Source organism: Meles meles, chromosome 12 (genome assembly GCF_922984935.1).
Source record: "Meles meles chromosome 12, mMelMel3.1 paternal haplotype, whole genome shotgun sequence".
NCBI lineage: Eukaryota > Metazoa > Chordata > Mammalia > Carnivora > Mustelidae > Meles > Meles meles.
In genome coordinates, this window is record NC_060077.1 from 55,854,379 (window position 1) to 55,915,326 (window position 60,948).

Here is a 60,948-nt window from a genome sequence, read left to right on the forward strand (position 1 = left end):
CAGGCTCCCTTCAGTGCAGAGAGCCCGACGTGGGACTCGATCCCAGGACCCTGAGATCATGACCCGAGCCGAAGGCAGTGGCCTAAACCACTGAGCCACCCAGGCGCCCTCCTGCTGTGTTTTGAACAATCAGCTGTGGCCTCAACTCAGGGTCTTCCATTTGCTATCCCCTCTGCCTGGAACTCTCTTCCCATAACAATCCCCAAATCTTGCTCCCTCAATTCTTTCAGATTACTATGTAAATATCACCTTCTCAGAGGTCCTGCCACGGAAATCCTATTGAAAATTGCCACCAGCAGTCTTTATTCTCTTTCTTAAGCGTGGTGGGTTTGTATTGTCAGTTGGGCTGGGCTGGAACTATTCCCCAATTGTCTTCCCTACAGAGTTCTCAGGTTGATGGGCCACAGAAACATCCTGCGTGACATTTGGAAGGCAGAAGTGGAGGCTGCCTGCCTTCCCTGCTGACCTTGGGCACCAGCTCCAGATACGGAAGCCACAAAAGTTTCTACAATTGCATAAAGTCAAATTCCTGTCATAAATCCGTGTGCGTGCCTGCCTGCCTGCATGCGTGCGTGTGCATGCGTGTGTGGATGTTTTGTGCTGGGAAATGTTGAACTAGCTTCTAGGGGAAAAAAAAAGCCGCAATCTAGCATTTGCCAATTTCCTTGGTATAAATATTCCCACTCTGACCATTTGAAGCTACTGATGGGATAGCGCAAAGTGGGGACTGGGGAAGAGAGGCTGGCGGTGAGCTCTCCCAGGCCAGGGCTAAGCAGGTCCTGCGCGCCACTGGGAGGATGTCCCAGTGGTTTTGCTTCTCTGACGGCCCGTTGTCAAATAGACCTATTAAAATTTTTTTCCAGAGCTCCCAGCACTCTGCTACATATTTTAGTCATCTGCCTCCTACCCTGGAATGTAAACTCTTTCCGTGCAGGGGGTTTTGCTGGGTTTTGTTCCCTGCTGTTTCTTTGGCTCTCAGAACAGGTGCTGCTCTCAATCACTGTGCGTATGTATTTACTGGAGGGAGAAGGGAACGAATGAAGGAACGTAGTGTGGGAGGACAAATGGGGCAATAAGAGAACCGGATGTGTGGTAGATGAAGAACCTGAGTGAGAACATTGTCAAGGTGTCACCTGGTTTGATTCAGTTCAACAAATATTTGTGGGTGCCTGCCATCTGCCGAATATCTTGCTCTTGGGGCACGGATGGAGAGTAAGACCTGGTTGCCAATCTGGGGGAATTTAGAACAGTTGGAAAAAAGGGAGAAAACCAGTGTCAGGGGAACCAGGGACATTGAGGATTTTACAAAAGAGAAAATCGTCCATGGCGCCCAAGGCAGCACAATGGACTAGGAAGAAAATGATTGCAAAGTACCCTCTGAATGGGGCAATTATGAAAGGTAGACGGCTCTTCTTTGAGAAGCTCCCCCAATATCTCCTCTATCTGGAAATGACAGTCCCAACACTCTTTGGCCATGTTCTGTGGCAGTTACGTGATAGAATTAGCATTTCCAGGCAGCCACTCTTCGAAGAAGGGACTCTTGTTCAAATCTGCACCCCTGGGGCTCGGGTCAGTGCTTAGCATGTGTAAGGGACACAGCATGCATTTGATGAAAAATGAAATTACAAGGAGATTTTAACATTTTAAATCCTAGCTATTTATTTCAGGCTTTTCTAAGAGTTATTTTCTGTTAGCATTTTCTGTGGAAACATAACTGAAATCAGGTTGTTATAATACCCATTTTGTCCTTCAGTTCTGTAAAATGGAGAGCTGCTTCAGGGATCAGAAAGAAATATTAAGTGGTATTTTATAATGAGACAGGTCACATTTGGGATTCATAGCAAGTGGATTTGCAGCCCAATTTTTTTAGTCAGGAAATACCACTGTCAATGTGACTGATAACTGGGCCAGGCTACCTTCCTTTAGTCATGTTCCTAAAAGGTATTGTTTTATAAGATCTCGAATTTTGACTTCTTATCCATCTCTCACTAAATTCTGTCCTGTTGGTTTCAGAAAAATATCATCTGGCCAGAGATTTGTCCCTTGACCAGCTCATGTGAATGGTAACCTTTCTTTGCTCTAGACCTCCTTCCCTTCCATTCTGTGCTTCCCGAGGGCACGTACCACTTCCTCACACGGCGTTCTAGAGCAACATGTCTGACGCTTGTCTTGTCTCCCATGAGCACGCGAGTGCTATGAGGGCAGGACTTCTGTTTCGTTCACTGCTTGATCCCCAGGACTGAGAATAACACTGGTGTAAAATAGGGACAGGAAATCAGTGGACTGGATAGTTATGAGCCGTCTGGAGCAGCAAGCAGATTTGCCCTTTTTAGGGGCATTTTTTTTTAAAAGAAAGAATTTCCAGAAACGGATAAAGTTGAGAACATGAGAGCTGATACTAGGACTGTGTGGTACTTGGTACAACAGCCTCATCCTTTTCTACATAGCTGGAAAGATGCTCTCCCACAGCTCCCCTGACCCTTCTCTCCCAGCTCTTTCCGGTTTGCCCCTCTTCCCACCATTACACCAGACTTGCTGCCAACATGCCCGGTCTTTCTCTCTCCTTAAGACCTTTGTTAGAACCTGCTGCTCCTGTAAGTCACTCCCTGCCTTTCTGCTTTTTCTCACATTCAAAATTCTCAAACTTGAAGATTGTGCTGACGACTTCCATTTCTTTTCCATCTATTGCTCCCTTAAACATTTATGATCTGGCTCTCACTCCTAGATATTTCTGGAAACTTCTCCTTACGCAACTGTATCCAAAATGGTTTTTCTTAACCTTTCTGAATCTATCCTCTGAATAGAGAGCAAAGTAATCTATCCACAATGAAAGCCTAATCATGACAATTTCATGCTGAGAAGCTGTCCAGGCTTTGCACCCACTTGAAGACCAAGTTCAAGCCTGTTTTTCACGGCACCTCCACCCAGATGTGGCTGGTTCCTACCACTCTGCTCTGCTCAGCTCACCACTCTCTGTTGGGCATTAAGCTTTCCATCTGGACCCACTGTTTTATCCTTGCTTGTACTGTAATTCCTTTGCTCTGGTTGCCTTCTGTCTAAAATATCAGAGCTCTCTCCCCTATCCCCAATGAGCTAATTCTGGATGATCCTTCAGTAATTAAAAAAATTTTTTTTTTCAGTCAATAGGGTGTGACTCTTCATCTGGGAGTTGTGGGTTCGAGCCCCATATCAGGTATAGAGAGAACTTAAAAATACAATCTTAAAAAATAAAAATAAAAATAAATTTTTGAGCAACTGTATATCAGTTTGTCTCAATATCATCTATTGATAACCATCATTTTTGTCCATTGATTTTAAATATCACATCCAGCATTGTTTTTTTTTTTTGTTTGTTTGTTTTTTTACAGAGAGAGATTACAAGTAGGCAGAGAGGCAGGCAGAGAGAGAGGGGGAAACAGGCTCCCTGCTGAGCAGAGAACCCGATGCGGGACTCCATCCCAGGACCCCGTGATCAAGACCTGAGACAAAGGCAGAGGCTTAACCCACTGAGCCACCCAGGTGCCCCAACATCTAGCATATTCTTAAACTTGGGTCTGGCTTGGGGATTTAAATTTTTTATTAATCTATTCCTGTTTTTGTTACTATAAATTTCAAGTGACTTTTAATATCTAACATTAGGGAAAGCAAGCCTTTCTATTTTTTTCCTGCATCACCACTGACACCCATCCCTTTCTCCCAATTAATTTTCAAAATTTTCTTGGGGCACCTGGGTGGATCAGTCACTTAAGCATCTGCCTTCAGCTCATGATCCCGGGGTCCTGCAATCAAGCCCCACATTGGTTTCCTTTCTAGGTGGGGAGCCTGTGTGTCCCTTTGCCCTCCCTCCTTCTTGTGTTTATTTTCTCTCTCTCTCTCAAATAATAAATAAAATCTTTAAAACATTTTTTTTCTTGATTATTTCCAGATACTTATTTTTCCAGTTGAGCTTAAGAATCTTTTTTTTTTTTCAGTTTCTCCCTCCTCAAAAAACAGGATTTAGAGTAAAATTGTAGTGTAACTATCAATCATTTTAGAAAGCATTTTTTGGTTGTTATTATAAAGTCAGGACGAGGAAAAAGCAGAGGAGCCAGCAATTGTTCAGCTATAATTCTCATAGTCCCCACCCATCACGAATTTGTTCTATACTTTGGTTTTTTTGTTTGTTTGTGTGTGTGTTTTGTTTTGTTTTTGTTTTGTTTTGTTTATACTTTGGTTTTTGATTGGGTGCAATTGTTGATAAAATTGTTTCCTGGCAGGGAAAGTGATTTGAGACTTGGGACTTGGCTAAAAAAAACCAAAAACTTGGGGTTATCTTTTGTCAGAGTGCTGAGCACAGTCACGAGAACATTAACTGATCTTGTAGGGTGTGTATACCTTTGATTGTCTCCTATTAACCAAGGCAAAATTCAAATGACAGAAAACTGGGAGTCATGCAAATGATTCTTGTCAATAGATGTGCAAATGCTTCTGTCCAGGAGAGTTACAAAAGACTTCTGCCCTGTAGAAGAGAAGCCCAGAGATGCCTGCATGGCTCGGTTAAGCATCTGCCTTTGGCCTGGGTCATGATCCCCGGGTTCTGGGATTGAGTTCCGCATCTGGCTCCCTGCTCAGTGGGGAGCCTGCTTCTCCCTCTCCCTGCAGCTCCCCCTGGTTGTTCTCTCTCTCTCTCTCTCTGACAAATAAATAAATAAAATCTTAAAGAAAAAAAAAAGATAACCCCAGTACTATACATCACTTTCCTATGTAAGATTAACTAGCTTCCCAACTATTAACAATATTCATTTCAACATTCCTGATTGCCTCTATAAATGACTGTCCCTCAAATTCTTCTTGAAACTCGTTCTTAGTAATAAATTGTACTGGTACTTTAGTAATTAAGTGAATAAAATCTCAGACATGTGTGCATTTATATTCGCATGGCAGTCGTAATTTTACTTTCTTGAAAATTATACTTTAGCAGTATTGTGCCTTAACAGACTATGTGGAAATGTAATTAAAACAGAATTCTTTTGCCTACAATCTTTAGAAGAATTAATCTACATAGGTCATATATGACTATAAAACAATTAAATTCGGCAGAAGCCAGCAATCTTAAAGATCTTAAACCCAGGAAAGATCATAATGCCCGCCCCTTTATCTTAAAATAAAAACAATACCGTTGAAGACAGATTTTTAGACAATGTAGTCATGAGCAGATATCAAAGTTTTATGGCATTCTTGTAGTCAAAGCAAGGGGTGTTTAGGAGGCTAACTCAAAGATTTATTCTCAGGGGTATTTTATAGGAGAAAAGAACATTTTTATCACCATCATAAGATCAGATACATCAATAAAAAAAGTTTGGTAAAAAGACACCTGATGGGGCACCTGGGTGGCTCAGTGGGTTAAAGCCTCTGCTTTCAGCTTGGGTCATGATCTCAGGATCCTGGGATCGAGCCTCACATTGGGCTCTCTGCTCGGCGGTGAGCCTGTTTCATCTTCTCTCTCTGCCTGCTTGTGATCTCTGTCAAATAAATAAATAAAATCTTTAAAAAAAAAAAAAGACCCCTGATTTTCCAGTGGGTGGTTGGAGAACCCTAGATTCTCCGGACAGATCTTAATCCCACTAACCTTCATCAGCAAATGGCCTGTGTATTTTATCAGGAGTGCTAACTTCTTCCCAGGAGGAAGTTTTTCCCAAGTCCTGGTTTGGGACAATTTTTTATTTACACTCACCTTACAATGAAGCATAAGAAAGTACACTAACATTCTGAATTTTCCTTGACTTCTTTAGCGCTTTCAAATAAACATAAATTTTCAAATGTCCTTTTCAAATGTTTTTCTTTTTTTTATGGCCCTGAGCAAATGCTTAGTCCAGCTGACTACAAGGTCCACAGTTAACACAAAAGGCCCTTTTATTGCACCCAGGTTTCCATTCCTTTCTTCAGAGTTGAATCTTACTGGCATCTTCTCATGTGTTTCTTACAGACGTCGTGGGCATGGACAAGTGGACATGTCTACAACCTCGATTATCTTTCTCCTTTTCATCTCTAGAGATGGCCCATCCAGCCCGACCACCTACCCCAGCTGGGTGCGTAATGACATCCAGATGGAGGACAGTTTCTCCTCTGTGTGACTTGTCACTAGTCAGGATGACAAAGGGCTTGTCCAGTGCTTTTGCAGGAAACTAGACAGAGCATTTCTGATGGAAAGAGGAAAAGCCAAGAGACGTGACCCAAGAGAATTCTGACTCGTGGAGGGCCAGGCCCTCCCTGTTAGAGGGTCAGGGAGCTGCACAGAGGAGAGCCCAGCTGAGGTCCCAGTGCACCCGAAATGCCATTTGCAAAACCCTGAAGGAGTTGGTGAGTGCTGGGGCTCATTTACATGAGGCCCTGTGTCGGATTTCTAGGCATCTCCACCAAAACAAATACAAATGGCCGGAACTCTCTTACTTTTCTAAGAAGGTGAAATGCCATGGGAAGGGAGTGAGGCCAACAGTGAGGGGCATGGAAGAGTGCCAGGAGGATTGGGAAGGCTTGCAGTTTTGTGTCTGGAAGATGGCAAGGGTCGGAGTCCTCTGGACGCCCAGTTTCTGGGACTATATGCTCTTCTTGAGGGCCAAGAAGACAAGTTGACCATTTCAAGCCAGCGCAGTTTTGAGACCTTTGAAGGCCTGGATCCATTCTCTTCTTTGAAGCCTCACCACACATCCTTTCAAACAAACTAAAAGGTACTGAATGTACCGACGTTCTCCGTTACCCAAGTATCATTTCCCCCCCCCATAAAATAAAAAGGGGAAATAAAATAGTGGGTGTATTTATAAAATTCTACTTCTGAAAATATTTATATAACTTCAATTTTTGATTGCTTTTCTTCCTAATCATGTTTACTTGGGATTTCTTACAAAGTGAGAAAATCTGATCTGTAAATTTTTTCAAATGCAAAAATATTTATGCATATTAAATGCAATGACAGATGAATTTCACATACGCGATTTGGTACATTTAATTAGGCATTTATTAATTTCACATCTGTAGCTTTATTTTTAGTTTAGAGCAAAAAATGTTCCCCCTAGGTCTGTCTTAAGCGGTTTTGTAGACGGCATTGTTCAAGCTCATTGGCCCTAGGCCCCGTTTCTATGGTGCCTAATGGATAAAACAGCTTGCTTACAGTCCTCAGGCTTGAGGGTTTGAGCTGCTTCCTGGAAACGTCATGAAAACACTGCCTATCCCTTCGTGAGAATTCAGTGTGATGTCCATCCAGGGAAGAAAAGGTACAATGGAAAGAGGCAGCTCTCACCTTAGCTTTTTTTCTTTCTTTTTTTTTTTTTTGCATTTTTATTGTTTTTAATTTTAATTCCAACATAATTAACATACAGTGCTATATTCGTTTTAGGTATTCAAAATTCCATGTATCGCCCGGTACTCATGGCAACAAGTGCCCCCCCCCCAAATTCCCATCACCTGTTCCTCCCCCCACCCCCACCTCCCCTCTGGTAACCAGCAGTTCTCTGAAGTTGAGAGTGTGCTTCTTGGTTTGTCTTTGTCTCTTTTTTCTCCTTTCTTCATTGGTTTTATTTCTTAAATTCCACACGTGAGTGAAATCGTATGGTATTTGTCTTTCTCTCACTGATCTATTTCACCGAGCATTACACCCTCTAGGCCATCCATGTTGTTGTCACCCTGACAGTTTTGGGCCATGCATGCCTTTGTTAGTCTGATGAAGCTCAGGGGTCCCTTTTCAGGATAATGTTTTAAATGCATAAAATAAATTACATAAGATTACCAAAACACCCACATTGTATTGACATATAGTTACCAAAAAGAATGTTTGTGATATAATAATATATGTGTTTATTAATGTAGTCAATGACAAGACCTAGCTGTGGGACGAATAACTACCATCCTTCAGAGCAGCAATGAGTTACACACAACATTTGGAGATACCAGCACTTATTATGATCTGATATGAAAATATTTGTTTAATTTTTTGGTGACAATCAGGTACGAATACTACTACTTGAGTTTGTTGCTTATTTTGCAATGAAGGGAAATGCTACGTTTTAATTAAAGGTTAATGAGATTGAGATGGAATTGTTTTATGTCATTAATTTCCACATCAGATTCACAGAACTCCTGAATTCTACCCATGATTGTGGACATCAAGTTAGGATCAATGGAGGGTAAAAGGTTCTCCACCAGCATGAATTATTATGTGGGAGGATTATAGACACCAAATGACTCTCAAGCCTGACAAATTCTGGGACTGAGTCTCTAACTCTCCTGATGTAGTATCAGTTAGACAAAGAGTAAATATCTTTGAGTATTTGAAATGTTCAAAGTGATTTCTAATCTCTAGTTCAAGGCCAGAGCTAGGACTCCAAATTGTACTCTCTCTTCTTTGGGTAAGTGATCCCCAGACAGCTCTCCTTAGGTATCCTACCTTAGAAGTTTTTAATTTCTTCCTAGAATTTATTTCATCTTTAGCTCTAAAGTTCACATTTCACACCAAACCACCACTAACGCACCTTCCCACCCACCCACCCATCCATCCATTGAAACATTTAACTATACATTTTTAACCATACAATTAGTAATGATATCATGATGTAAAGATAAGAATGTGTAACTTATCTCCCTTGTTCATAACCTCATTCAGGGAAATATCTGCATTAGTACAAAGTATTATCTACGACAGAAACATCCTCTAGGATTATTAAACCAAATCAAGACACTCCACTATGCAAGACTGGTTTTAGGCCTAATTTGTGAAATATGCAGGCTATTTTTGGCTCCTTGTCCTCAGTCCTGAAATGTCTAATGCTTGGCAGTGAAATCCCCCAGCCCACACGTAAGATGACACTCGTTTCCATGATTGCTCATTATCTCTCTTTTTCCTCTCTCCTCTTTCAGATGAAGATGGAACAGCCGCCTGTACTTCCTGTTTGCTTTGTCAGAAAACAGCAATGACTTAATCTGCTGTGTCTGTGAGGCTTTGTTCTTTCATGTTCTAGGCTGAGGCTTAACCCTTCAGAACTCTCATCTGGATAGCCAACTCCATGGAAACACCGACAAGTGGCTTCAATTATGATACTTGAATTATGACTCTTGAAGCAATGTTTTTCTTTCCCTTTTATTCTTACCCAAATGGCAATGAATCATATATCGCCTACTCCATACACACCTTGCCCTTCTGGCCGCAGAGAGCAAAGTCAACAGCTTCAGGGCCCAGAACTCACATCGGCACCTGTCAAAGCACAAGGCCCTCCCTGGTCACAGCTGTGCTGAGCACTGTTTATTTATCTCCAAAGGTTCCCACTATGTATGTGTGAGGAATCTCACCACCATGGCAGGGATCTGGAAATTCCACTATTGCTAGGACTGTCTTCCCCATTCCAAGCGTATAGTCTGTAGTTCAGAGTGATGGGGCTCCCCTTCTCCCTGTAAGTTTATCAGGTGGCTTGGTGACCAGTAAACCTGCTAAAAACCGGGCTGTCTGTCATTTTCTCCACATGGACTAGCCCTAGAGTCCATCTTCCTGTTTCAGTTGGTTTCCTGTATCCATATGTAGACTAAGAGCAAGTATTTCACTGCTTGACCTTGGTACTTGGCACATACCTTTCTTATAACACCGATCAGGTTGAGTCCTTATAATTGATTTAAATGCCAAGTGATGTAAATGCCCTTATAAACTATTCAGGAGCAGGGATCATGCCACTCGTTTCTGTGTGTCCACGGAGCACGGCGACTGGTTGTGGCTCTCTATAAATATTTTGGAATGCATATGCTAATTAAGGTATACTTTAGTTTTCTCCAATGATGTCCTTTGTTCATGAACTCCCTTACCCACTCATCTCTGGTCCATATTCTACTTTGGTCTATATTCTAGGCACTCACTTCACATATATAATTCTTAATGTGCTGATCATACCCCCTTAAAAAAATTCTGTTACACATAAGAAAGTTAAGACCCAGGGAGTTTAACTTACTCAGGTTCAGGTAGCTGTTAAATTGCTGAACTTCTTTTTTTAATCTTCTTCTTCTTATTATTTTTAGTAATCTCTCCACCCAACCTGGGGCTTAAACTCATGACCCTGGGGTCAAAAGTCACATGTTCTTCTCGCTCAGCCAGCCAGGTGCTCCTCAGTGCTGAACTTCTTATCTAAGGGCTCAAACTCCAGTCCTTCTGAGTCTTGTTCTACCTTCCCCTCCAGTGTAAGGCAACAGTTCCCCAAGTGTGGTCCACAAGCTCCTGAAATGTCCCTGAGACTCTTGTAGGGATCCACAGGCCAAAACTATTTTCATAATAATGCTGATATTTGGGCCTTTGTTTTTTTTGTTTTTTCCCTCTGTTGACAATTGCACCTTGATGCAGAAGCAAGGGCAGGAGCAGCCACTGTATTGTTCAGTGTCATGCCTTTGCAGGAAAAACAACCATGGGCTCACTTTAAAACATCCCGACGAAGCTATAAAAATTAATTTTATTAAATCTAGGCCCTCGAGTGCACATCTTTTTAATATTCTGCATGACAAAATGGGAAATACACACAGAGCACTTCTGCTGCATTCCAAAATATGGTCTTTGTCTTGAGGAAAGCATTTGTGTGAATGCTTGAGGTGTGACCTGCACTGGCTGCTTTTTTCATAGAACACCATATTCGCTTGAGGAACAACTGATAGACAAACTATGGTTATTCGGTATTTCACAGAAATTTTCTTGAAAATGAATGAAGTGAGCTGAAACTATCAAGGAAACTAACCGACAGTATTTATTGCCAATGATAAAACCAGAGATTTCAAGAGAAAGAATTTTGGAAAACCTGTGTCTGCTGTTGTGTCTTTGATAGTTTCCTTAACAGTTACAAACTTAACTTCTCTGATGAGATTGATGACATTAACCAGAAAATTTATCTGATAAAGGATATGAAATGTGTTAACACTTGCAAGATCTAGATTTTCGAAAAGATAAACACTGTTACAAATCATGCATACGTAAAGGATCCACTCAAAGAACAAGACAAGGGCACCTGGGTGGCTCAGCTGGTTGAGCTTCTGCCTTTGTCCCCGGTCATGATGCTGGGGTCCTAGGACTGAGTCCCATGTCAGGGTCCTGGCTCAGCAAGGAGTCTGCTTCTCTCTCTGACCCTCCCCGCTATTTCTGTGATCTCTCTCTCTCAAATAAATAAATAAAATCTTAAAAAAAAAAGCAAGTCCAGATCAATGGATTTTAATATAACAGAGTATGAAAAGTTCACCAATATGATTTTTTTAAAAAGATTTTATTTATTTATTTAGCACAAGCAGGGGGAGGAGCATCTCCAGCAGACTCCAAGTTGAGTGCAGAGCCTGACATGGGGCTTGATCTCATGACCCCAAGATGACAACCTGAACTGAAATCAAGAGTTGGACACCCAGCCGCCTGAGCCACCCAGGCGCCCCCACTGATGCAATTTAAGAAACTGCAGCTTATAGAATTTGGGTGTAGAATTGAAGAACAGCCACAATGATCTTAAAACGCTATTAAAATCCTCTTCTTTTCTACTACGTTTCTGTTCGAATCTGAATTTTCTTCATATGCTTTAATCGTGGCAACATACCGCAATGGGTTGAATGCAGAAGATCTGAGAATCCATCTGAGAAGCCAGACATTGAGAGATCTGTCAAAATGTAAAGCAGCGCCACTCTTCCCACTATTTTTTAAAATATGTTCTTACTTTCCATTAAAATATATTATTTATGTAAACCTATAGTAGGGTTAACATTATTTAATGAATTAATAAATATCTCAAAATTTTTCCAGTGTTAATTTCTAATAAGGTCCATATTGATAGATAAAATAGTAAAATTTCTTTGTGGGTCCTCAATCACTTTTCGCAGTTAACAGGGATTTCAAGGCAAACGGTTTGGTGATGCCGTGGAGGAATGTACACATGACAGGAAGGGACAGGAGCGAAACATGTCCGGCAGGATGCATGGAGGACTTTCCCATTCACAGGAGATGGAGGTGAAATTGATCACACATTCCATCTTTTCTTTCTCAATAAGTTTTGTGGTCAAAGTGGCCTGGGCTGACTGTTATGGTGGGTTAAAAGCTTGGACCCAAAACAGAGAGAAGAAAGAAGACTCTTTCTCTCAAAAAAAAATTTTTTTTTTTTTTGCTTCTGTCCAGCAAATCTCCTCCCACCACATGCAGCGAATATTTCCCTGCTGACCACCCCCTGGGCCATAGGAACCCCTGGGTGTTCATCCCCCAAAGCCCCAGCGTGTGCTCCCTGCGGGACCCTGTGTACCCTTTGCATTTTCTGTTGCCCTGGAAGTAGTGTCACTTACACAATCCTTGGAAAGTATCTGTCATTTTAGCACATGTCTGGGTAGCTTTTCTCTGCTGGCATTCACAGTAAAACCAAACCGAACAAAACTCAGAGCCATTGCAGTGGGAAACAAGCTGGATGTTGCGTCGTTTGACGCACAAAAAAGGTATCACCGCTGAGTTGTTAAAGCAGATGGATTGAATTTTGGTGATTATGTATAGGAGGCCTGTCACAGAATCCCCTTAACTGACCCTCTGGAGTACTTCTTCGGGACTTTGTATATCGGTATGACTTGGCCCAACCAAATCGTGAAGCCGTGATGTGTACATGGGGAAACTCCTAATAATGTATCACGACAAAGCCTTGCATGACTTCCTGGGGGAGATGCAGGTGTCCCGAACAGAGCATTCCTACGAAATCTCTCATAAACCAAAATGATGTAAAGCAAAGAAGTAATTACTGTTCGTTTAGATGGAAAAGGTTTCAAGCATTCCCGGACCCCACAAAATAACCTCTCTTCAGCTTTTCTTTTAATTGTGTTTTAAGATTTTACTTACTTATTTATCAGAGAGAGGGCATGTACACAAGCAAGGGGAGTAGCAGGTAGAGGGAGAAGCAGGCTCCAGGCTGAGCGGGGAGCCGGATATCAGGACTCCATCCCATGACCCTGGGATCATGACCTGAGCTGAAAGCAGACGCTTAACTAACTGAGCCACCCAGGCATCCCTCAATTTGGCTTTTCTGGTAAGTCACCCAGGTATTTCTCTCTTTGGTTTTTCTGGACGCTTAGTACATATCTGACTAAGGGATGCACAAAATAAATGGAGATAAAGCACAGACGCTCACAGGCAACAATTCAGAGCTCTGGCAGCTGGATGCAGAGAAGCGAGGTCAGTTCCTGGGGCAGGAGCTTGGTGGGACCCCTTGCGCTGCTCTGAGTGGGGGCGGGGGGGGCACACTGCCTTGTAAGACTTGCTGCACGACCAGCACTAAATGCTATTTTTGCTTTTCACCACTTTTCATAAAAGCAAAGACCCCTTCGGATCTCTTTCACTTAGCGAAAACAGGTACTCATGTCCGTCTTCTGTGTAAATGAAGTGGTGAAAAGGGAACTTTCAAAAAGTGAGGGGTACTTGTATTCTTCTTGGACAAAAATATGCAGGATGAAAACATGGGGTGATTTCATCGGCCTCTTTGCCAATAAAAAAATTTTATGTGCCTAGAGGTGATGAGGTAGGCTATAAAAGCAATTCATAGGTAGACACTGATTTTCAACAGTTCCGTCCATTTCTTTCCACGAACGTGTACCCAGCGCCTATTAAGTGTGAGAACTACATGGTTCAGTGAGACAGCTTCTAGGCGGCTACTTAGAGGAGAGACAGATTTCTAAGGAAAGAACTATAATCCTGGGCAATGAGTGCCATATTTAAGTGCAACCAGAGCATAGAAAAAGTGAGGAACCCCTTTGCAGTCCTGAGCTACGGGCAGACACCTAGACTTGGGTTTGAGGGAGTTAAAATTCTTGAGCAGTCCGGGGAAGCAGGCACACAGGTATGACTTCGGGAGCAATCTCACATGTCGCTTATCCATTGCAGAGCCTGTGGATGCCCATTTGAGACCTGTTCGAGCTTGGGATGAATTTTTCATGACCCCAAGCCATCTGAGCTAGAGGTTGCCCAACTTTTCAGGCCACCTGGTGATCCTTTAGTGGTCGTGGGAGGAAGCTGTTGGCTCATCATCCTGCGGCAATTCCCACCCTGTCACCCTAGCCACTAGTTGTGGGCTAGCTCTCAGCCTCAGAGCTCCCTGGATAAAGCCAGTCCGGGGGGGGGGAGCCTGGCCGGCTCAGTCGGTAGAGCGTGTAACTCTTGTTCTTAGAGTTGTGAGTTCAAGCCCCACAATGGGTATGCAAATCACTTAAAACAAACCAAAAACTCCTACACAGTCCAGGGATTTAAAGTAGGATCATGTTGTGTAGGAACAAAATTGTTTGCTCCTCCCTGCCTCCGTTAAGTGGCTTTGTGAAATCGGAAGGGTCACTCCTGGTCCTCTGACGACTTCTGAGTATCACAGACGTGACTGTATTGTTACTGTATTGTTACTCACACTCATCCATGAACTATAAGACATAGCATCTTTGTCTTCAGCCCAGGGTGTGGCTGACAGTTGAGCCAACTGTATTCAGTGGCAATAACAGTGACCTTTAGTGTAACCAATAGCTGTCCCATAAACAGGTGGTGGTGAAGAGTCTGGCAAATAAAAGAGAAGCAAAAAGAGAACTGATGGTTCCCTCTTCTGTATCAACTTGGAGAGGCTACCGTATCCAGAGATTTGGTCAAATACTAGTCTAAATGTAACTGTTAAGATCTTTTCTAGATGATGCTAACATTTAAGTCAGCAGACTTTGAATAAAGCAGATTTCCTTTATTTACGTGGGTGGGCCTCATCTAGTAAGTTTAAGGCCTTAAGAGACAAAAGACCAAGGTTTGCAGAAGAAGACACAATTCTGCCAGCAGACTGCCTTTGGACTCAAGCTACAACACCACCTTTGCTCTGTGTCTCCAGCCCACCAGCCCGCCCTGCAGATCTCGGACTTGCCAGCTTTCAAAATTATGTGAGCCAATTCCTTAAATGAATTTCTCTATCTATATACAGATGCTATTTGTTCTGCTTCTCTGGAGAACTCTGGCTAATGCAGTAACATACCACAGTTTGGAAAAATGGGGTAAGAGATGGTAGTTGGGGAGGGACTTAGAAGGATGTGATTTTTTCTGCTCAATCGCAGAGGGTACAGATGTCTTATGAGCTCTTCCGCTCTTTAATTAGCTGGGCCCCTAATGAATTTGTGTTCTTCCAGCTGCCTGGGGACTCCTTTGGTCACCACACTTCCCATTCTCTTTCTTTTTCCTAGATCCATTTAATTTCATTTAAATCCAAGTATATGCACCTCCCTGATAGGTTATAGATGTGTTGATAAGATTTCATAAAGGGTAGCCCTTGGGGAACACATGAAATAACTTACAAAAATCTTTTGTTATTTCTGGATAAAGAACTAGGTGAAGGAAATGAACATTATAAGAGAAGAGATAAGAAGTCTTTTGGATCTTGTCTTTTAGCCTCTGTACTTTTCCTGTCAGAAAGCTTTTTATGTTCAGGATCTGCTACCCTCCGGTCTAGAACTTTCTTGGATTCCATGGGGATTTTGAGAATCGATTTCCTGAGAGAAATGTACTTTCCTGATGGTTCCAGAGCAATCCATGAGACCAGAATCTCAAGCACCATTCATGATACTCCCTGGGGGAAATGAAGACCTGAAGAGGACCAACAACCAGAGGCAGACACAGTTTCCTGGGATACTAGTGAGGGGAGCTGGAGGTATGTTAGACCAACCAAATGCAGATTCGGCATTAAAGAGCTTTATTGAAAATTCCAGAAAGACTGAAATGTAAAAGACATCCATTAATTGTAGTCAAAACACATTTCTGGAGTTGGATTTCAGCCACGCCCCTGTGCCTGTCTATGAGAATCCTGGTGAGGCTGTCCATATGCTGTACTAGGGAGAGTTCAAGACAGACTGCAGCAGTCCTGGGAATGATTGCTTCCTACCTCCCTGCTTTCAGTTCCCTAACTTCAAATGTGAGCTATCTATTCCAACACGTAGCTTGCGGTCAGATGTCTCTGTGACACACAGCTCACAAAAGCAGATGTGCATAATAAATCTCTTTATTTTTCTGTAACTGTAATTATTAGTTTGAATCCCCATCCATATAAATGGGAGAAATTTAATTGCAGCCCACTGAGGATTCCTATCTTTTACCCTTGGGTTGTGCCTAAGCTAAGTAGGCCAAGGCTGCCATCCAGTCCCGATGGCAGCTGTCCTCACAGACTTTCTCGGAAACATCCGTCGGTCTGTCCGGTGCCTGGTTGTCCTTCTATGCAGCCCACTACGGAGACATTCTTATTCTTATCCACATGGCCTTTTAAACCTGGTGGCTTTCTCTGATACTTCCATGCTACTCTTGTCTCAAAGGAGTTATTCTCTTCCTTGGAAGGCATGCTTTCCTTTGTGGAGTTCTTGCTTTCCTCGTAGAGTTCTTTGTTCTTGTCTCCTTGTAGCTCTAGCCAGGAACATTAGATTTTAGATTCCAGAGACTATCTGCGGGATCCCAGGGAGTGAGTGAGGAATTGTTCCTAACCTACCAATTTTAACTTTCCCTTTGAACACTTGTTCTACCCTCAGGGGGTGGAATGACTTGCTTGAATTTCAAGTCCTTTGTCTATATGGCACATCTTTCCATACCCTTTCTATTAGCACATATTGGGGCGAAGACCAATCCTGAGTGGGGAAGAAAATGCTGAGGGAAAAACTGGTGTCCCAAAACCATAATACTGCATCGCCCTTAAGTTGAGAGGGGAATCATGGGAACATGGAGAGTAAGTTGTCTTTAAAGAGAAGTTATCCAAAGAGAAGAAGGAAAAAGAGAAAGAATCGAGGGATGGGTTGGGAACATTAGTTTATCAGGAAACAGGTGACCGCCATTCCTAGCCTTTTACCCTACCCCTTGAATTTGCTTGTTGGGAATTTTTGGGAGTGAGGCATGCTGTTTTGCTCCTTTATAGTTAATTATCAAATACGTCGGATTTCTAGCACATAAATGGATTTTGTAACTCAATGAATTTTTGATTAAATGAACAAATGATAAAGAGCCATGGTCATGACTGGGTATATGGAAGCACCACAGGGTTTGATGAACAGGAGCAGCTTCACAAACTTTACTGTTTGAGGGGAAGCTGGGTGGTTCAGGTTGTGATCCGAGTCCTGGGATCAAGACCTTGGGATTGAGCTTGCTTCTCCCTCTCCCTCTGCCCTTGCCACCCGCCCCTCCCTGCTTGCTTGTGCTCACACTCTGTTTCTCGCTCTCAAATAAATAAATGAAATTTTTTTTAAATGTTACTGTTCAAAAGATTGAGATTAAAAAATTCATTTGGTATTTTCTTTTGCCTGACTGGCTGTTAATAATCCTGGGGGCAAGTATGTATATATTAGAGAACTTACTTCATTCACAGCTGTCCGCGAGGCACTTGGATACTGAATGTTGACCTGAAAAAAAAAAAAGGCCAACCAACTCCTCTCAGGGCTGTATTCAGGATACTGGACTTTAACACTTTGATTGTAGGTACTCCTACCACAGTGAGCTGACCTGCAAGATGGATCATTGAGATCAAAGGCTAGAAGTTATGATGTTTGCCTTTTAAAAAGTAAATGATATTCGGACTTTCCTAGTTTGCGGCTTCAACTGGAAGTGATAACATGGATTCATGGTACCTGCCTTGCTTTCTGTTCTCTGCTGTTCTGCTCATGGTTCCTGGCTTGGTAAGGAAACGATGTTTGGAAAACGATTAGAAAAATTGGGGGCCAATGGCCTGCTTGTTCATTTCTTGTTTTTTAAGAATTTCAAAACGCTAATGAAATGAGTGTTTCTCTGGGGCCAGCAGGGGCAGGGTCATAGAGAGTGAGAAGCCCCCCCAGAGAGAAAGAGTCAGAGATATTGATATAAAGTTACACATTTCTTTCAGTTTCGTTTTTGCGTAACAAGTTTTCTTTTGATAATGTGGAAAATGCGAAATGTGACAGCCATTCCATTTTTACTGCCGAGTGAAATGCATATTGCTGTTACGGTGATGTGAGACTCGAACGGAGTGAATGACGAATGTCACCAGCAAAGCAAACACTTGGTTTTGTAGCGTGGAGTTTCTCATCTGTTTCTTTGTCAGTTTCAACCCATCTTGCTACAGTGACAGGTAGTTTGTACAGACCAACTCGGGGTTTTAAATGAAGTTTCAAATGCCTAGGGGAAAAGCTTTAGTTGTGATTTACAAATAAGTGATTATATTGAGTTGATATTCTGTAAATGGCATCTACGCATCGAGAACAAGAGATACCATTTAAGACACATTAAAATTTCACTTATGCACACTTTTTGAGTAGGTGTATTGGAATTTCTCTGTGAGTGTCTATGTGTGACTAACATGTGAGACAAATAAGGCACTTCTTAATATTAAAAAGAAGGGTAAACTATCCAATCAGTTCATTCCCACTGCTTGCGAAACAGTCCATAGGATTCTGGTATTAGAATATGTAAGCCATATTAACCTGTTTTATAGAGAGTCTGAGTTTCGGGAGGGTGAACTGACTTGCTCTGAGTTGGCAGAACCCGGAATATAACCCAAACCTACTACCTGCCAGTGCCATGAACTTTTTCACTAGACTCCACTAAGACATTTCTCAGGTTTACATAAGTTCTTCTGCTAGGCATGTGTTCTGGGTTTTCATGTGGTCACTTGTAGAAATTATTTTCAAAAGTTTTTTTTAAGTTTTTTTTTAATTGCAAAGTATAGCCACTGATTTTTTTTCCTTAAACATTTGGTATTGTCTTTGAAAGCAGAGTCTTGAGAAAAATGTGAAAGGAAAACATGATTAATGAAGTCTTCCATAAGATTTCTTTAGAAGGGATTGTTATAAATTACAATAATATTTCAATGATGGGGATAAATTATTAGGCTTTTCAAACATTGCTCCATGAGTCCTCTAGAGAATCATGTTTAAGGTGAAAGCTTATCTGAGGGACAGAGTCTTATGTTCTGCCTTCTTTTCAATCTGTGAAGTTGGTTTCTTGTCTCTTTCACCTGCAAATTAGTATCACAGGCAGTTTCATTTTTTTACATGAAATAAGAAGACCTTTTCCTCAAAAAGTTATTTTAGACTCCAAATTAACTATCTTGGATATAAGCCAGAAAGAAATCCGTAATATTAATGAGAAAAACCTACACAAATTGCTAGATACAAATTGGAAGAAAGTAATTTATGTCATGGGTCTCATAATAATGCCTTTTTTTCATGTGTTTGTTCTCAGCCAACTCGAGACAACTTTGGTGAGTCTATTTTGAGTTTTTGCTCTAAGTCATAGTAAAAGAAAGTTATATGGATAATAGAACAACAGAACAGAAAAACTCAAGACACATTTAATGAGAAGCACAATGCATAATTTTTTAGAATTGCTTTGAACTTTAATCAAACACTGCCTTCTTTTGATTTATTGGGAAATGTTTTATTGTTCCTCTTCCAAGATTCCACATACCCAGCAGAAAATAAATGATGATATAGGAAAGTGCAAACACAGTGACTGATACAAGGCATACCATCAATGCTTGCTATTATTACTTTTGCTATTTTGTATAAACTCAGATAGACCTGATGGCCATCCTCTTCTGCTGTACACTTAGAGATTTGGCTTTATTATCCACTCATTTATAATTTAAAAGAGCAATTCAAATTTAAATTAGGAATTCTGCTTGAGAGTTCCAAGGTTTATTACTAGCAAGGGATATATTGGGCAGATTGGACTGGTTTGACCTAATTTAAACATTTGATTCCTATTTAATTTAATCATCTAGTCTAGTCTTTAAAATTAAGTTTAATATTATATAGAGTGACCAATTTCTTACTCCTGGAGATCTGGAATTCAAGGGACATGGATAGGACAAAAGCATATATGCAAAAGCCCTCTAGCCCCAAGCCTCGCTCATGGCGGGTTCTCAGTTAATCAATCAATCAATCAATCAATCAATGTATAGTGAATCAGAACCCGTTCTCAGTAAATCAATCAGTCAATGTACATTGAATCGGAACCTAGTAGGTCCTGAGGGAAAAGAAACTTACTTTTAATTTGGTAATTGATGAAGATTGTCTTTTTTCATAAGCATAATATTCAATGTGGGTTTTTTTTTTGTTCCTTTAAAGATGTAGATGGTGGACTCGATCAAGATATATTTGATATCAATGAAGGTTTGTAGATTTTTTTTTTTACATTTTTATGAAGTGGAGAGTTTGAATCCGGTTTACTAACATGAATTTTTATCTTCCCTCTTAGATTTGGGACTGGATCTTTTTGAGGGAGACATTAGACTTGATTGGGTAAGTTGAAACATAGCAAGGAAGAATCTTCTGTTAATTACTGCAAACCAAAATACAGAGTATCTGAGAATGATTAGACAGCATGGACTTTGTTAAGCCCAGCTATCTCCAAGGGTGCATCGTCATGGCGACAGATGTATTCAATGAAAACATTATACTCTGAGGGACTCCCATAATGGTGCCTTCATCAGCCATTCTCAGATTTCTGTGTTGTCAAGGCCACCATCACTCACCATGTACACCTTGGTCTTACTGATCTGATGGACTTTCATTATTGGGACAATATGATGTTTTCATTTTTAAATGAAACCTCACTGATTTAATCTAGTTGAAACAAAGGTAACCTGAATTTATAAACGTCATCAATGAATAAGGTTTTTACCATAAAAGATAGATTTTGTGATTTCTATCTTGACAGCTAATGACAGTGCTGCCAGGTAAACACATCGATGCATGAAGAGTACAGGGCACACAGATGAACATAGGACCTTACCGATAGTTTAAATCAAACCCCCACGGGGAACTTCAACTGAAGAAGCAGAGCTGTGGTATCCAATGGCTGGTCCTGGGCTCTTCTGTCTGTACTCCTTGATCTCCCCTTGTGCCAGAGCTTGACATGTCATCTTTATGCTGATGACTTGAAGTGTGTGGCTTTCATCCATTCCTTCCTTTGCACTCCAGACTGGTCTATCCAGCTGCCAATTTGTCAATTCCAATTTGTCAGTTCCATTTCCGTGCCTATGAGGTGCGTCAAATGTAAGGTGTCCTAATGTGAACTCAGATTTTTCATGCAAACTGCTCCTTCCAGATTTTCTCTTTTAGCAAAGGCATCAACCTACTCCCCCAAATAAGTAAAAACTCCAGGAGTCACCTTTGCTTCTGCCCTTCCTCTCACCCCAGCATTTGATACATTAGCAAGTTCTGTCATTTCTGTCTGCCACACATGCTCTGAATAACCCACTTTTCTCCTAATTTGTCTATCTCAAATATTGCTCGCCTGTAATCTTTTCCACCCTGTCCCTGTCCCCCCTCCCACTCCCTCCACCCCACAACAAAGTGGTCTTTTAAACAGGCAATAACACCATTTCACTTCCTGTCTTGAACCTCTTCAGTAAGGTGGCTCAGTCGGTTAAGCATTTGCCTTTGGCTTAGGTGGTGATCCCGGGGTCCTGGGATTGTGTCCCACATCGAGCTCCCTACTCAGACGCAAGGAGACTGCTTCTCCCTCTCCCTCTGCTCCCCTGCTCCTGCTTTCTCTCTTTATCTCAAATAAATAGATAAAATCTTAAAAAAAAAAAAACACACACACACAACAAAACTCTTTAACACCTTCCTACTGCATTTGGAATAATATCCAAATTTGCCCATAGCCTTCAAGACCCGTGTAATTTAACTCCTGCCTATCTGTCCTTCCATCTCTTTCCCTTCTCTCTTATCTCATCTCTTTTCTTTCCTAATTCATGAGGCTACTGTCCTCAAAACAGATTAGAATAAAACAAGTGCTATTCCCACCTCAAAATCAGAGCAACCATTCACTACTATGAAATTATTTTGTTTTCTTACATTTTAAACTTATTTTCTTACATTTTAAATTTCATTTATTTATAGATTAACTATTTGTTGTTTCCCAAGTTTTTGCCTGATTCAGTGAATTAACCCTTCACATTTATTTTTGACAGGCACAAGATAGAAATTCTATTATTGGAGAAGAATACAGATGGCCTCATACTATTCCATATATTCTAGAAGATAGCTTGGGTTAGTATATACCTTGAAGTATGTGTAACTGATAATATGTTTCTGACAGAATATAGTCACAGTATTTTTCTCTCTCCCTTCCTCCCTTTCTTCTTTCTTTCTTTCAGATTTTATCCATTCATTTGACAGAGAGAGAGAGAGAGAGAGAGAGCACAAGCAGGGAGATTGGCAGACTGAGGGATAGAGAGTTGTGGGGCTTGATCCCAGGACCCTGGGATCATGACCTGAGCTGAAGGCAGATGCCCAAATGACTGAGCCACCCAGGTGCCCTATAATCACAGTATTTTTTTTTAAAGATTTTATTTATTTATTCTGACAGAGAAAGATCACAAGCAGGCAGAGAGGCAGGCAGAGAGAGAGGAGGAAGCAGGCTCCTTGCCGAGCAGAGAGCCCGATGCGGGACTCGATTCCAGGACCCTGAGATCATGACCTGAGCCGAAGGCAGCGGCTTAACCCACTGAGCCACCCAGGCGCCCAATCACTGTATTTTTAAGGGTAGGCTCATATCGCTTCTCGGCCTTTTGGCTAAGATCAAGTGTAAGGGTAGGCTCATATGGTCTTGAAGTGTTTGTTTGTTGCTTTATGGGGCCATGAACATTTTCTTATAAAAATTTACACAAAATGAACAATGAAAAGAACCTAAATGATTTTTTCTGAAATAGTTGCTGAATTCTGACCAAGAAAGGGATTAATATAACCAACATATATGGAGAGCATACTCCATATTGGGTTCTGGGGACATAAAGATCAGGCAGCTAGACTTTATTTGAAAACAGTGGTTTCTCATATGTTCATATTTTGTATGACTTAAAAACATCAAACAAACATACAAAACTTTAGGACTTGGCATTGTTTTACCAACATTTTACTTTGTCAAGTCAGGAACTTACACAGCTACAAGAACCCATTATCTTTATCATCTTTTCATAAAATAAAGAAGAATCCAATCCAAAATGAAAGAAAATTTTCTATAGAAGAAATTTAATTGTAATGGAGAGCTCTAAACATGGTCCTCATTTTATTTATGGTACCGGTTACCAGAATCACCTTGGGAACTGCTTTTTTGGAAAATTTTCCCTAAAGTTCATACATTTCAGTGGAGATTCAGATATGCCAGGAGTTAATTATAATAGAATGGAATAAACATTTTGCTTAGTGATATATTCAAAAGCTAGGGAGCACTTTGGAGGGGCATTGAACTCAACCTAGATATAAAGGCATATACGTCAGGAAGCAGTTGACACTGTGCAGCTGAGTTGCCATGAAAACTATGCGAGTTGTATGTAATACATTGGTGCCTGGGAGGGGGTAAAGTGGTACTGAAATCAAGTTTGCGTTTTGTCCATCAACCGACCTTTCCTACTTTGCATGAAGTGCTACTTATCTACCTGCCAAGTCAACACTTGGAGCATCTGCCCAGATGAGGTGCTTCTCTGTAATTTGCAGAAAGTGATCATGCAAGCTGGTGGCAGGGGAAGGGTGCTCTAGGCAGATGAGTCACCATGCAAAGGTGTGAGGAAAGGAGAAGACCCTTAACTGGAATGTAGATTGGAATTGGGGAGTGTTTCCCTTGTTAAAGAACTTGGTGCCTAATGATGGTGATGTGGAGCCTCCAACAGTTTTAACCTAGATGTGAGACTGTGATCATGCTAGTTTCCGTGTAGAAGATATAGCATAAGTGAGACAAAAAGAAAGTAAGGAGACCAATGAGGAGACTATAGAAGAAACTCAGGGAACAACTGAGAGTTTCTGAACCAAGACTCCCTCAGTGAGATTAGACAATAATGGACAATTCTAAGGAGATTTAGGAAGCAATTGTTAGATTTGATGATTGATTGCAAGAGGTCAAGAAGAAGGTGGGTCTAGGTAAAGAGTTCCTGGTGCCCAGGATTCAGTCTTAGGCAGTTGGGTGGATGGTATCTTTATAAAGAATAGGAAATATGTCTTGAAGAGGGTGGAAGAGAGAAGTGTGGTGGAAATTGGCATTTGGCATGTAGGGTTTGAAATGTATCAGGCTCACTGTGGTGGGGAGATCATATAAATCGGTATATGGCTTGGTCATTAAAGATAGAGAGCATTTGGATGTTATTAGGCTGTGGGAGATGGTTGAAGCCATGGGCATGGATGAGCACCTTGCACAATGCCCTGCATATAACAGGTGCTCCTCAGATCATTGGATCTTATTGAGTGGCCCAATAAGGTGGTATTGAGGGGAAAGATGGCCGAGATTAGAATTCAGCTCAGGAGGACAACTTTCTAGAATTGATATGGATGGAAGATCTAATAGAAGTTATTGAGAAGGTAGGACTGGCCAGAAACATAGACGAAAAACCAAGAGTAGATAGAAAAAGCCAAGAAAAGATTAAAAAATAAAAATTAAAAAATAAATTGATATACATATAAAAATCAAACATGTTAGGTAAAAAAATTCAGTCCAAATCTTACCATCCAAACTGTGTTCATTTTTACATGGGTATAACTATAGTGTTTTAAATTTTTTAAAGTTGTTTTGTTTTATTATTTATTTATTTATTTTAAAGTAAGCTCTACACCCAGTGTGGGGCTGAACTCACAATCCCAAGATGAAGAGTTGCATACTCTACCAACTGAGTCGGCCGGTGTGTCTGTTTAAATTTTTTGATCTGTTTTGTTTTACTTCATACTATAGCATCATTTTGCATTTGTTTTATAATGTAATTAAACTTCAAATTTTTATAGGTCATTTTTTTATTCTATGATTTTGATTCTTTCTTACATAGGAAGTCCTTTACCTCTGTTTAATATTGTGGCCTTGAACTTGCTCTCTATGCTCCAAGTGAGAAGAGTATTTCCTCACATTTCTGAAATTTAGACCAACTTCAAATGACTCCAAGGAAATCACTAAGCAAGGCCCCTTTTACAGGTAGCAAGAGAAAATACCTATGAAGGGTTAGTAAATAACTATGAAAGGTTCACTGAGAGTGATTTCTGGCTTTCCAGAACTATATTAACCATATTGAATTATCAACATACTAAATTCTGCTCTAGTTTTTTTGCTTACACTTCAGGTATTACCTGCTGCTAGATGCAGCTCCCATGAAAGGGGTAACCCTAGAGCTTCTTTTCCTGAACGTCTTTGTTGCTTTCATGACTCTGACTTTTTTGAGTTCTGTAGCTATCCAACCAGTTGGATAGATTGTTTCATTCTGAAACAATGGTTCTTTTTCCCCTTTAAATATTTTATTTATTTGACACAGAGAGAGAGAGAGAGAGAGAGGAGCAGAGGGAGAGGGAGAAGCAGGGTCCCTGCTCAGGGGCCTGATGTGGGGCTTGTTCCCGGGACCCTGAGATCATGACCTGAGCCACCCAGCCCCCGAAGCAATGGTTCTTATCCCTAATTTGGGCTCTGAACTCCCTGAGAAGCTCATGAACAGTTTCTCCAGGAAACACATCCGTTGATGGAGATATAGACTGATATAGATGGTAGTTGATATAGATGATATAGATACAGAACAGACATAGATGAGATGATATAAATACAAATACAGATACTTCACATACAATTTCGGCATATTCATGGACTCTCCCATCTCAAGGTCCTCAAATTAAAAGCTCTGCAGTGGGGCTTCAAATACTATAGTTTTCTTTGATGAAACCTGTGACAATGAGTATTCATTTTGGCTGCCTGTGATCCAAGGTATCTATTCTTTGAGATAAGGAAATGTCTTTTTTGTTGTTCTGAAATGTACTCTCTAAAGGTTCCAGAGAAATAAAAATGGGGCAAAATCAGGGAGCTGAAGAATAATAAAATACTTGCATATGATACATACTTAATTTGTATAGAATACAAAATTTGGTAAAAATAAAACACTACACATTCATGAAGGGACTGACTCATGATGTATAATATATTGTACACCCTGTTTCCATGGTGAATCGTTCAATGGTGAATAATGTTAATATGTGTAATTTTTTGTTGGTTTTCTTCCATCAGAAATGAACGCAAAGGGAGTTATCCTTAATGCATTTGAACGTTATCGCCTAAAAACATGCATTGACTTCAAGCCCTGGGCTGGAGAAGCTAACTATATATCAGTGTTCAAGGGCAGCGGGTAAGGTGGAGAGTTTGTCTTCTAGGGGTCAAGTGAGAACGTTGCAGCTGTGACCCATCGCAGCAATTGCCCTAGGCCCTGACCTTGAGGTGGGTAGGGGGGCTTCCTTAGCTGTTTGCTGGAGAGTAAAAGACAGACTGCATTTAGTGTCTTTAGCTATAAAAATGGTATTTTCATACATGCAACCATATTAAAACAGGGAGGCTGGGATTGCATGCCGTCCATCCCACCAGTCAGGGAACATCAGCTGTTTGTAGCTTATACCCTCCTTCTTTCCCTCTTCCAGTAAAACACGCGTGTGGTTGCCTGTGTGTATGTGTGCACGCACGTATATTTCAATTTATTTTAACCTAACTACCTTTCCTACTTGAGTTAAACGGACAGTGTCTCTTGTCCGAAGCTCAGAAACTCCATGTGGTTGCTACCCCTATAAAACCTTATTAGCTAGCGGTCTTCCATATACCAAGGACACTGTGAAAAACAGAAATTTCCAGCTCAAGATCAGGACGAGTAGGTTGATTGGGGGATGACTTGCTCCTCTATAATAGCCAGTGGCAGAGCCAGATCTCCAAACGTCATCTGGCCTGTAAGGTTTCTCATAGGTCGGCAGGGTTAGGAGAGAAATGCAGTGTCCTGATATATGAGTGGAAGATCTAGGTGGGTAACTGAGAGCACTGGGTACCGGGGATTCTGGCCGGAAACATCATGAGAACATCCTTTCTCCCTGCCCTGTGAACTCTCCTGTAAGCTGTTGGTCTTCAGTGGGAAACAGGCACATGGGGAAGCAAGAACTCTCCATCGGGGCCAACTGCGACAGAATAGCCACAGTCCAACACGAGTTCCTCCACGCACTGGGATTCTGGCACGAGCAGTCTCGTTCTGACCGGGATGACTATGTCAGGATAATGTGGGACAGAATTCAGTCAGGTACATTTCCTTTGTTTTCTTACATTTTTTTTCCTGTTAAAAACTGAATTTCCAAGCATGTGCCGTCTCCTGCCAACTGTTAATAATGGAAAAACTGATGTCTTGATGTTTTACTTCTGTAAGTTTTGGAGATCAGATCCACCTCACTATTTCCACAAAATCATCCCATTTCAAGTTGCAATCCATTGCCCATTAGTGTGATGCTAAGCAGCTAGGTATCTTCTCTAAATGTACTTGCGTACCGTTATTACTTGCACACACGTTCCAGTAACCAGGAAATTACCGACTATGTCAGTTCCTTCTGATGACTCCTGTCTGGGCTATCATTCCCAGGTGCCTCCCCACCACACCTCTCAAAGTTCTCTACCCTCCATCAGCACCCACCAATGACTCTGACTGTCTCCACCCCACCTTTGAGAATCTACCTTTCTATTAACAGTTCTTCGAGTCTTATGCTAAATGCTAACGTCCAACCTTGGGTAGTAACGGAAACTCAGAAGAAGGTAAGCTAAATGTTGTTGGCGTCAAGTAATTAAAGATCTTTTCAAATTTATCATTTAGGCAAAGAGCACAATTTTAACACCTACGACGACCAAGTATCAGACTCTTTGAATGTTCCCTATGATTACACCTCGGTAATGCACTACAGCAAGACTGCTTTCCAAAATGGAACAGAGCCAACAATTGTCACGAGGATCTCAGACTTCATGGATGTGATCGGCCAACGAATGGATTTCAGTGACTCCGATCTCTTGAAGTTGAATCGGCTTTATAACTGCAGTACGTGGCAGGTTCTTTGAAATGCCTTCGGTGTTTCTCTGCATGTAGGAAGGATTATGCGCTGCGCCATTTTGTGGAGCATCGCTGGCTTTTCTGAAATGATGGTTTGACAGTTGTTTGATGGTTTATAGTTGAAGTTTGATATTTAAAAAAGAAAAAAAAAACCCAATCACCCAAATCCCAAATCCACAGCTTGGAAACCTCATTTTTCTTCTCAGAAGTTCTGGCCTTCAGATCTAAACAGAAATTGGGTCCTATAGGAACGTGCCCCATGTCGATTTTTTAAGGAGGAGACGTCATACAGATGGGATCAAATAATCTACGCTGCAGTTGAATAATCTGGATAATTAGAGGAATGTAGACTGAGGTTCCCATACATTAGATAGTTAAAGAAAAATGTCTTGGGGCAGACAGAGTATTCAGATAAACAGCGTTGATCAGTTCCTTGGTTTTGGAGCTATCAAGAGGTCTTCAACCCCCACAATGAGTGAAGTCTCATCCTGGTATTTAATGCCATCTTGGCATTCCCAGGACTTCTATGACAAACTCTGTTTTTATCACTTGGATTATCATGTTGGAGTGTCAGTAATTGTTGTTTTGCTTCTGTAGCCACTTCCCTGAGCTTTATGGATTCATGCAATTTTGAACTGGAAAATGTGTGTGGTATGATTCAAAGTTCGGACGATAATGCTGACTGGCAATGGGTGTCCCAGGTTCCCAGGGGGCCAGAGAGCGATCACTCCAGCATGGGCCAGTGCAAAGGTAACACGAGGGAGATACTTCTGGATTTTACGTTTGGCGGGCCCAGCATTTTCTTTTGCTATGAAAGACTGGGATTTTATCTCTGATTTCTATCAGAATTGTTAATGATAACCCATTCGGTTGCTACTAAGGAAAGAGTCCAGTGCCTATAAGGATATGGTTCATTTCTTTGCCTTTCCTCCTGACTTTTCTCTTCTTTTGGTGAGTCAGAGCTGGGCTCTGTGAGGCCTCTCTCTGTCTGTGCCCACAGCAGAAAGGGACTGTACCTCCTGGAAGGACTCTTATCTCCAGCATAGCCCAGTTGTTTTCTCAAAGTTCACGAGATACAAGAGACTTCGCAGTGAACAGCACAGGGCTGTGAATTAATCAGTTTCAGAATTTCAGCTGGTTGTGATTACACGCTCCTATTATAAAAATCCTGAAAATGAAGAGACAAAGTATAATTTGATTTTATTCAGATGAGTATACTTTTCCATCATAATTTTGTTTTAAATTAAACAGTCATTTATTTGGCTACAATAGTTCATTTTTATTTATTTGCTCATTCCTGGCAACAAAGATGTAAGACTAGACTTTAGAACTCAGGGTCATTGCATGAGAGCTCAGCTGGTCTAGGCAGTGGGTCCCCAACAGTAATGAGTGCTTTTCCTTTTATTTTCCTTTTTTTTTGTAGGGGTTGGGGGGCTGGAGGGCAGATGTTAAGGGTCAGACTTACAATGAGTGGTAGGAAAGCCCTGGAGATCTAACGCACCGTGCAGGGAATATAGGGAGCAATACTGTATTCTTTTTTTTTTTTTAATGACTTATTTATTTATTTATTTATTTATTTGACAGACAGATTACAAGTAGGCAGAGAGGCAGGCAGAGAGAGAGAGGAGGAAGCAGGCTCCCTGCTGAGCAGAGAGCCTGATGTGGGGCTCGATCCCAGAACCCTGGGATCATGACCTGAGCCGAAGGCAGAGGCTTTAGCCCACTGAGCCACCCAGGCGCCCCAATACTGTATTCTAATCACTAAACTTATTGAGAGACTAGAACTTGATTATTCCAACCACAAAAAAATAGAAATGACAATTATGTGACATGTTGAGAAGTTACTAATTATTGCTACAGCAACAATCATATTACAGAATATAAATGTATCAAATTAGCATGTTGTACATGTTAGATTTACACAAGGCTCTATGTCAAATACCTGTCAATAAAAATACCCTTTTGTTGTAAATGCAAATTTGGATAGTGGATAGTGGTCCTCCATAGGCCAGAAGGAAGGAGGAAGGTGAGGAGGGAGGGAGAAGATGAGAGAGAGAGATAGAGAGAGACAAGACCAAGGAGGTGATGTGTTTTTCTGATTTTGAAAGCTATAGGAAGAAAAACATGGGCTAAGGTCTCTTTTATCAACTGCCTACTCGTGGACCTGTATTTAAATGCCCAGCACAGTGCTCTGCACACAGTGGGTACTAAGTAGAACTCATGAGCCTGCAAGACACGTGTGCCTGTATCTCGTATCTGCTTTGTCAATTCTGCTTTTGTTTTCTGAACAGGTTCTGGTTTCTTCATGCATTTCAACAGTAGCTCTGTAAGCGTGGGGGCCACGGCCATGCTGGAAAGTCGAATATTCTACCCTAAAAGAGGATTTCAGTGCCTGCAGTTTTATTTATACAACAGCGGAAGTGAAAATGACCAGCTGAATATCTACACCAGGGAGTATTCTGCTGATGATGTGACTGGTACTTTGATGCTTGTGAAAGAAATAAAAGGTACAATGTCAACGTTCTTATTGTCTCAGTTCAGTGTGAGGTCATCTTAACTCTTTCAGTCTGTGGCCCTGAGGAGGTCAGGTCAGTTCCTGGCAAGTAATAAAAATATGAGGGAGGAGCGCCTGGGCGGCGTAAGTCAGTTGAGGATCTGGCTCTTGGTTTTTGGCTCAGGTTGTGGTCTCATGGGTCATGGGATCAAGCCCTGCATTAAGCTCCGCACGCAGTGGGGTGTCTACTGAGATTCTCTCTCTAGCCCTCCCTCCACTCGCTCTCTCTCAAATAAATTAAAAAAAAATCTTTAAAAAAATACAAGAAATGGAGTTCCCTCAAAAAGTTGAAAATAGATCTACCCTATGACCCTCCAATCTCATTACTGGGTATTTACCCTAAAGATACAAATGTAAGTGGTCCAAAGGGGCACGTGCCCCAAATGTTTATAGCAGCAATGTCCACAATAGCCAAACTCTGGAAAGAACCTAGATGTCCATCAACAGATGAATGGATAAAGAAGATGTGAGATACACACACACACACACACACACACACATACATATATACATACATACAATGGAATACTATGCAGCCATCAAAAACCAAAATCTTGCCATTTGCAATGACATGGATGGAACTAGAGGGTATTATACTGAGCGAAATAAGTCAGAGAAAGACAATTATCATATGATTTCAGAGAAATCTGATATGAGGAATTTGAGAGGCAGGGATGATGTTCGTGGTGGGGGGGGGAATGAAACAAGATGGGACTGGAGAGGGAGACAAACCGTAAGAGACTCTTAATCTCAGGAAATAAACAGAGGGTTGCTGGGGTGTGGGAGGGTAGGGATGGAGTGGCTGGGTGATCGACATTGAGGAGGGTATGTGCTATGGTGAGTGCTGTGAATTGTCTAAGACTGATAAATCACAGACCTGTATCCTGAAACAAATAATGCATTATATGTTAATAAAAAATAAATAAATATAAGGAAAACTAGTTTAGGCAAAATGGGAAGTTACTGGTTCAATGTAAAGAGACTGTGGGATGGACAAAGGAGGAACTGGCCTCAGGCAGGGCTGGACCTATCCCTGAACATGGTCAGGGACCTCTCTTGTTATCTCAGATGGGTTTTGTTCACAGAACTGGGGCTTTGGATATTTCACTTCCCAGCTTACATATTATCAAATGTGCCATCAAACTGGAAAAAGGACTCTTCCTCTAATTTTAGCTTTTTAAAAAAAAATCCCACTGTAGAATTACAATTGTTACGATTTGGGTTAAGTGTAACTCCTGGAGCAATTCCCGACTGGAGGGAGGGCAACACTCCAATCCAATCTTGTGTCCAAGAGGTGGGTCACACTGACCAGCTATGAAAGCAGGTGGTTAAGAAATTTCCCTGCTGCCTGTTACTGTCTGTTCTGCATATCGAACACTTGGCTTGAACGAATTGTGAAAACCTATTATAAAATCGATCTACATTATGCTATATGTCATGCCATTTTCCTCCCATAAACAGTAGCACAAAAGATACTTCAGAAGCTTGCTTAGGAGTCCAGAATTTATTTTATATAATTAATTTATTTATTTTAAGATTTTATTTATTTATTTGACAGACAGAGATCACAAGCACACAGAGAAGGAGGCAGAGAGAGAGGGGGAAGCAGGCTCCCTGCTGAGCAGAGAGCCTGACTCGGGGCTCGATCCCAAGACCCTGGGATCATGACCCGAGCTGAAAGCAGAGGCTTTAACCCACTGAGCCACCCAGGCACTCCAGGACTCCAGATTTTAAATGGAGAGTGCTGATCATAGTGAAGTGGAAGCTTTCATGAAAGAGTTTTGTTCAGTCTAGAGTCTACCCACGGATACTAGTATTTTCTGTAATTTGGATATTTCTTTTTTTTCTTTTTTAATTAATTAATTTATTTTCAGCGTAACAGTACTCATTGTTTTTGCACCACACGCAGTGCTCCATGCAATATGTGCTCTCCCTATTACCCTCCACCTGGTTCCCCAACCTCCCCGCCCCCCTGCCCCTTCAAAACCCTCAGGTTGTTTTTCAGAGTCCATAGTCTCTCATGGTTCATCTCCCCTTCCAGTTTCCCGCAACTCCCTTCTCCTCTCCATCTCCCCATGTCCTCCATGTTATTTGTTATGCTCCACAAATAAGTGAAACCATATGATACTTGACTTTCTCTGCTTCACTTATTTCGCTCAGCATAATCTCTTCCAGTCCCATCCATGTTGCTACAAAAGTTGGGTATTCATCCTTTCTTTTTTTTTTTATTCAGATCTGTTTTTATTTCTTATTTTTTATAAACATATAATATATTTTTATCCCCAGGGGTACAGGTCTGTGAATCTCCAGGTTTACACACTTCACAGCACTCACCATAGCCCCAATGTCCATAAACCCTCTCCCCCCTCCCAACCCCACCTCCCCCCAGCAACCCCCAGTTTGTTTTGTGCGATTAAGAGTCACCTATGGTTTGTCTCCCTCCCAATCCCATCTTGTTTCATTTATTCTTCTCCTATCCCCCTAACCCCCCATGCTGCATCTCCATATCCTCATATCAGGGAGATCATATGATAGTTGTCTTTCTCCGATTGACTTATTTCACTAAGCATGATACCCTCTAGTTCCATCCACGTTGTCGCAAATGGCAAGATTTCATTTCTTTTGATGGCTGCATAGTATTCCATTGTGTATATATACCATATCTTCTTTATCCATTCATCTGTTGATGGACATCTAGGTTCATTCCATAGTTTGGCTATTGTAGACATTGCTGCTATAAACATTCGGGTGCACGTGCCCTTCGGATCACTACGTTTGTATCTTTAGAGTAAATACCCAGTAGTGCAATTGCTGGGTCATAGGGTAGTTCTATTTTCAACATTTTGAGGAACCTCCAATGCCGTTTTCCAGAGTGGTCGCACCAGCTTGCATTCCCATCAACAGTGTAGGAGGGTTCCCCTTTCTCCGCATCCTCGCCAGCATCTCTCATTTCCTGACTTGTTAATTTTAGCCATTCTGACTGGTGTGAGGTGATATCTCATTGTGGTTTTGATTTGTATTTCCCTGATGCCGAGTGATGTGGAGGACTTTTTCATGTGTCTGTTGGTCATCTGGATGTCTTCTTTGCAGAAATGTCTGTTCATATCCTCTGCCCATTTCTTGATTGGATTGTTTGTTCTTTGGGTGTTGAGTTTACTAAGTTCCTTATAGATTCTGGATACTAGCCCTTTATCTGATATGTCATTTGCAAATGTCTTCTCCCATTCTGTCAGTTGTCTTTTGGTTTTGTTAACTGTTAAAGCTTTTGATCTGATGAAATTCCAATAGTTCATTTTTGCCCTTGTTTCCCTTGCCTTTGTCGATGTTCCTAGGAAGATGTTGCTGCGGCTGAGGTCGAAGAGGTTGCTGCCTGTGTTCTCCTCAAGGATTTGGATGGATTCCTTTCTCACATTGAGGTCCTTGATTCACTTTGAGTCTATTTCGTGTGTGGTGTAAGGAAGTGGTCCAATTTCATTTTTCTGCATGTGGCTGTCCAATTTTCCCAGCACCATTTATTGAAGAGGCTGTCTTTTTTCCATTGGACATTCTTTCCTGCTTTGTTGAAGATTAGTTGACCATAGAGTTGAGGGTCTATTTCTGGGCTCTCTATTCTGTTCCACTGATCTATGTGTCTGTTTTTGTGCCAGTACCATGTTGTCTTTATGATGACAGCTTTGTAATAGAGCTTGAAGTCCGGAATTGTGATGCCAACTTTGGCTTTGTTCTTCAATATTCCTTTGGCTATTCGAGGTCTTTTCTGGTTCCATATAAATTTTAGGATTATTTGTTCCATTTCTTTGAAAAAAAAAATGGATGGTAGTTTGATAGGGATTGCATTAAATGTGTAGATTGCTTTAGGTAGCATGGACATTTTCACAATATTTATTCTTCCAATCCAGGAGCATGGGACATTTTTCCATTTCTTTGTGTCTTCCTCAATTTCTTTCATGAGTACTTTATAGTTTTATGCATACAGATTCTTAGCCTCTTTGGTTAGGTTTATTCCTAGGTATCTTATAGTTTTGGGTACAATTGTAAATGGGATTGACTCCTTAATTTCTCTTTCTCTGTCTTGTTGTTGGTGTACAGAAATGCAACTGATTTCTGTGCATTGATTTTCTATCCTGACACTTTACTGAATTCCTGTACAAGTTCTAGTAGTTTTGGAGTGGAGTCTTTTGGGTTTTCCACATATCATATCATCTGCGAAGAGTGATAGTTTGACTTCTTCTTTGCCGATTAGGAGGCCTTTAATTTCCTTTTGTTGTCTGATTGCTGAGGCTAGGACTTCTAGTACTATGTTGAATAGCAGTGGTGATAATGGACATCCCTGCCGTGTCCCTGACCTTAACGGAAAAGCTTTCAGTTTTTCTCCATTGAGAATGATATTTGCGGTGGGTTTTTCATAGATGGCTTTGATAATATTGAAGTATGTGCCCTCTATCCCTACACTTTGAAGAGTTTTGATCAGGAAGGGATGCTGTACTTTGTCAAATGCTTTTTCAGCATCTATTGAGAGTATCATATGGTTCTTGTTCTTTCTTTTATTAATGTGTTGTATCACATTGATTGATTTGCGGATGTTGAACCAACCTTGAAGCCCTGGAATAAATCCCACTTGATCATGGTGAATAATCCTTTTAATGTACTGTTGAATCCTATAGGCTAGTATTTTGGTGAGAATTTTTGCAACTGTGTTCATCAAGGATATTGGTCTATAGTTCTTTTTTTCGGTGGGATCTTTGTCTGGTTTTGGGATCAAGGTGATGCTGGCCTCATAGAATGAGTTTGGAAGTTTTCCTTCCATTTCTATTTTTTGGAACAGTTTCAGGAGAATAGGAATGAGTTCTTCTTTAAATGTTTGGTAGAATTCCCCTGGGAAGCCGTCAGTCCCTGGCTTTTGTTTGTTTGGAGATTTTTGATGACTGTTTCAATCTCCTTACTGGTTATGGGCCTGTTCAGGTTTTCTATTTCCTCCTGGTTCAGTTGTGGTAGTTTATATGTCTCTAGGAATGCATCCATTTCTTCCGGATTGTCAAATTTGTTGGCATAGAGTTGTCTCATAGTATGTTCTTATAATTGTCTGTATTTCTTTGGTGTTCGTTGTGATCTCTCCTCTTTCATTCATGATTTTATTTATTTGGGTCCTTTCTCTTTTCTTTTTGATAAGTCTGGCCAAGGGTTTATCAATCTTATTGATTCTTTCAAAGAACCAGCTCCTAGTTTCATTGATTTTTCCTATTGTTTTTTTGGTTTCTATTTCATTATTTCTGCCTGATCTTTATGATTTCTCTTCTCCTGCTGAGTTTAGGGTTTCTTTTTTGTTCTTTCTCCAGCTCCTTTAGGTGTAGGGTTAGGTTGTGTACTTGAGACCTTTCTTGTTTCTTGAGAAAGGCTTGTACCGCTATATATTTTCCTCTCAGGACTGCCTTTGCTGTGTCCCACAGATTTTGAACCATTGTATTTTCGTTATCATTTGTTTCCATGAATTTTTTCAATTTTTCTTTAATTTCCTGGTTGACCCATTCATTCTTTAGAAGGATGCTGTTTAGTCTCCATGTATTTGGGTTCTTTCCAAATTTCCTCTTGTGATTGAGTTCTAGCTTCAGAGCATTGTGGTCTGAAAATATGCAGGGAATGATCCTAATCTTTTAATTGGGATATTTCTAATTTATTCTCACATAATTGTGTTTCACATTAAGTGCTGATATATTTAAGTTTTAAGTCATTGTGCTAACAACTAGCTCGACATGAATTCCTGTTCTCTACCTGGGGGATTCTGAACCTTTTTTTAATATATTGCTTCTTATTTGGGTATGTGATAGAAGAAAGTAAGACAAGATAGCATAGCCTGGGCTGCTAGCTCGGGGAGGGGATGATGGTGAAGGGGCAAGTGTAGGATGGGGAGAAAGATGATGGTATCAAGTATTAGATAACATATTTACAACATTGAATCACTAGTAAGTGATCTAAGGAGTAAATGGTAAATGTGGGCCCTCTGGGGTTTGGTGGATTCCTGTTTAATACTACCAAAACGTTGACTGAAAATTTTGCATGTGAAGGAAGTATTTCAATTCGACTATAAATGAGGGTTTGGCTGAGTCTCATAGGAATCCTGGGTATAAGCATAGATATTGGCTTTAGCTAACATGGAATGGGGAATAACTCATTTGTAGGGCATGGAGTATTCCTAAGTTAGATGTGGTTGTTTGGTCACCCGTTGCTGGGAAAGGGTGACCTCTCTGAGAAACAAATAGATAAGCATCTAGACATTCCAGAGAGCAGCTGGACAGCACAGAACTCCCTGGAAGGGAAAGGGCCTGAGCTGGAGAGGAGAGCAGATCACACCGCACACTACAGGCGTCAGTAGCTCAAGGATGATCATTTGTCCTATGAAGGTTAAAAAGCCTAATGTTGATTTGCACAGGATTCTCAGTCCTTTGCTTTACAATAATAATGTCTCTTTTGCAGAGATACCCATCGGGAGCTGGCAACTTCACCATGTAACACTGAAAGTGACCAACAAATTCAGAGTGGTGTTTGGAGGGGTCAGAGGCGCTGGTGCATCATTGGGTGGCCTGTCTCTTGATGACATCAATCTTTCGGAAACACAGTGCCCTCATCATATCTGGCATATAAAGAATTTCACACAGTTTATTGGCAGCTCAAGTGGAGCTCTCTATAGCCCTCCATTTTATTCTTCTCAAGGTTATGCCTTTCAGATTCATTTGAATCTAAACCACTCAACTAATGCAGGAATATATTTTCACTTGATTTCTGGAGCCAATGATGATCAGTTACAATGGCCGTGTCCTTGGCAACAAGCCACGATGACACTCTTGGATCAAAATCCTGACATTCGACAGCGTATGTCCAATCAGCGGAGTGTAACTACAGACCCATCTATGACCACCGGTTTGTGACTCATTTTCTTTATTGCTAATACATGATCACTGCTCTAGGAGGGACAGATGATTTGGGAATGAGAGACTGCATGATGAGGTACCTAGGGAGTATTGAACCCCAAATTTTAGAAACAGAAGATATTGAAGGGTAGGGCTTCACCAATTGTGAGCAGAGTCCCCTAGGCAGGACACTGTCAGGAATGCAAGTTGAGAATGTCTCTGAAAGTTAGAGAAGACACTGACATTATTCCTGACAATAGACCATACCTGAATTCCCAATTGTTCAAGGGGTGTTGGTTTTAGAGTCTGGCATGCCTGGGTTCAAATCCAAGATTTGCTTCTCATTAGCTATGTGATACTGAGCAATTAGTCTTTTGAAGCCCTAGTGTCCTCAGTCATAACACTGAGGCAGTAATAATAACCACCCCCTTGCCACCAGGGCTGTCAAGCACAATTCAGCTCTTATGGAAGGGGATGGTTCCTGATGAGAAGGAAGACATTGAGTAGGTGCTCTGGAGTGTTGGGAAGGTTCTGAGAAGTGATTATAACTTCTTATTAAAAAGTTCTGGAGGACTCGCCAATGGTGACATCATTCCCTATCTTCCCAGTCTCAAAAACGAACAGCTCCTCCCCCCCATGATCACATTTCTAATTTTAGTAATCCTTTGTCCTCTGGGAACCTAATAGAAAATGAAATTATGGCAAGGTGAATATTATTGCCAAATTTGAATTCTATATATGAAAAAAATGGACCTAAGTGACACAGGAAAAGAGAAACCACTAATCTGATAGAAAAAAGAAGATTCACAAACAGGATTGTAGGGACTTGATGCTCAGAATTTCTTCACTTTTTTCCCCCAAACATATTTCCCTGAATGACATTGAAAATGGCTCAAAGTTGGTTGGGTCCCCAGAAGCAGTGCTTCTGTCTTCTTTTCCTGAAGGGCTTTGCTCTGGTAGGTGAATAATTCAGCCAATGAGATGAACTGTTTTATGTTAGTATTCAAAACTCTCTCAGGCACCTGGCTGGCTCAGTCAATAGAGCATGTGACTCTTGATCATATGGTCGTAAGTTTGATCCCCATGTTGTAGAGATTACTTAAAAAAAAAAAAAGTCTCAGAACCATATTGATTTAACTTAGTTAAAAGGACTATGTATGACTCAAGGTCACTAAGGAATGATTTTAATGGGCAGGGGAGTTTCTACACCAGCCAGTGAGTATGGGTGTGATAGCCTACCTAGGAAATGTTTGGTATGTCTCCACACAAGTTCCAGAATGCGGTCTCCCCTGCCAGGCAATCTCATTTTCTTTAGGACAGTATAAATGAACAAGCTTCAGTGACTTGCCAGGGAATACATCACAGGTCAATAGCATCATTTAATTATTTTGAGCTCTATCCTAATTGTGTTTCACATTGCCTGTTCTTTCCTACCACCAAAAGCTATGATGATGCTAAACACAATCCATTAATACAAATTGCTTTTTCAGATAATGGAAACTATTTTTGGGACAGGCCTTCCAAAGTGGGAGAAGTGGCTTTTTTCCCTAATGGAACTCAGTTTAGAAGAGGTCGAGGCTATGGAACCAGCGCCTTTATAACCCACGAGAGGCTGAGAAGTAGAGATTTTATAAAAGGAGATGATGTTTATATCCTACTGACAGTGGAAGGTATGTCAGTAAAAATAGTTGTATATAAGCTATTTTTGTTGTTGTCTTGGCCATTATTTACTGTGTTCTTCTGGGTTCCATTTTTAGGTATGGAGCAAATGGGCATTAGCGGGATTTTTTTTTTTTTTTGGTATGAATCATTAACAATATGAAAATAACTTAAATGAAAACAGTGACCATTCCAGGATAAATAACTTAATTACCACCACATGGAGCCATGGAAAATTTACACCAGAAATCTTTAGAAACAAGTGAAAGTATAGCTATCATACCATAAAATTATACTCTGGGGTTCCAGAAATAGGAAAATCAGACAAGCACATGAAATTAAACTGGAAATGAATTGTCTTTATTGTGTTTTCTGAATACATATACATATATGTACACATATATGTGTATGTGAGCACACAAGCATGTGAGCACCTGTGAGCACACAGGCATGCATGTATATTTTTTATGTGTCCTATAAAAGCACACACACATATATTTTGTCAGTAGTAGTAGTAATCTATTGCCTTTTAAAATTTCTTACCCATGGCAGCTGATAAATACATTTTCCAGGAAGACTGGTAGCTTCCATGTTTTATGTGGCACCATTGTAACTCATTTACTATTGAAGACCCACTTCCATCTCAGTAAATCAGCGTCTTGTTTGTGATGAAAGGTGGTGCAATTAAAACCCATGAAATTTTTATGTCAATGTCAATTAGAGGAAATCTAGATGATACTTCTTGGAAAAAGTTATTCAAGAATAACTGTGTCAAGGGAACGATCATCTTCTGTACCAGAGAAGGAGTCCCATGTTCATCAGTTCGGTTCAACCCTGTTTGGAAGAGAAGCAGCAAATGCACTGCAAAGAATAGAGTCCTGGTTGTTTGGGGGACCTGGTGGCTTGTGTCGAATATCCCCCGGCCTGCTCCCTCCAGCAAGAGACCTGTGACCTTGGGCAAATCCATCAACCGCCTTGCACTGCTGTCCCTCGAGGGTGGGTTTTTAGGGGTTGGGCCCCCTGTAGCTCAGGCAAGCCCAGGCCCAGGTAAGCGTGGAGTTCAGATGACAGCCCCATCTGATCCCCAGCTGGGGCTGGCCCAGCTTCCATTTGCATTCAGATTTTGACTTATTAATTATTTTACTGCCTGTGAAATCTAAGCATCTATTTTGAAACTTAAAGATCAAATGCTAAAGTCAAACTGATTTCCATCTATACGCTCCCTCTGCCCTCCTTAGACATTTCCTACCTTAATTCTACACAAGTTCAGCCAAGCCCGACAATTCGGCCAAGCCCGACAAGCCGGCCAAGCCTGCCAAGCCCGACCTCTGTCATCAATGACCTTTGCACGAACTTCAAATGTGAGAACGATGGCATCTGCATTGTCCAGACTGGGAAAGCCGAGTGCAGGTAAGGGGTACTTGGACGAGATCTCCCCGTTCTCTTGTTAGAAATTTTATTCTTTCCGTGTTGTAGTGTCAAACACTGATCTCATACATGAATGGTCCGTTGGTTCTCATCTCAAAGCCGTTCATGGGATCTTTAATTTTTGCTCTCCATTTGGGACTTTGGGTCGCCAGAAGAACGGTGAAATTATTAATGAAGAAATAGTACATTATGTTGTAATTGCTTGAAAAAGTCCTCATGAGATACATGTCTTATGAAGTCCTCACAACAGTCTGGTGTGGTGAAGTGGGACTGTCCTTGTTTTCTAGATGGAGATAGTCCTCTATCATTCTGGGATGAGCTTGGCCAAGGGGTACAGGGGGGATGTGGAGAGACTGACAGATGAGAACTTAATTTTCTCCATTATCTCCATCACCTTCCTTTCCCACCTTAGGGCCACTGTTTTGAGCAGTAATCCCATTTCTTGGCCACTGGCCTTGCTTGATCTCCTGGAGCTGGTCTAACCATTCCCATCTGGTTGAGTTCCATATATCAGTGACCTGAATGTGGACTGCAATATCAACTCATAACTCTGGTCACATTCCGATGTGCAGGTGTCTGTCAGGGGACGACTGGTGGTACATGGGGGAGAGGTGTGAGAAGAGAGGCTCCACCCGGGACACCATTGTCATTGCTGCGTCTTCCACCGCCGCTATGTTTGCCCTGATGCTGATAGTCACTCTTGTCACTGCCTGTTGCATCAGGAAGAAATACCAAAGAAGGACAAGTTCAAATACGACAGGTTTATCTCTGGAAAATGTAAGTCGAGTCTCATATTTGGCGATTCAAATCCTGTTGATGAAATCATATGAAGAGGAATTAGGACTTTCTTTTATGCTTAAAAAAGTACTTCTTTATTTTCTATGCTGGATAACAGCTTTGAAACTATGAGTTCCTGTTACCTTCATGAAAGGTCAACAGTTCTTTTTTTTTTTTTTAAAGATTTTATTTATTTATTTGACAGACAGAGATCACAAATAGGCAGAGAGGCAGGCAGAGAGAGAGAGAGGGAAGCAGGCTCCACAATGAGCAGAGAGCCTGTTGCGGGGCTCGATCCCAGGACCCTGAGATGGTGACCTGAGCCGAAGGCAGAGGCTTTAACCCACTGAGCCACCCAGGCACCGAGGTTAACACTTCTTAAATTGGAGTCCAAGAGGGCTTTTGGGAAGGAGTTCATATCCTCCTGGAATTATATCCAAAATTATGTATGGTTGTACACTTTTTCTAGGATGAGGGTCTGTGACCCTTCTGAAGGGCAAAATTTTGACCCAAAATTTTGACCCCAAAATTTGACCCTTCTGAAGGGCAAGATTTTACCTCTAACCCCAACCTTCCTGATAGAGGGGACAGGTGAACTATAAGAGTTTTGCTCTAAAGGTCTTTTGGGGGTGGTTCAGCTCAGGATTGTAGGAAGGGGGTGCCGGCCTGTTTGAGGTTTTTTCCATTAACAAAGGTTCCAATCCATACGGCTCCATGTGCAGTAACTAACTCTAAGGCAAGATTTTCAAGTAGAGGGTGTAAAGTCTTGTTTCAGAAGGTCTCTAAAATGGCAGTAGATTCTTGAAACTACCTTGTTTGAGACTGGCTTCCCCAGAGAGAGTGCTCCTGGAAGCACAGAGTAACGGAGTACGGGAAGATGGACAGGGCAGAGGATGAGGGTACACGGAACACGGGATGGGGTTGCAGCTGAGGCCTTGGCCCTGCTACAGAGCCGGGATACTGTCCAGAATTTAGACAAAGCCAATGTACTCCCAGCATCATAGCCATTGGATTGCGGTTTTCCCCTGGGAGGGAGTGGACAGTTGGGTGAGGGAGGGCCCCTCGTGGCAAGGGCATGTCCGGCAAGAAAGCCTTTATTTTGAAGGGCAGGACTAAGCAGTGCTCCCCAGCACCCACTACACATGCAGGAGTAGAGCACACAGACTCCTCGTCTCACACACGAAAGAGCACAAGGAAAATGGTGTCAAATCTGAACGTTGTTTAAAAGTGAAGCTATAAAATTCTTCCAGGTCTATTTCATTCAAAATAGAGTGTCTGAAAACTACTCGCAAAACTAAAGAAATAATGTACCCAATGAGGGTATCTCTGAAACTACAAATACTGCAATTAACTAAATCAAGAGCATATTTTCTGAAGAAAAATGGCAATTCAAGACATACTATATTTTACAATTCTAATTTTTTGAAGTGGACAAACTGGTATTGAGGCACTAAATTTGTTTGTGAAGTTAGTCAGAAGATGGACAATGATAACGAGCAGAAAGCAAATAGTTTTATTTGCATACACTGCTGTTGCATTTCTTCAACAACAAGAAGTATTTACAGCTAATCACAAAGCACGGCTCAGTTACTTCTCAAGCTTATTAGAAAAGTACTTAAAATGTATATAGGTGTTTGTTTCAAACAAACAAGCAAACAAACAAATAGGTATTTCTGGTTTACTTTATGACTCAAAGTAAAAAGGACAGACCGGGCAATGATCTGGTAGGCCAACCTGATGAAAGTCGTACCTGCAAGCACAGTGCCCTGGGCCAAGAGGGGTGCACTTGAGGGTTGGAGTAGTGGTTAGGGAAGAGAGGACACATTAGTGAATAGACAGGACTGCCAGTTATTCTTCTGGAAATTGAAAATATACGCGCTATTAAAAGGGCTGACTTATGAAGCAAATATTGGAAGGAGTTAAAGAAAATGATAAAGAGAAGAGAGAGAAAGAAGGAAGTTAAATCAAGAAAGAGAAGAATTATTAGAGTATCAGGGACAGGGTAGGGCCTTTAAGTAACACAACACACACACACACACACACACACACACACACACACACACACACACACCCCTAACCACTATTTTCCAAGAGCAAGAAATCAACTTACATTTCCTCCAGCCTAAACATTTCTACAGTTAATTCACTGAAAACAGAATCTCCAGATCTACTTTAGGTCTTAAATCAGAATGCCTTTCTTTCTGAGGCTGTAGTGTGTGCTTGTTGTTATGGTGTAGCCTCTGAATTAGGCCAGCCAGACAGGCCAGGGCATCTTCGTGGAGACCCGGCTGGGGCAGCCCAGCAGCAGGCAGGGATGCCAGGAGCCTGTTGCTGGCACTTCATTTAAAAATGAGACTGCGGGGCGCCTGGGTGGCTCAGTGGGTTAAAGCCTCTGCCTTCCGCTCAGGTCACCATCTCAGGGTCCTGGGATCGAGCCCTGCATCGGGCTCTCTGCTCAGCAGGGAGCCTGCTTCCACCTCTCTCTCTCTGCCTGCCTCTCTGCCTACTTGTGATCTCTGTCTGCCAAATAAGTAAATAAAATCTTAAAAAAAAAATAATAAAAATGAGACTCCTTCACTGTGAGTCATTGAAATGACAGTCTTTAAATTTAGAAATTAAATCATCAATTGTTCTTTCCCCTTTTAGCAGCATGCATTTTGAAGATCAACTCAACAACATGGCCAGCAAATGAAATTAAAAAGGATTCTTCATCATGGATTTCACCTAGAATCTATTCCAACTTCCTTGTTCTTCTATAAATGGATCTTTTCTGTAAAGAGCTGGGTATCCTATAAATCATTTTTTGGTAAAAGTCTAATTGCTGAAATGTTTGTGTTTTTGCTTTTAAAAGAAGGGAAGCAATTCAGGCTCCTGGAGAAGTATAGTATCATCTATAAAAAGTAGCACAATAACTAGGAATAGCTTTCCAAATTACGGATCCTTCCCTTGGGGGCCAAGGGCAGTGGCCTCACAAGTGATCACCTGGACACCCACTGGAAACACCCAGTGGAAATAATCTACTTCCTGTCTCAGCATTTGCGTGTGCTCCCGTGCCAATGTAAGGAGGGGTAGTAGGACAGCTCCCTCTCTCTCCGGGAACACGTGCCCCTCTGGCCAAAGCTGGCTACTCTCTTGTTTTCTTCCACAGACTCTTCAGAACATGAGCTGGGTTTAGAATTTGTTTGAACATGCAACTGCAATCAACTAGAAAACTTTTAACTCCCAGAACAGTGTTTCTCCAAGCTCTCAGTCTCCGGAGCCTCCACATTCTTAAAAGTGAATGAGGGACCCAAAGTGCTTTTGCTTGTGAATATCATATTTATCAGTACTTATGTTATTAGAAATACAAACCAGGAAAATGTAAAACTATGTATTTCTTAATCATTAATAAATAATAAACCCAATGTTTACGTGTTAGTATAAATAATATTTTTAAGAAAAATAACTCTGTTTTTCAAAACAAGAAAATTTAGATTTGTTTTATACTTTTTTGCAAATCTCTACCCTCTGGCTTAATAGAAAACAGTTGAATTCTCACATATGTGTCCGCATTCAGTCTGTTGTGATATGTTATTTTCATTGAAGGATACAGAGCAAATCTAACCTCACACAGGTATGTAATTGGAAACGGGAGGTGTATTTAAATAGCTTTTCAGGTAATTTTGGATAGTCTTTTTGAACACTTTGTTTAAAGTTGACAAATGGTAATTTCTTAAAGTTTAGCTGAAACTGCAATCTGAGACGGTATCAACAAACTTTTGTATTCCATCCAGGATCATCCACCAATCTATCTTGTATTTTGAATGGATCTTTCATCTATGCATGATTTTGTAATATTGTGTATTGATCATTTAGAAAATACCTTACTGGTTCACTGAGTTATGCATCACTTACAACCTGTGGCACATTTATTATACCGTATCAAAACATGACATTAGTTCATGTCACTACTGATCTTATAAAAAAAAAAGTCTTTAAGTCTTGGGAAGTTGATACTCATGGTGGCAAAAGCAAATTTTCTAAAATCTGGATTTTTGCTTGAAAGGTTAAATCTTATCATTGGCAACAATACTGTCTTCCTTGTAGTGATAGGCTCACTTCAATCAATTTTTTAATTCAAATTTTATTTTAAGATAATTATCAATTCACATGTAATTATTAAAAAATAAAGATAAAAACAACAGAGAGAGATCCCTGTACCTTTCTCAAAGCTTCTCTCAGTGAGAACATCTCGCAATGCTGTGGTACAATGTCACAGCCAGATTATCAACAATGTTACAATCAAAATACAGAACATTTCATTACCACAAGGATCCCTCAAGTTGCCTTCAAATAACCAGTCCATTTGCCTATTGTTCACACCTGCTGTTTAATGCCCGGTGACCATTAATCTGTTCTCCATCTCTGTCATTTTGTCATTTTAAAAAAATGTTACATGAACAGAATCACGCACTATAGAACCTTTGGGCATAGCTTTTTTTTTTTTTTTAATTTAAACTCAGCATAATTCTCTTAGAGTCCTCCAGATTGTATATACACTAGTTTGTTCCTCTTATTGCCTAGTACTGTTCCTGTTATGCATTCACCACAGGGTAACCATTCATTGTTGAAGGACATTTGCGTTGTTTCTAGTTTGGGGCTATTACAAATAAAGCTGCTGTAAACATTCATGGACAGGTTTTATAGACACATAAGTCTTCATTTCTCTGGGATACACGCCCCGAATAGCAATTGCTGGGTCATATGGTAATTGCATGTTTAGTTTTTTAAGACAGTGCTAAAGTGATTTGCAGAGGGGCTGTCCCCTTTTACATTTCTGGCAGCAGCATATGAGTAATCCAGTTTCTCTGCGTATCCACCACCTTTTTGTGTTTCAGTATCTTTTTTAAAAATAGCTATTCCTTTAGAGTACTTTTAGATTCACAGCAAAGCTGAGCAGAAAGTACAGAGTTCCCATATGCCCCTTCCCGGCAACACACCCACAGCCTCTCCCACTGTCAGCATCAGCAGAGTGGTAAATTCATTGTTGTCAATACTTTCCATTAGGATTCACTGTTGGTGTGGTATAGTCTATGGGTCTGCACAGATGGATAGTAACATAGATTCACTGATTATAAAAATCTTACAGAATAGTTTCACTACCTGAAAAATGCTTCTGTGTTCTGTCTACTCATCTTCCCTTCACTTGACTCCTGACCACCGTTCATCTTTTTACTGCCTCCGGAGTTTTGCCTTTTCCAGAATGTCATTGAGTTGGAATCATACAGTGTGCAGCCTTTCCAGATTGGTTTCTTTCACTTGTCACTATTTTTATTTTAGCCATTCTGAGAAGTGTGTAGTGATCTCCCATTGTGGTTTTAATTTGCATTTCCCTAATGACTAATGATATTGAACGTCTATCTTTATCCATCTATCCATTTATCTGTAGTGTTTTTGTGTGTAGCTTTTATAGTCCTTACTCTGGGTATTACAATTTTCATATATAAAGGCATATAGATATATATGGTTATAATTATATATTAAATATAACATATAATGCATATGTTATATATAATATATACTTATTTATATATAAATATGTATACCTAGCTATACAGAAATGTAATATATAAATTCTATTATATATTATTATATAAATTATGTATAAGTATATATAAATGTAACATATATATAATTTGTACTTTTAAAATTTATATTTATATATAAAAAAGATGTATACTCAGTGGTTAAGCTTTCATAAAGTTAATAATGTTTACTGCTTCATTAGGGACATTCTTAAGTAAAACTGGCTTTAAAATTCTGTATTTATTTACTATGAATTTCTGTATTTATTTACTATGAATGTACAACAGTGAAAAATTACAATGACTTCCAGTGCAAATCTGGTACAGCTGCCTTCATTTGTGTTAAGATACCCAGTTTAACCCATGATTACTTTTTGCCCCTAATTTTTTTATTGTGGTGAAATTTGTAAACTAGGGGCACCTGGGTGCTCAGTTGGTTAAGCCTCTGCCTTTGGCCCAGGTCATGATCCCAAGGTCTGGGGTTGAGTACTGCATCGGGTTCCTTGCTCAGGAGAAGTCTACTTCTCCCTTTCCCTCTGCCCTCTACCTTCTTGTGCTCCCTCTCTCACTCTTTCAAATAAATAAATGAAATCTTTTAAAAAATAAAAAATAAATACAGGGTCTCCTGGGTGGTCCAGTCAGGCATCTGACTCTTGTTTTTGGTTCTGGTTGTGATGTCAGGGTCATGAGACTGAGCCCTGAGTTGAGTCAAGCTCTGAGCTCAGCAAGGAGTCTGAGAGTCTCTCTCCCTCTGCCCTCACCCCCATCTCTCTCTCTCTCTCTCTAAAATAAATAAATAAATAAATAAATCTTGAAAAAAAACATAGAAATTTATTAAAAACCTGTAAAATTCACCATTTAACCATTTTAAAGTGACACTTAGTACATTTAAAATGTTATACAATCACCACCATTCTCTAGTTCCAGAACATTCTCATTACCCCCAGAAGAAAATTATCCACTAAATAGTTATTCTCCCTCTTCCCCCCAGCACCTGGCAACCACTCATCTGCCTTCTGTCTTTATGGATTTGCCTAGTCTGGACATTTTGTATAAATGGAATCATACAATATGTGACCTTTGTGTCTGGCTTCTTTCACTTAATATAAGATGTTCAAGGTTTCACTGTTGTCTTTAGAATTGTCCAGCATTCCTTTTTATAGCTTAATAATATTCCATTGTATGAATACACCACACTTTTTATCCATTCATCAATCAGCTGATGGGCATTTGGGTTGTTTCCTCCTTTAAGCTATTGTGAGTAATGCTGCTACAAGCATTTGTGTACAAGTTTTTGTTTGAACATCTATTTTAAAAATTTTTTAAATTAAGTAATCTCTCTGTCCAGTGTGGGGCTCAAACTTATGACCCTGAGATCAAGAGTTGCACGCTCTACAAACTGAGTCAACCAGGTGCCCTTGAACATCTATTTTCAGTTCTTTTGGGAATGTATCTAGAAGTAGCACTGGTGAGTCATATGGCAATTTTATGTTTAACTTTTTGAGGAATTATCATATGCTTTCCATGACAGCTACACCATTTTACATTCCCACCAGCAATGTGTGAGGGGTCCAATTTCTTTACATCCTCACCAGATTTGTTATTTTCCATTTTTTGTTTTGTTCTTTTTTTAAAAGTCATCTTTACACCCAAGGTGGGGCTTGAACTCATGACCCCTGAGATCAAGAGTTGGATGCTCTACAGACTGAGACAGCCAGGTGCCCCTATTTCCCATTTTAAAAAATTATAACAATTTCTAGTGGGTGTAAGGTGGCATCTCATTATAGACTCACAAATACTTTTCTCCCAGAAGTTCAAATGTCACCATAGAAGAGGCAAATAACATTTTAGTATTAATATGACAATATTTTTATCTCCATGACCCCATGAAAGGACTTGGGAGGTTGTTAAGGGTTGGCAAGCCACCCTTTAAGAATAGCTGCACAAGGGGCGCCTGGGTGGCTCAGTGGGTTAAAGCCTCTGCCTTAGGCTCAGGATAATCTCAGGGTCCTGGGATCGAGCCCCACATCAGGCTCTCTGCTCAGTGGGGAGCCTGCTTCTTCCTCTCTCTGCCTGCCTTTCTGCCTACTTGTGATCTCTATTTGTCAAATAAATAAATAAAATCTTAAAAAAAAAAAGAAGAAAAGCTGCACAAGTGAAATGCAGGGAGTAATGGGAGACTTTCCTTTTCATAGCTAGTGACATTTTATTTATTTTTTTAAACATTGTATTTATTTATTTGAGACAGAGTGAGTGAGAAGAAGCAGGAGGAGGGCAGACAGAGAGGGAGAAGCAGTCTCCCCACTGAGCAGGGAGCCCCACATGGGGCTTGACCCCGGGACTCTGGGATCATGACTAAGCTGAAGGTAGACACTTAACAGACTGAGCCACACAGATGCCCTGCTAGTGGCCTTTTAGATGATTTTTCTTGGCTGCTTGCCTTTCAGAAGGGGCAAAGTTAGGATAGTGGTTAAAGACATGAACTTTTGTAAAAGACAGACCTGGATTGGAATCCTGGCTCAGTAAATAGGACTTACGTGATTTTAGAACACTTTCCCAATATCTCTGAGCCTCAATTTCCTCAGCCATAAAATAGGGACATTTACTACATAGGGGAATTTTTATGTGGTTTAATTGTGGTAATTTCATTTGGTGGTAAATTTATGTGGGAAATTGGTGCACAGTGCGCACTCAAAAAATAGCTACGCAAAGTACGTAGCATTAAAAGCATGATAAAATTTATTATCTAGACAGGGTAATTTTGAGGGTGAAGAGTGCTGTCAGAAATGACTACAGATGGGGTGCTGGGGCGGCGCAGTTGGTTAAGTGTCTGACTCTTGGTTTCGGCTCAGGTCATGATCTCAGGGTCGTGGGATGGAGACCCATGGCGGGCTCCACGCTCAATCAGGAGTCTGCATGAGATTCTCTCTCTTCTTTTCCCTCTGCCTCTCCCCCAGCTCGCATTCTCTTTCTCTAAAATAAATAAAAGAAAAAGAAAGAAATGACTATGAACAGTAGGCTTCCCTTGTCTCAGACAAACCTGGAATAAAAAAAGTTGTAGGCAGTCCCTTTAGCAACAGAATAGACAGTGTTCCCCCCGCCCCCCCCCCCCCATGCTGCTGGGTAAGGATGCAGTTCCGGAGCCAGACTGTTTAGGCTCACATCCCACCCCACACTCGTTGTATGACCCTGCATAGACTACTTCAACTTTCTCTGCCTTAATTTCCCCACCTCTGTACTGAGCAATAACAATACTTTTCTCGGAATGTTGTTGCAACAATTAGACTATCTGATGTATGTGAAGTGCTTTAGGCAGTTCTTAGTACATCACCAGCGCTTTGTAAGCAAGAGCTGCTATTGTTAGAAGTGGGAATACAAAGGGAGGGTAAGAAGAGAGAGGGTAAGGAGGCAGGAGGAAGTGTCTTGGAGGATAGTGGGTTATTTTCCCTGAACTGGCTGGAGTAGCGAAGGGATTAGTTCAGAGCAGTTTTTTGTAAGCGTCTAATTAGCAGTTTTGCAGTTGTGTATGTGCCTTTCCTCAAAGTCCATGTTCATGGCAGTTTGTAAAAATCCTGCTTAAGAAAATTTAGCCCTTTAAGGGTTGATTTTATTGTTGTGTTTTTTTGCACAGAATCTTGACCATTGTGTTGCAAGCTTTACTGGCCTCCCACAGTGTGGTTCTTGGTTGATTGATGCTACCAAGTCATGGACAAGCTGTGACTGCTCCATAATCAAGGATTCCCAAATTGACACAGAGATAATTTTTGAGCATTTTGTATTTTTAAAAATGCTTTATTTACTTATTAGAAAGAGAGTGTGCACAAGCAGGGGGAGTGGCAGGGAGAGGGAGAAGCAGGTTCCCTGCTGAGCAAGGAGACAGATGTGGGACTCGATCCGAGGACCCTGGGATCATGATCTGAGTCAAAGGCAGATGCTCAACCAGGTGAACCACCCAGGCATCCCCCGTCTTGTCTTGTATTTTTTATTCTAAGACAAATAGAGGCAATTCTTCCCATTTCTTATATGTGAATATAATCATATTATTCATATGTAGTATATGAATATATCAGAAAAATAAGGGAATAAGCAGGTATATATACACTTTGGTAAAATGCCATTCATTAATATTGTAGGGGCCCAGGGAAGGCTGCCCCAACTTGTCCCGCTTTGGCATAAAGATTATTTTGACTTAAAAGTAATGAACACCCAACAGATGCAGAAAAAGCTGTCTGCCTCCCCCAAAACTGCGTAAATTTACACTGGAAAGGAAAGCCTGCAACAGGAACAGAACTATTAACATTGGCCCCTCTCTTACCAAAGAAACTCAGCTGCATAATGGAGCAATCTTGCTTTTCCAAATGTCTCCTCTCACCGCGGGCCCCTACCTTTTTCCTTAGCTTCATGTTGCCTCATTGTCTTTGGGATTTAATGTCCATGTGTAATCCTGAACAAACGTAGGCTGCCTCTTAAATTTGATTTTCTCCTGGTAACCTGTCTCACGTCAATGTGATTCTACATCCAACTGGAAGGACCACAGGGCAGAGGAAGTTCTTCCTCCCCAACAACACTGCGTAGCTATAGTAGGTCCAAAGTGTATTCAATACACACACACATTAATTACATATTACATATGATCTATCATATTAATTACACATTACATATAATATATTACATATAATCTATCGTTGGCTACATAAATGCCATTTCAGATCAACCCAGGAGGCAGAAACAGGCCCGCCGGAGATGGATAGTTCATAAACTTCCGGGACCTTAGAGATTAGCAGGATCGGAAGAACGAGCTTTCCAATTGGTCAGATAAAGGGAACTAACATTTTGGGGGTGGCCTTACTCAAGGTTCTGTGTAATGTGTTTTATATATTTAATTCTCAAAAGAATCCATTGTGATAGGTAATATTATCTGTGAGGGCCACTTTCTGTCAAACAGCCTTGAGCAGTGGAATGTAGAAAGTGCCCACAGCGACCACCTGGCGGAACTGAGACAGGCCCATCAGGGGACCCACATGGAGATTTCCATGGGCCCTAACTAAACAATGGGCTACTCACAACCAGGCAAAGATACCGGAAAAAAGGACATTCCATAGGTCCTCATACCTCCTCACCTTCCTACCTTAAAAAACCTCCCCACCACTGCCTGGGGCAGACAGCTTCTCCTCAGGGGTCCTGCCTGCTGCCTCCTTGTAGTTGATTCAGTCAACTTCTGTCTCTTTTGTTCTGCCTCAGGTGAATTCTTTGCCACTGGCTTCCACCTGTCATCACCTCATACAGGGGTCCTCATATGATCAAGACACCCCCCATTTTTTTTTTTTAGAGTTTAAGTTATTTTTTTTTTTAAGATTATTTATTTGAGGGAGAGAGAGCAGGGGGAGGGGTGAGCGAGAGGGAGAAGCAGACTCCCCACTGAGCAGGGAGCCCAATGTGGGTCATGACCCCAGGTGACCTGAGCTGAAGACAGCCGGTGAACCGACTGAGCCAGCCAGGTGCCTGAGATATCCCCATTTAGACACCACACTATCCTTATTTGGCAGAGAAGAGATATCATTTCTAGAATTAGATCAACTGGACTTCATCTTGCCCTTTCTCCATTCTGCTGTTGGGGGGGGGCACAGGTGGCTGATTGGACCTCAGCAGTGGTCCATGGCACATCTAAACTATCTTTTAAGATCCGTATCTAATAGAGAAACTGCATGGAAATCTTTGAGGGGGTTAACTAGCAAGTAGAGTCAAACCAAATCAGCCCTAGAACAAACAGAAAAGAAATTATACTAGGAAGTGTGTAGTGATATAATGATTGGTAATAAGAAATACATATTTGGTATTCCTCTGGTTCCTGCCACAGAGCTCCTAAAACCCCAGAATTTCCTACATGGTGAAAGCAGGAAAGGTGTCTTTTGCTCTGCTAATGAGGTGATCTTAGAAAAATAGGGATAGGCGCTGGTTGCCAGGGGAACCAACCAAGATTAGGTAGTTTCAGCCCTTTTCTGGTTTCTGGGCATGGTGGGGGTTGAATCAGTCACTGGTGGCCAATGATTTCCTCAGTCATGCTTATGTGATGAAGCCTCCATTCAAACCCAAAAGAACAGGGTTCAGAGAGCTTACAGGCTGGTGAACATGTGGAGGTTGGGGAAGACCGGTGGGTTCAGAGAACATGGAAGCTCTGGGCCCCTTCCCTACATCTTGCTCTATGCATCTCTTCCGTCTGGTTGTTCCTGACTTGTGTTCTTTCATTATAAACTGGTAATCTAGTAAGTACAATGTTTGAGTTCTTTGAGCCACTCTAACAAATTAATCAAACTTCAAGAGGTGGTCGTTGGAACCTTTGATCTATAGCCAGGTAGATAGTGTCAGAATTGAGTTGAATGGTAGGATACCCAGCTGGTATCCGATCATTGCTTGGTGGTATGGGGACACCCTCCTCATGCCCTCCATAGCAAAATTTATTAGCAGAATCAGTAGTTTGGAAATGTGAGGTAAAACACCTGCCTCGAAATTTGACGGAGACTACAAAGAGGTTCCTCAGACTGAGCAATCTGTTTTACCAAGGAATGTATTTGACTTGCCAGCTCAAGGTTAAGACCTTGGACCTGAGGCCTTTGTCATCTCTGCTTCTCACTGCTCTTGACCTCCTTAAGACTTAAGCCCTGGGTTCCAGGTTCTGAAGTTCAGTAAGCCCCTTTGTCCCAGAGCTGATGACCATCGCTGCTTCTGAAAGAATATCTTGAGTTGTTGAAGGGAAGACCCTCTCTCCAGCCACCCTCATGGACAAAGCACAGACAGGTCTCCCAGAGGCTTAGGAAAAGCATACATGGGCAGGAGCAGGAGGAAGAGGGAAAAAGTACAATATTTCTTATCTAATTTTCTTTGAAGTAAGCTTTACAACCAACGTGCTGCTTGATCCTAAGATCAAGAATCATAGGTTCCACCGACTGAGGCAGCCAGGCACCCCTCCTTTTTAACTTTTTATGTGATGAGGTTCTTTACATGTGTTCCAGTAACTATATTAGAATGTCTAAACTGTAAAGAGAAGCTTTTAAAAAAGGAATTTTGTGCATCTTTCATATAACTACCTCAAGTGTGTATAGTCTAGTGTTGAGTTAGTGGGGTTTTAAAAATTTTCCTTTTCTAAGGATTTTCAAAAATGAGCTGATCTTTTTGGGTTTACTTGGGTTCTTACTCTACAGATCACAACAGAAAGATTTAAGTTTTTGTCATCATCTTCTGATGATTGCATAACAAACAAAACAAAAGTCATCCCCAAGTCCTTAAGAACTTGTGTCTCCTGGGTGATGTCCCTTCCCTGGGCCATGACTCAGTCACCATAAACCTTAATGACTGTGACCTGGTACACCCTAAAGCAGCTGGAGCCTCGGAAAGCTAGCTCAAGCAAAGAGTAAGTGGGATTGTCAGGACCGCACTGATAAAGCGTGAGAGGATAAGGTCCTGGGACTGTCAGCAAAGGGCGGCAACGGCTTCTTATCTGTCAACCTTCCTCACAGACACACCCTCCTCACAACGCAATTCTCGGCTTCCTGAGTTTGGCAGTATTGCATGAATTAATTTTCAGTCTCTCTGAAAGCTCCCAAGCCAGTACTAGGATACTATATAAAATGAAGTTAATATCGGAAAAGGGCTGAGTATGTGTCTCTCCTTGGAAGCTCTGACAGTCCCAAGAAACTTTCTATTTTCTACCTTTAATCTTCTGTCCAATTTGTGTCTTCCTTTGGCTGCCATTGCCTCTCTGTGTCTGTCTTGCTGCAGGTTACAGCTTCTTGGGCCATTTCTAAGGACACTAGGAGAAGGAACAGGGAAAAGAAAAGCTACAGAATGGATGGCCTGAAAGACGGAATGGGAGTATTTTCTGAAGATGATGCTCCGGGGGCCAATGACTCATCACCCATGTGATCTGCCAACCTACTAGTACCCCACAAAAAGGACTCCCATCCCCCCCATTCAGAGACTATATTATTCTCGAAGACTTCAGGTAGAGAAAGTAGTTAATGGCCCCCCAAATTTGGTGATTCCAGAGGTATGTCCCAAATACTTACTCTTTAGAGATCTTTTTCTAATTTGTTAAAAGAAATGAAAAACTGCTGCTGTGTTCAGCATTTGAATTTCTAATAGTTAATCACATATTGTTCTTTCCATTTGGTCTTAAAAACTGTAGAAATTATAAAAATGCTAAATTTAAGATAGAGATAGTCTTAAAAAATTTGTTTTTGTTTTTGTTTTTGTTTTCCTTAGGTAAACTCTATACCCAACATAGGGCTTGAACTCACAACTCTGAGATCGAGTGCTACATGCTCTAATGACTAAGCCAGCCAAGTCTCTCAGACATAATCTTATTAAAAAGGAAACAAGGGGCACCTGGCTGGCTCAGTCAGAAGAGCATGTGAGTCTTGATCTTGGGGTTGTGAGTTTGAGCCCCATTTGGTGTAGAGATTACTAAAAAATAAACAAACTTAAAAAAAACACACACAATAAAATGTGCCTTAAAAAAAAAAAAAAAAAAGAAGGGGGGCACCTGACTGGCTCAGTCCGTGGAGCGTGTGATTCTTGATCTCCAGGTTGTGAGTACGAGTCCCATGTTGGGTGTAGAGATTACTTAAAAATAAAATCTTTACAAAATAATAAAAATATAATTTAAAAAAAGAAAGAAAACAAGCCTCAGTTACCACTCAAAAATACTGACGATAGTTTCTTTTAAAAGATTTTATTTATTTGAGAGAGAGAGCACAAGCAGGGGGAGGAGCAGAGGGAGAAGCAGACTCCCTATGGAGCAGGGAGTTCAATGTAAGGCTCAATCCAGGAACCCTGTGATAGTGACCTGAGCTGAAGGCAAACACTTAACCAGCTGAGTCACCCAGGCACCCCAGACTTCTGATGATAGTTGAGAAGGAAAAACAAGTTATAAAGAAAATATAGAAATGAACATTTTAATTTTGTATGTTTGATGAGTCTATTGTTGGAAAATGCAAAGGACTCTATCAAAAATTATCAGAGGCCATAAGTTCTTATAATTATATATATATAATAACTATGCAAGATTATTTGCACATGTGAATGCCATAGTGCTAAAATATACAATGATAATGAAATGATAATTTGGTTTCTGTATCCAATTCCAATCTGTGCATGTGTGCATGTACATGGGTGTGTGTCTGTATAAGGATGGGGGATTACACACAAATAAGCAATTCTCAAGACATCAGCTGGTGTTCTAGAATTCAGTTTGGTTTCAAACTATCTACCCAGAGACAGCATCAGATTCCACCGGTTAAAGGCTACAGTCCTACAAGACCGCCCCTCACCCCCCAAGTCAGTTGTCTGTTGTAAGCCCAGGTTGATACTTGTGCTTCCCACTGAAGGGCTATAGCCTGGAGGTTCCCATACCTCCACACCAGCCTTGGATTTGATAAACTTGCTAGAGTGGTTCGCAGAACTCAAAGAAATATTTTATCTACTAGATTACTGGTTTATTATAAAAGAATATAACTCAGGAACAGCTGGATGGAAGAAATGCAAAGGGCAAGTATGTTGGAAGGGGTGTGGAGTGTCTCTGCCTTCTCTGGGCATGCTACTCTCTCTGTACCAAGTTCACCAACCCATGTCATTCTGGGTTTCTATGGAGGCTCCGTTAAGTAGGCATGACTGATTAAGTCACTGGCCATTGGTGGTTGAACTCAAATTCCAGCACCTCGCCCCTCCTTTGAAGTGGGGAGAGAGGTGGGACTGAAGGTTCCAACTCTCTAATCACAAGATTGTTTCCCCCACAACAACAAGTTCCCATCCTTAGGGGCTTTCCAAAAGTCACCTCAGTAGCATAAACCCAGCTGTGGTGGAAAGGCAATTCTTATAAATAAGACATCCATTTCACCATGATGGCTCTAAAGTAATTTCAAGAACTGAGGACAAAGACCAAATATTGTGACAAAAACCATCCTTGTTCCTCTTATCCGCTCAGGAGATTCCAGCAGTTCTGGGTGTTCTGAGTCACAAATCACAGACAAAGACCAAATATAATGTGAAATATATTTTGGCCATTCAGATGATTTCTTATGATTCATAATATCACTGATTCCTTTTTTTTGTTTGTGCAAATATTGAATTATTGATAATTAACTCAAGACACACAACATTTATAAAATCGTCAGATTGTAACAGAAAAAATAAAAAGATAAGAATGAATGGATGGACAGATATATAATATTCCAAGTTGAGAATTTTAAATACAGACAACAACAGTTCCTAACTGAATGTAATACATAGGTTTATGCATCATTGATGCATTATCAGTGGAAGTTATAATAGAACAGAAAATAGAACTTGACAATTTGATAGTCACCTGGAGGACCAAAGAACTCAATATGAATTAAAAAATATATATCTATTTACATACAATTGTTCGGTCATATTTGAAACATTTTAGAAAGTAATAAAACCCAAAACATTACAGTGCTGGGTCACAAGAACATAAATTGCCCAGGGGATTCTATTCCATTGTTCATATATTATAAAATTAATGTATGGTGAAACAGAAGCAATATGACAACTGGGGAGAGAGGCTGCAGGGTTGGGGTGGTTGATAATTCTGCTCTCAGCGGGCCTCTCTGCCTCCCTGTCTCCACACCTAAGTGCCTGCCATTTGCTTGGCTAAGTAGGTTGAGGGCCTGCCAAGTCCCTCTGTTCTCTATCTGCACATCATTGTGTTGCCATATCTGGTATCTGGCCAGAAGCTGGTATTATCTTGGGTTCTGGGGTCAGGCTTTAGTTGGGAGAGCCGAGCTGTACGCTCTAGCTCAGTTTCATCACGTGGAGACACTGGGAATATTGGACATGAACTCAGTTCTATCAAAACAGTACTTCCTGACCTGCAATTTCTTGGAGCAGGTTCCCAAGTTCCTAAGATCTTGTTCCGAGTTCCTCGGGAACCTGTGGTAAGAGGGAGGGTTTGGATGGATATGGCTGATAAAGGTGCTTTGAGAATTCCTGACCTTCTGACTATAATGCAATAGAAACTCACTGCAAATCTTTCCCAAATCATTACTAAAGAAAAATTATTGTGATAACTAGATATCAGGATAGGGAAAAACTAATTTAGATTTATACCTATTCTATGTACTGCAATGAATTTGAAACCATTCAGAGGCCCAAATATTTAAAAATATATGAAAAAAACAGAATAGCAAATGAAACACGTGCCGTGCCCTAGCCTGGGCAGTAAAATATGAAGTCAATTCAGAGTATCCTCAACATAATAAAGTCCATATATGCAAATCCACAGCTAACATCATACTCAATGGGGAAAGATTGAAAGCGTTTCCTGTAAGATCAGGAGCAAGACAAGGGTGCCCATTCTTGCCTCTCCATTCAACATAGTACTGGAAGTCCTAGCCCAAGCAATAATGCAAGAGAAAGAACTAAAAAGCATTCACATCAGAAAAGAAGAAGTAAAATAGTCTGTTTGCAGATGATGTGATCCTATTTTAGAAAATCCTAAAGACTCCACCAAAAAACCCTGTTAGAACTAATAAATGAATCTAGTAAACATACAGAAGTCAGTTGAGTTTCTATACACTAACAAGGAAAAATCTGAAAAAATTAAAAAACAAAGAAAACAATCCTATTTATAATAGTATCAAAAACAACAAAGTCCTTGGGAATAAATTTAACCGAAGAGGTAGAAGATTTGTATACTGAAAACAGTAAGACTTGGATTTAAAAAAATTGAAGAAGACACAGATAAATGGAAAGATAGTTAGCGTCCATGGATCAGAAGAACTAAAATTGCTCAAATGTGCATAGTGCCCAAAGCCATCCAGACATCCAACGTCATCCCTCTCAAAATTCCAATCGCATATTTTACAGAAATAGAAAAAAAATTCTAAAATTTGTATAGTCACAAGAGACTATACAAATTTTAGAATTTTTTTTCTATTTCTATAGTCACAAGAGACTATACAAATTGCCAAAGCAAGCGTGAGGAAGGAGAACAAAACTGGAAGCGTCACACTTCCTGTTTCCAGCGACACAGTAAGGCTACAGAAATCGAAACAATCTGATACGGTCATTAAAATGCATACCTGGGGCACCTGGGTGGCTCAGTGGGTTAAAGCCTCTGCCTTCGGCTCAGGTCATGATCTCAGGGTCCTGGGATAGAGCCCCACATCGGGCTCTCTGCTCAGCAAGGAGCCTGCTCCCCCCACCACGCCCCCCACCTGCCTCTCTGCTTACCTGTGATCTCTGTCTGTCAAATAAATAAATAAAATCTTTAAAACGCATACCTAGACACATGGGATAGAGAGCCCAGAGACACATCCCTGCATATGCAGTTGACTAATATTTGACATGGTAGTCGAGAACACTCAGTGGGGAAAGAACAGTCTCACCAGTAAATGGTGCTGGGAAAACTGGAAAATCACATGCAAAATTATGAAGTTAAACCCCTACACCACCCACAGATATTAACTCATAATGAATTAAAGACTTAAATGTAAAACCTGAAACTATGAAACTCCTCGTAGCAAATATGGGGAGAAGTGTTCTTGAAAGTGGTTGCAACAAGTTTTTGGATCTAATACCACAAATACAGACAACAAAGGCAAAAATAAATGAGTGGAATCATGCCAAACTAAACGGCTTCTGATCAGAGAAACAATCAATGAAAAGCAGAGGCAACCTGTGAAATGGGAGAAAACATTTGCAAATTATCTGATAAGGGGTTAGTATCCAAAATATATAAGGAAATCACACAACCCAATAGCAAAACTAACTAGATTAAAAATGGGCAGAGGGCCCAAATAGACATCTTTCTAAAGAAGACATGCACATGACCAACAGGTACACAAAAAGATGTTCAACATCACTAATCATCAGGAAAATGCTAATCAAAATCAAATGAAATATCACCTCACACCTGTTAGAGTAGCTATTATCAAAAAGACAAGAGATAACAAGCATTGGCAAGGATGTGGAGAAAAAGAAAATCCCCGTGTATTGCTGGTAGGCATGTAAATCTGTGCAGCCACTATGGAAAATAGTATGGAGGTTCCTCAAAAAATTAAGACTAGAACTACCATGTGCTCCAACAATCCTGTTTCTGGATGTATATTCAAAGAGACAAAATCAGGGTCTCAAAAATACATCTGCACTCCCACATTATTTCAGTAGTATTCATGATAGCCAACATCTGAAAACACCAAAATATGGAAATGAATGGAGAAAGATGATATGGTATAGATATATAATGGATTATTCAGTAGTGAGAAAGAAAGGAAGAAATACTGCCATTTGCAACATCACGGATGGACCATGAGGGCATAATACTAAGTGAAATAGGCAGAGAAAGGCAAACATTATAGGATTTCACTTATTTATGGAATCAAACAATGCCAAAATCGGGGTGCCTGACTGACTCAGCTGGTAGAGCAGATGGTAGGGCAGGTGACTCTTAGGGTTGTGTGTTTGAGCCCTATATTGGGTGTAGAGGTTACTTAAAGATACATTCTTAAAAATAAAAAGGACAAACTCATAGACACAAAGAGTCGAATGGTGGTTACCAGGAGCTGGGGATTGGGGGGAAAAGGGGAGATGTTGGTTAAAGGAACAAACCTCCAGTTATAAGATGAGTAAGTCCTGGGAATACAATGTACAGCATAGTGACTATAGTTAAAAATACTGCATTTTTGGGGCGCCTGGGTGGCTCAGTGGGTTAAGCCGCTGCCTTCGGCTCAGGTCATGATCTCAGGTCCTGGGATCGAGTCCCGCATCGGGCTCTCTGCTCAGCGGTGAGCCTGCTTCCCTTTCTCTCTCTCTGCCTGCCTCTCTATCTACCTGTGATCTCTCTCTGTCAAATAAATAAATAAAATCTTTAAAAATACTGCATTTTTAAAAAAGATTTTATTTATTTATTTGACAGACAGAGATCACAAGTAGGCAGAGAGGCAGGCAGAGAGAGAGGAAGAAGCAAGCTCCTCGCTGAGCAGAGAGCCCCATGCGGGGCTCGATCCCAGGACTCTGGGAGAGGCTGAGGCTTTAACCCACTGAGCCACCCAGGCACCCCGATAATACTGCATTATTAATACTTCAAGGTTGTTAATAGATCTTAAATGTTCTCATTACACACACAAAAAATGGTAATTATGTAAAGTGATGGAGGTGTTAACTAACTTTATTGCGGTAAACATTTGACAGTATATACATGCATGAAATCATCA

The 60,948-nt window shown here is 40.9% G+C and overlaps 1 protein-coding gene and 1 pseudogene across 2 annotated transcripts; both read left to right on the top strand.

Annotated features, from left to right (window-relative positions):
- The first annotated feature begins 17,533 nt into the window (after nucleotides 1-17,533).
- Nucleotides 17,534-45,342, top strand: MEP1B (meprin A subunit beta). Of its 2 annotated transcripts, none has more exons than XM_046025189.1 (15): nucleotides 17,534-17,661; nucleotides 19,202-19,220; nucleotides 20,089-20,133; nucleotides 20,219-20,262; nucleotides 21,942-22,020; nucleotides 25,994-26,111; nucleotides 26,860-27,038; nucleotides 27,600-27,818; nucleotides 28,428-28,580; nucleotides 30,122-30,337; nucleotides 36,856-37,299; nucleotides 38,780-38,959; nucleotides 40,187-40,358; nucleotides 40,949-41,153; nucleotides 43,800-45,342. In XM_046025189.1, exons 1-15 carry the CDS (start codon nucleotides 17,599-17,601, stop codon nucleotides 43,812-43,814), a joined length of 2,151 nt encoding a protein of 716 aa, XP_045881145.1. In that variant the 5' UTR covers nucleotides 17,534-17,598; the 3' UTR covers nucleotides 43,815-45,342. The 2 variants fall into 2 exon arrangements, with proteins under 2 accessions (XP_045881145.1, XP_045881147.1); XM_046025191.1 differs by having other exon boundaries at nucleotides 17,537-17,661; nucleotides 43,803-45,342.
- On the top strand, nucleotides 22,526-22,663 carry LOC123954826 (annotated as a pseudogene).
- Nucleotides 45,343-60,948: the final 15,606 nt, after the last annotated feature.

What these genes read in the sequence shown, in the direction of transcription:
- MEP1B (XM_046025189.1), top strand. Translation starts at nt 17,599, where the DNA reads ATGGATTCATGGTACCTGCCTTGCTTTCTGTTCTCTGCTGTTCTGCTC. An exon ending in TATATTTGATATCAATGAAG is followed by an intron (nt 20,134 to 20,218) that starts GTTTGTAGATTT and finishes CTTCCCTCTTAG; the next exon opens with ATTTGGGACTGGATCTTTTT. An exon ending in GCTTGTGAAAGAAATAAAAG is followed by an intron (nt 30,338 to 36,855) that starts GTACAATGTCAA and finishes TCTCTTTTGCAG; the next exon opens with AGATACCCATCGGGAGCTGG.